Raw genomic sequence first — 72089 nt, forward strand, 5'->3', positions numbered from 1 at the left:
TGTGATTGTAGACGTGATGTTCGGAAAATTTGGAAATATATTCGGAGTGAAGAAGTTTGATCCCCCTGATCCAGATCGTCAAAAACTTTATGAGGAAGATTTTGATGCTGAACCTGGTGCTGTTCGACGAGGAAGAAAGGTCGTTTATAAGGATTATTCGCCATACTATGGAGATAAACCTCCTCGGTTGCAGGAAAAAATTAAATTGAAAATTGATCGGAATTTAATGGAGATGAAATATCTGGATTCGAAAAACTATAAGGATGGATCGATAATTGGTTTAAGAGCTGGTGTACGTGAGGTTATCAAGTCTGGTTATGGAAATGAGAATATTGATCCGAATTTCATTGATTAAGAGCTGGAAGCTATGGAAAATGCGATTAAAAGCGGGCAGACTATTGATTCCAATTTTCATTTTCTTCCTGATGAGAATTGCAAAACAATCAATGAGTTAGTAAAGGAAAGGGGATTTGTGCTAATCCAAGCTACATCGAAAATGGTGGAAGGGTACAATTCATCAATTGTTGCGAGTGAAGAGGTGAATCCAGTGACTGTGCAAACTGGGAATGATGCGAGCAAAGAGAAGAGTATTTTGGGCATTAATCCTATGAACTCTGTGTCTAATGATGTGTTGCCTCCTGCTTCTATGAAGTCAGATGTTTTCCCTGGTTCAGGTTCAATCCTTGCGAACTCAGGTAAATATCCCGTTGTTTCCCCTATAATTGTCAGTTCTGTGATCAACAATGGTAATATTCATGATGCTGTTATGAATGATTCTAGTGTTGAGGGTTCCAATTTGAATGATGAGAATGGTAATATTTCAAAAGTTCAACATGGGGATAAATCTATGAATAAGGATAAGAATTTGAAACCAGAACAGGGGAGTAATTTTTTGAATCTGAAATGGGATCAGTTCTTTTAATCCAAGCATGTCTACAGCAGCTAAGTTAGTTAGTGAATATAATAATAAGTCTTATGCTAAAATGGTTGATTCTTCTAATGGTGTGGATGACCTGAACATCAAAGTTATACCTAAATCTGATGGGAAACCTATTAGTATAGTAGAATTACCATACGCGAATTTGATGTTAGGAGGAGCTCCATATCATGCTACTCTATATGGATTTTTTGTGGGTAAGAAATTAGGTTTTCCTACTGTTAATCATTTTACATTCAAGATGTGGAAGGCTTTGGGTTTGAAGGGCTTAATGGTGAATGATGAAGGATTCTTTTTCTTTAAATTTGACTCTAAGGAAGGCATGACAAGTGTTCTGGAAGGAGGGCCATGGCTTATCAATAATGTGCCTTTATTCATTCAAAGATGGAGGCCTGGGCTAGTTTTAAGCAAACCACAAATTAGTTCAGTGCCGGTTTGGGTTAAAGTTTTTAATGTCCCCCTGGAGTATTGGAACAACAAGGGAATAACTATAATTGCTAATGAAATTGGGAAGCCAATTAGTATGGACAAGATTACCCAAAAAATGTGCAATGAGCATTGGGGTAGGCCTGCATTTATGAGATTTTTGGTGGAAATGTCAGTGGAATCTGTTTGCCTAAAAGAAATTAATGTAGTCTCAATTGATTTTGGATCAGGAGAAAAAGTTGAATCAAAATGTCGGGTAGAATACGCTTGGATGCCAGATGTTTGCACTCATTGCCAAACCTATGGGCATAAAAATAGTAACTGTGGGATATTAAATAGTATGAATTTAGAAAATAAAAGAGAGGAAGCTGTGGATACAAAAGATAATAAGAAAAAAAATCAAGTTGATGAGGAAGGGTTTATATTGGTTACTAAGAAAAACAATAAAGGTAAACAGGCAAATTCTGGTGTGATTATTCAAGAGAATGGCAATGTTGATTTGATTAAATCTTTGGAGAAGAATTCAATTCCTGTGAGTGAAGGATTAAATGTCTTAAACAAAGAAGAAGTTATAAATGAAGTGGGAGTTCAAGAAAAGCAAAAAGGCAAACAAGTGGAAGAACAAGGAAACCACAAAAGTAATAAAAACGAGAAGCAAAGCAATGCAGGGTCAGGTAACAGAAAAAATAGTGGTTATTTTTCGAAATTTGCAGATGGAAATCTTAAAAAAGAGGCTGCTGGAACGAGTTTTGGAAGTCAGGGGCAAAAAAGGAATAATAACTCTTTGTTGGGAAATAATGGGGAGAATAACTAGAATAAAGGAAAAGATGTTCAGGGGCATAATGGGGAAAATTATAACATGAAGGGAAGATCTTTTGGTGCTAATTCTGATCAGGGGCAAAGTAGTAAATTTCCGGGTTTCATGGGAAAGGAAAGAAGGGCAGGGGCTGGTGTTGGAAAAAAGGATTTCTTGGGGAATAATAATTTGAATTGCAATATTAAGGATACTAAAATAAAAGAAGAAGTGGGGAAAAAGGCTGCTGGTGGGCTAAAATATGTCCCGAAATCTGGAGCAGATTTCAAAATTAGTTCGAATTTTGACTTGAATGTTCAAAATAAGTTTGATGCTTTAAAGGATTTGGATGATGTGCATCATCATAATGCTTTGGAAGAAGATAATATGGAAGCTTTGTATGATGAATTTGGATTGAATAAATCGGCTTATGAGAGTTATATGAATCAAGAGGAAGTGGGCGATGGTATCTCGGGTTTGGATACCAACATGGAAAATGCTATCAATGATGACTAGTTTTGAGTTTTGGTTTGTGATGGGATTATTTTTTCTTCCTGTCCAAACTGTTTTTGGGTTATGGTTTGCTTGGAAGTTTGGTGATATGGGGTTTTCTCTTGCTTGGGATTATTTTTTTGAGTTTGAGGTCATTTTTTTCTCCTTGATTTGGTGGAGGATTAAGAGCTTCATTGAGTTTGAAGCCTTCATTGTTGATATGAGTTTGAAGATCCGTGATTTTGAGCCCATTGTTTATTTTTTTGGTAGCTATGTTTGGTTTCATTTGGAGCAATGGAATTGGACTTGGAAATGGATTGGATGGAGGAGCTTAGATAGGCTTATGTATTTTATTTAGTTGTAGTTTGTTGGTTTGTTTTCCTTTTGTAGTTAGTTTTTTTTGTGTGGCGGTTGCCCTCTTCCCTTTGTAATGTTTTTCTCTTTTTAATAAAATTTGCCAAGGGGTTTTTTCCCCTTTTATCCAAAAAAAAAACATTGCTGGCGCATTGGTGATCCCAAACAACATCACCATGAACTCGTAATGTCCATAACGAGTTCGGAATGCAGTCTTCTCCACGTCCTCCTCCCTGACCCTGACTTGGTGGTACCCGTACCTCAAATCTATCTTGGAAAACCAAGATGTGCCCTGCAGCCGATCGAGAGGTCATCGATCCTCGGGATTAGGTAACGGTTCTTCACCGTTAGCTTGTTCAACTCCCGATAATCAATGTACATCCGGTGTGAACCATCCTTCTTCCGGACGAACAGAATCGGCGCTCCCCATGGATAACTGCTAGGTCGAACGAACTGCTTGCCCAACAGTTTATGTAGCTGCGATGATAGCTCCTGCATCTCAGGTGGCGCCAATCGGTACAATGTCTTAGCGATATGGGTCACACCTGGCACCAGATCGATCCTGAACTTGACCTGCCTCTCCGAAGGTATCCCTGGAAACTCCTCCGGGAACGCATCTGCAAACTCCTTGACCACTGGTACATCGGAGATCGAATTCTGGTCCCTGACTTGTGTATCTACCACGTACGCTAGATAACTCATACACCCATGCTGAATGTACTGTCGAGCCCTGGAAGCTGAACAAAAACATGAGCCTACTCTGGTGCCCTCACCATATATAATCAGTTCTCCCCCACTTGGGGTTCGAACTACCACTTGCTGGCGCTCGCAATCAATCATAGCACCAAACTTTTTGAGCCAATCCATACTCACAATCACGCACACCTCCCCCATGGGAATCAGGATTAAGTCTATCGGAAAAGACATCCCGAAAATCTCCAAGTCACATCCTCGATAAACTGAAGAAGAAAAAACCCCGTGTTCGTTGGCAATAGATAATCATAATGGACACTCCAACTCGCCCACAGGCATACTAAACTCCCTACAAAAAGACCGAGACACGAAGGAGCGACTCGCCCCAAAGTCAAATAAGACCAAAGGGGGTAAAGAGTTCACCAAAAACGTACCTAATCACAGGTACAACAGATAAGCATATAATAGATAAATAAAACAAGATGAGGATAGAAACATACCAGCAACCACATCTGGTGCTGCTTTGGTTTCCTCTACTGTAAGCTAGAAAGCATGGCCCTGAGACTTCGGAGGCTTTGTCCTGACTAGTCTCCCATCTGTGATCCTCAAAGTAGCCGGTGTTGCAAGCTGCACCTGCTTGGCGGCAAGTAGTGGACAGTTGGCCCTCATGTGGCCGACCTGGTTGCAGTGATAACATAACCTCATACCCTGGATTGGGGCACATTGGCAATAATCCTTCATGAAATGCCCCTCCTTTCCACACTTATGGCACCCACTTCAATCCCGACATACACCAGAATGTCCCTTGCCATACTTCCCACAAGTGTGGCCCTGTTGACCCTGGTCCTAGCATCGACGGTCTTAGTCCGCTTCGGCGCCGGTTGTGACAGTACCGGGGCTGACCACTGCTACCTTAGCTGTAGCTTAATCTCTAACTCCCGCCGTCTGGCGGCCTCCTATAACTCCAAAAGAGTATCACGTCGCTGGGTAGCTACAAACTGCCGGATATCAGTCTTGAGCATACTCAGATAACGGGTCATCTAAAATTGCTCGACAGAAAAATCTGGGCAGAACATTGCCCGCTCAGTGAACATATGGGTGATCTCCGTCCCCGACTCTCCATCCTGCCTCAAACTCAGAAACTCATGTGCCAAACATTCCCGATCAACCCTCGGAATGTAACAAGCGCGAAACATATCCCAGAAGTGCTCCCAAGTAACAGCAGCTCTCTAATCATCAATGTAAGTCCCAATCTAAAGTCTCAACCAGTCCTTGGCTTCGGACCTAAGCAGGTTTAAAGCACACCTGACCTTTTGGCCAGTAGGACACGAGCAGGTGAAGAAACACCCCTCTGCATCTGAAATCCATCTCATAGCCTTGATGGGATCCTGTGTCCCATCAAAAGTAGGGGGGTTCGTGTTGTCGAAGTCCCGGTACTAAAAACCCCTACCTACTCCTCCCCCTACCGTAGATACAGCTGTCTCTACGAGGGTTGTGTAACGCTCATCGAAGTACTCCACCATGGCGGTCTTAATCGACCTGAACATTTTCGGCAACTCAGCATGGAACAACGCAGCAACCTCATCATGCAGGATGGCTCAGATCCTGTCATCCATCTCATCTGGCCTCATTTGGCCGATCGTATTGGGTTCTGTCAGCTCCCCCCTGTCCGCCCTCTCCTGATCCCGAATCGGATCTAGTCACAAAGCATCTCGTCATCACCATTTTGAAACACAACACAAGGTATCAGATAACACATACAACAATTGGGGACCAACCCCGAACAAAACCCTAAATGTTGTGACTTCCTTCTCACAAGTATGGGTCCTATGTGTGACAACCGGAAATTTCTATCATCGTCGTCATTGATGACATACTCTTCTACTCTCGAAGTAAGGAGGAACATAGTCAACCTCTCCATAGAGTCTTAGAAACATTGCGATCGGAGAAGCTCTATGTGAAGTTCTCCAAGTGCGAAGTTTGGATCCGACGAATCGAATTCTTGGGCCACGGGGTTAGCAAAGAAGGAATATACGTGGACCCTTCCAAAATCAAGGCCATTGAGAACTGGTCAGCACCGAAGACACCTACAGAAATTCATCAATTTCTAGGTCTCGTTGGCTACTATCGCAGGTTCATTCAGAAGTTCTCCTGCATAGCGAAACCTCTTACAACACTGACCCAGAAAGGCGTGGCCTTTGATTGGGAAGAAAGATAGGAGAGAGCATTCTAAACACTCAAACGAGCCTTGTGCACCGAACCAATACTATCCCTCCCCGATGGGATAGATGACTTCGTTGTCTATTGCGATGCATCAAATCAAGGACTTGGATGTGTTCTGATACAACGAGGTAAAGTTATCGCCTATGCCTCAAGACAGATGAAGACACATGAGGTTAACTACACCACCCATGATCTTGAACTAGGAGCAGTTGTGTTTGACCTGAAGATCTGGAGACACTACCTGTATAGTACAAAAAGCACGATCTTTACAGACCACAAAACCCTACAACACATTTTCGACCAGAAGGAGCTCTATACGAGACAACGATGGTGGGTCCCTTAATAAAGTATTCTTGGCTGCGGAGGTTATCATGTGGTTCTCGGTATTCTAGTTCTCACTTTGGAGAATGCAGTCTATCGTCTACAGGGCGACGGTGACTTATTCCATGTAAGGGGGCGGAGTGCCCTAGGCACTACTCATCGGTGATAGGGTTGACGAAGTGACTGAGTAGTGCGAACATCTTCAGCAACTACTCTTCCGAAGTTTCTGAGTTTTCTCGCTTTATGTCAAATCTAGTGAGTATAGGGTTCCATCACTCGGAACTTCAATCTCCTCATCCACTCTTCTCAGAGATTAACTCCTCACAGCGTTCGGATCTCCGGTATATCCGCTGAGATGCTTAATTCATGCGATTAAGCATGAGTGGATGGTCGTAGTCAATGTCCTTGACTATTACGACTTAGATTTCGATACCAACCGAGGGTGTTAGCTACCATGTTGGCTTAACCGGGATGACAACAAATTTTGGATTTGTGGTCATTATAGTAGCTCAACCCGCCGGGGTTCTCTTGAGTCTAGCTCCCATTCCGTGGGATAAGATGAAGGGTTTTACTATGAGGTTCCTGGTAAAGCTCATACTTGGCTTAACCACTAATACTAGGTGTATGCAAGCCGTATATAGTTGCGGTCGGCAGGATGTTCAGTTGTGCGACTCCACCCCAAACCCACAACCCAACGAGGAATAGGGAGTAGGGAGGAAGCACACATCTTAAATCTTTTTGATCTCAATTATATACCACCTTTATGCATATACTCAATTATAGTGGTCAGTCCCATGAGTTCTATCCTCTTGATTCACGAACCTGATTGCGAGGTGCGAAGGGTCTTTCTGGGGGATCTACGGAGTATGCTTCGGGTGGTTATCGTCTTCTGGAGTACCTGCAGTGTCTTTCGCTTTGGTTTCTATCTGTCTAAGAAGGGTTGGTTAACGGCCCGCGGTACCCTCCTCCTGGGTACTTCGGAAAGTTTGAAATAAGAGTAACGACTGACGGATTGCATTAGTCTTTATTATTTTTATTATGTTTAGATTCGGAAGAACCTTTATTTGCCAAAATGACTATGGTGAAAGTTCTTTTCACATAGCACTAGGGAGTTACACACGGTCGCACTAAGTCGAACCATGATTAAGAGAGGCGTCGTAGTTGGCATACACCAACATGACATAGAATGAGGCTCGATAGAGTCATGTGCTGAACGGGCACATTAGTTCTTGGCATATCGGGTTTCGTCCCGTGTATCACTATCGTGAATACTTGGACTAATAGAGTCGACGCGGAGCTATAGAGGGTCCTGAGTGTTCCTTAGTAGAGTACCTTTTCATTAATGGATTTTCACGAGGCCTTTCTATAATCTCCAAACATATACTAGTCATGTATAATGGAGGTGGGGAGGACTGTTGACTGAGCGACTCCGCCCTAAGTCCACAACCAAACAAGGTACAGGAAATAAGGCGGCATTCACTCACTCTAGGTCTATTCATCTCAATTATACATGGCCGTAACATATATATCTAGCTATTACAGTTTTACGTGATGAAATTTTAAATTTTATAACAGTGCTGCGACTTTTGCCTTAACGGGGAAGTAATAGCCTTTTAATGTTTTCGTTTAGTTATCTGAGATTGAGACACATACCAAAAATCTACCGGGTTCCTTGATGCTTCTCTTTGAGCATTAGAGTTAGGCTCCTCCTATGTCTTTGTTGTTTCCTTCCGGTGGATAGTCCTTCTTGAAGTGTCCAATTTCACCACATAGACGGCAAATTGGACTGGACCCCACATTGGTGGTTGTTGTAATAAACTCAATCGAGGTTCTGCAGACGCGAGCAGTATGCCCCTTCATGTTGCACCTAGCACAATAGAGTTCCCGACATATACCATGATGATGGTAGCTACATTTGCTGCAGTGGGGAAGGTTTCCTAGGTATGGTCTTCTTGAAGTCGGGATGGAAGAGTTGGCAGGGGTACTGACTGTCTTAGCTCGTTGCCCTTCGAAAGGTCCTTGAGCTGAGGTATTTCCCTCCTCGATCTTGAATTTTCTCTTCAGTGGAGTTGGTTGAGGTTCTTGGGTGGCTGGATATACAGAGGTTGGCTGCTGCTGTCCATTACCAGGATCGGAATTCCCGATAGGGCTCTTGCTAACATTGGCGTTGTTAGCATTCAGTTGAGCCATGACAACTGTTACGACTTCCGAGACTGCAGCCTGGATCGTTGCTTCATCGAATAGGAGAGTCGGTTTCTTGCCGGCGGATGGGTTACGCGTCTTCGGAGGCATGGTTTTTCATACACGGAAAGGAACACAAGCTGATGAGAGACGATGGTTAACCCTAGACGTATCTATACTTACTGAATTAGGCATAAATTTTTCCCGTGCCTCGAATATTGGTTGCCTGAGTGTCGACCTACATCCCTATGATGTAGTCCGGGTATCAAGGTAGGAGTATGAGTATCGGAAAAAGGCATAAGTTGGGAGTCATTCCTACTAAGTTACCTTTATACTAGGAAAGGTTCACTCTCCGGCTTGGAAAGATTTGAGAACAGTTCGGAATGAAGACCGCGGGAAGAAAGGCTCATGAAGACTTATGGCTAAACACTCTCAATAGAGTTGTTGGGATCCGCTGTAATCGTATTACTTGCAACGGGAAAAGGCGATTTACCTAACTCATAGCGTGAGTAGTGAAATCATTAACTCACTAAATTGTATTATTTTATGGGTGCATTAGCGTGACGAACACGAAGAAAAGACACTTCTTGGGCTTCACGTACTGGTTCCCTCTGTCTACCTCGTATCTTTGACTGGAATCAGCGTTGGTTTCATTCGGGTAGTTACCTAGGGTTCTCTTCTCCTATAGACATACTGAATTTCTACTCCGTCTTTCTTCCGATTCCGACTCTGGGTGTCATCACTTCATGATGGATGAATGGGAGTCTCGGAAGTTTAGGCGAATTTCCCACCATGTCCCTAAAAACGTGTAGGCACTTGGTGATTTAAATAGTCTCGACCTAGTTCATTTATTTCCGAACTGGAAATCTTCTCAATGAATCTCTTCGGGGTCTGAATCAGCTCTTTTGCCGAGTATTGAAGTGGATAGGGTTTTCTACAGGGTTCGAGCGAGAATGGAAATGTCTAAAGAATCCTAACAGATTACTAAAACATTTCACTGATTGATCCATATCGAGTCCTGCTACAATTACATAGGACATACAAATTATATATAGTTTAGATCCAATAGGCCTTCTAATATGTGATACTACTCTATATCCACATCCAAACAAGGAAAAGGCGAAACCACACATTCTTAGCCTATGGGATCCTTATATATATAACCTTGGGAGTATATCCTCAGTAATTGTAGGTATATCAATAAGGATCTTTTTAGTTCTTCACACAAGGTTATCTGTGGATCCTAAAATACCCCTATGATATTTTAAATTTCTTATTTGGTTCTTAACTTCTGAATACGATTCTGGGATTAATGTGAGACTTTTAGTATTCCAAAATACTCCCATAGTATTTTAAACTTTATGTTTTGCTCTAGCATTCCTAGTTGGTAAGTTCCAGACCTGTTGCAACACCACTATCACTCCCAAGCACACGTTCATCGCATCTAGAATAAATGTAGTTGATCAGGTTACATTTATTCCAGCTTACGATTACATAACTACCTAGGTTTGACGGAAATGTTCAACATCCGAAGACTTTTATTCTTGTTCTTCTTGTGATACTTGTGTTCGAGTGTTTAGATTGTGGATCTTCTTATACTTTGGTAAAATATGGTTATATTTTAAAGTATAATTCTTGGTCAGAGTGTTTTATCCCCATGTATTTATAGGTTGTATATCTTTCATGAATTGATATGCTGAGCTCACTATAAACAATGCTTTGATACCAATCTGTCACACCCCAAAACCGGAACGGCAGAAACGTTCTGGGGTGGATGATGTCATGTCAGGTATCACAACATATGCAGTATAGTAATCAAAGTACAACAACCATTTCATTAATAGTAATAGTTTTACATAGTTTACATTGCATAGAAACATCAAAGTAATACAAGTAATAATATAGGTGCAGCTTGGTACGAGGCTGTCTTCACCAAAAGCTCCTAGAATGTACCTGTCTATTGCTGACCTGAGAATACAAGTTATTTTGAAAGGGAGTATCAACATTTTATAACTGCTGGTGAGTTCATAAGTATTTAGTGTCATTTGTGTAAGTAAGCATTTTATCCAAAATAACTTTATAAAAAATAGTAGTTTAGAGTCTACGGTGTATTAGAGTACTTTCCAGAAAATCCTATATATTCTAATTAAAAGCAGTCTTCTACCAAGACTCGACAATGTTATGTTTTAAAGAGTAGTTTTCCCTGAAATACTATCATTACCAAAGTACGGTATTTTATTTTAAAGTAAGTAGGAGAATAAACAATAGGGAAAATAACATATGCCTCAGTAGAAAAATACTGTTGACTAAGGCAAAAGAAATCATAGACTCTAGGAGAGTATCGAATGAATGACACGCCTGGCTCAGTCTAACAAAAGGAGACACAGACCCCAAACGGTATCAAATGTACGATACGGATAACAAGGTCTAAAATAAAGAAACATAGACCCCAGACAATATCAAATGAATGATATAGCTAGCAAGGTCTAAAACAAAGAGTGATTCTAAGAGTGTGTTTCCAGCATACAGTGTTAATTATCGTTACTTTAAGGCCATGAATTATAAGGTAAACATGGAGATACTCGTAACCATACTGATCGACACTAGAGTACTTGACACCCTGCAAGCATCGGTGTAAATATGACATTTTTCATCCCTTGTCTTGGTAGGCCGTGGATTGTAGCTAGCAGTTAGGGTGCGGGGGTGTCAGTACCGTATAGATCTATACACACAATGCCCACTCTCCCTACAGGAGACTCTGGTTACCATCTCGACGACGAGGAGATCCGTGTCTTGAAGATGCATCTCGTATCTGAATTCTATTAGAGGCACTGGAGAGATGATATAGACTCGCGTGTGAACTGACCCTTGTAAACCTTTATGTCTATACATGTACACATGATATATAATTAATGTTTAAACAACCTTCGGACGGATATCCGATACCCACCAGACCACACCCCAACGAGGAAAAGGAAATTGGGAGAACTAGCCTTCCTAAGTCCTTTAAACATCATTTATATAACTATACAGGTACATGCACGCATTTAACTAAGTGGAAGCATTTAACGAAGTAGGAGCGTTAACAAAGTAGAAGCGTTTCACAAAGTAGAAGCATTAACAAATTAGAAGCGTTCCACGAAGTAGAAGTGTTAACAAAGTAGAAGCGTTAACAAAGTAGAAGCGTTCCATGAAGTAGAAGCGTTAACAAAGTAGAAGCGTTTCACGAAGTAGAAGCGTTAACAAAGTAGAAGCGTTTCACGAAGTAGAAGCATTTAACGAAGTAGTAGCATTGAACTAAGTAGGAGCATTTCACGAAGAAGAGGCATAACGAAGCAGTAGTATCTAACAAATAGGAGTACAAAAATATGGAAGAAAACTTTGATGAAAACTTTGGAAAACCTTTACACTTAAGAAAATCATGACTTGGTATTCTTTTGTAAAATAAGTTTTAAAACCTTTAGAAACCCTTGAAAATCTTTCATAAACAAGTATTGATTATAACTTTGATAAAACAATATAAGTAGAGAGAATCTTTGTTTAAAATACTGCTGTAACTAAATTTGAAGTAAAACATACAGTGCAAGAGGCAATTTGAGAAAATATTTGAACAAGTAAAGATGTTTTCGAAAAACCATTTACAGTATCATACTTGGTAAAACAGTTGACAGTGTAATAAATCCTTGTGCATGCGATTTATCAATCACATGTGATTGATATGATAACTGACATGTTTTAAATTGTATCCCCCCTCATAAAAGCATGTAAAAATATTTAAAAGGTTAATTCAGGGGTATGAACTCACATGTTGTCAGTGGATCGAGCGGAGATGCCGGTTGGGTACTCGGTGCGAAGTAAAGTCTTCAACACACTTAGTGACCTATTAACATATGATGACATATGTTTACATACAATTAGTAATTATAATACTAATTAAACATGTATACGCATCCTAAGTGCGGAAAACACTTTGGTTATGTGCTAGGAGTGTCCCGGGTAACATCTAAGGGAGTGTATGGCCTAGTTAGGGAGTTTACTCTTCAAGAGTAAACTCTTTATAAAGTTTACTGCCCTAAGACCTTATCCCCATGAGTTTACGGCTATAAACTCATGGATGGTGTGTTCTTTGATGCATTAAGGTCTTATAAGACTTGTGGAACTAGGCTAGGTTCAATTCTAGGGCTTATGAAGGGTTTAAGGCTTCAAATGGACCGTTTGAGGAGTTTACGGTCCATTGACACTCCTTGAGGAGTTTACGGCATTTCTTTTGTTGTTTGGTGGTTCTAACTCATGCATGTAAGGTTGTAGTCACTTTTAGGAGCTTAGGAAGGTGTTTAGGGCACGTAAACACCTTAGAAAGGTGTTTACGGTCTAAGAAGATGTTCTTGGGGATTTTACTACCTTAATCACATGGGTTTACGGTAGTAAACTCATTTTAGTCCATGAATCATGGTTTTGGTGCCTCAAACGAAGGAATACAAGGCTCTAGGCACTCATGGAAGCTTTTGGGGGTGTTTAAGGGGTAGTTTAACACTTAAATAAGTGTTTAAGGTCCATGGAGATGGGTTTACGGTCCAAGAATGTTCTTAGATCCCCAAAAATGCAAGTTTTTTGGTGTTCTAAGTCCTTTCGTGTAAGCCTCTAAGTCATTGCTAAGCATTAGCAGTGTTTGGGAGGGTTTTTGGGAGTCAAAACCCACTTCCAAGGGATTTACGATTTTGGGATGCTCCCAAGACCATAAACTCATGTTCTTGGGGTTTTTGGATGATTAAGCCTCGATTTTGCAAGCCAAATGCGTTAAACAACAAGCTAGGGAGGTTAACTTACCGATTTGAAGCTCGAAGGGGCGATTTTTGACCAACACCCGTTTTGTAGAGAGAGAGAGAGAGTGTCTAAGGTGGGGAAAAAGGTGGGAGTGAAACCCACTCAACCCTTATATAGGGTGGATATTATGGCTTGGTTGGGGTTCACCTGACACCAACCACGAAGGACGTGTTTCACAACTATTATTAATCACGGCAAATTTTAAAAATATACCGCCTTAATTTTGGTTCGATTGAAGAATATTATTTAAAATATTCTAACGGGTTTAAATCCGGTCAAAAATATTTTTGGGATACAATTGGCTAATTTTTGACGTAATTAATTTCGACGTTAAAACTAACGGAAATTTTTGGGTTGTCACAAATAAAGATAATTGGTCTCATGTTAGTCCAGTCGGATTTTCGGGAGGTTATAGACGTGTTTCTAGCATTAATGCCTCTGAAGACGATCTTTCTCACCCTCCGGGTTTTTCTAAGAAGTGTTATTCGTTTATGGGAGATAATCACTCTATTTCGGAGGGGCATCAGAAAAGTAATTCTTTTTTTATTGAATTAAAGAAGACGATTGATATGGGAGCATCATTGGGTATAATATGGATGGTTGTTTGGACCGAGTGAAAGATATTTTACAATGGCACATTGAAAGACAACATCTATGAATTGTCTTTCTATTAATGTTCAAGGAGCGGGATCTTTACAAAAGCGGAGTTGGGTTAGGAAATTATGTATTTTCCATAACATTGATTTTCTAGCCATTCAAGAAACCAAGATGGAAGATGTTGATTTGGCCACGGTTCGTTCCTTTTGGGGTAATTCTAGTTTTATGCGTGTTGTCTCTCTTTCCCGAAGTGATTCTGGTGGCATCCTAGCTATTTGGGATTCGGATAGTATTACCAAAAATCACGTTATTATTTCGGATTGTTTTATTGTTGTGGATGCAGTTTGGGTTCGTACGGGTCTTGATGTTATGTTTATTGTTGTTTATGCCCCTCAAGGAATTAACATCAAAAGATTTCTTTGGGATGAGATTTCTAGCCTTATTTCTTCTTTTCCAGGGGAAAGTATTATTATGGGTGATTTTAACGAAGTTCGTGATGAAACAGAGGGAATGGGTTCGATCTTTAATCATCTTTCTGCTCGAGCATTTAATGATTTTGTAACACCGTGATTTTTAAGAAAAAATTTTTCATTTTAAATAATCAACTTAATATTAAAACACTTATTTAACATCTTATTCACATTCGAATTACAAAACATAGTTTCAGTTTCATTATAATAGAAGACCAGGATCCTCCAAAATATAACTCTTTCTTCGGTGTGTACAATCGAACCGTTGCCATCCCGCGTTACTGTAAGAACCTGAAACAACATAACATAAACAACGTAAGCACGAAGCTTAGTGAGTTCCCCAATATACACCTTACGCACGTACGCCTTTCCAGGCCTTGACCTTCCGGTCCACTGCACAATGCCTTCCGGCCCATGAGACAATCGCCTTCCGGCCCATAAGATATTTGCCTTCCGGCCCATAAGATAATTGCCTTCCGGCCCATAAGATAATTGCCTTCCGGCCCATAGGATAATTGCCTTCCGGCCCATAAGATAATTGCCTTCCGGCCCATAAAATAATTGCCTTCCGGCCCATACACATATATAACACATAATACAAATACTCTAACACATAAAGCACATATATCATATATCAACCTGCCTTCCGGCCTGTAACATACTCTAACACATAAAGCACATATATCATATATCATACCTGCCCTTTCTGTCACATAATACTTTGCCTTCCGGCCCATATATAAACATGTATATCACGCGTAGCAGCTAACTTTCCATTTATAGCATATAAACATAACACATAACATACTTGACCTTCCGGTCACACAATCAAACCCTTCCGGGTGAAGTATAGTGAGAAGACTCACCTCGCGGACACTAGAAGATAACAACTCCTGAAATCCCTTGCACTTGATCCTCCGAGCTACAAGCTCCCTGTAACATCATATATCTCTTTATTAATACTTCTACCTTCCATGTTAACTGACCCTAAGAAATCACACCGGTCAACTCTGGTCAACGGCCATCTCGACTGGACTCGGCGAGTACCCTGGCGACTCGGCGAGTCTAGTCGTCCTCACAAATTCCTGAATGTTCCCCTTCTACTCGTCGAGTATCCCTCTTGACTCGACGAGGTCCTCGTGGAAGAATCGCGGGGCCACCCCGACTCTACTCGCCGAGTCTGAAGAACAAACTTGGCGAGTCCCAGTGAATCTTCAAGCTACTCGCCGAGTCTGCTCGTCCGACTCGGCGAGTCCACGCCATGCAGTCGATCGAACTGCTTCCTGAGATGCATATATTCCCGAATATACAAACATGGGACCTTCTGGACCTCTAAGGGTCCTAATACAAGGTTATAAACATTGGATAACGACACAACAATCCATCTAATCTCCAAATGGGTTTCATAAACCCTAGATTCGTGTACACATCAAAATAACAGGAATGATCCGAAACATAACCTGAAAACGTACTCTCTGTGTCCCCAAACCTCAGAACTCGACCCCCTTGATCTTCCTTTGGCCAAAATTCTTCCTCTTCTTGCACCACAATTCCTTCAAAGTCAATAATGGCCTTCAAGCTTGCTCTAGATGCCACAGTCGTTTAGGGTCCTCCTCAATCGGCCAAAAGACGTGAAATGACGACAAAACAACCCTTTTATACGACCCAATACGAAACGGCTAGGGTTTCCGCTGAACAGCGTCGACTCGCCGAGTCCATACCTGGACTCGTCGAGTCCAGTCGCGAACCCGCGACCAAATCTGCGACCCTACTCGGCGAGTCTGGCTCCAACTCGCCGAGTCCCCCCTTTAAAACACCCCAAAATGCAATTTAACAATACTTGAGATTTTGGGCTGTTACAATTCTCCCCCACTAGAATTAGACTTCGCCCTCGAAGTCTCACTCTGAAAATAGCTCTGAATGCTGCTCCCGCATCACACGTTTCGGCTTCCCTAAACACTTCCGATATCTTCCGAGGTTGCCACTGAATCAATACCAGAGGTACCTCCTTGTTCCTCAGAAACTTGATCTTCCGATCCCTGATGGCCACTGGCCTCTCGGCGTAACACAGGCTCGCATCCACCTAATCGTTCTCTAGTAGAACCACTGCTGACTCATCTGCTATACACCTCTTCAATTGCGACGCCTAAAAGTGTCATGGATCCATGCAAATTCCGTTGGCAGCTCCAACTAGTATGCCACTTTTCCTACCTTCGCACCTTCACGCAAAGACCCAACATACCGGCCCCTACTTACCCCCCTTCCTGGATCCACACACCCCTTCCCAGGGAGAGACCGTCAGGAATACGAAATCGCCGACCTGAACCACATGCTCGCAACGACGTCTGTCTGCATAACCTTCCTGTCAACTCTAAACGATCTTTAACCTCTGATTAGCTTGACGCATCTGCTCTGTCGACCAAAACACGATCGATGCACTATCCACCACTTCCTGCAACCGAGAATTACCCAAGACGCGACTCTGCTCTAAATCTCAATGATCACACGACTCATAAGGCTTATGAAACTCTGAATTACTCCCCGATCCTAAGCCCACTTTATCCATATCGGAACAACTGAGGGACCCATTCTCAATCTTAGGGCAACTCTCACGAGTTCTCTTCCTGCAAACACCTACCCTGGCTGCATTAGCCCCAACATACCTTTCCCTTCCCGCACTTAGCGAAACCCGCTTGACAACCTTGACACTACTCCCTGTATCACACATGCACTGTATCTGCTCGCAAGGACTCTCGAGTCTATGCATTACCTTTCCTCAACGAACGAGATTCCGACATCACCTTCCATGCAACAGCTCAAAAGGGCGGCATACTAATGCACTAATGATGGCTGTTAATATGGACAACTCAACCAATGATAATTACGTACCGCGACTTCCTCCGACAGCTAATACACATGCCCGAAACATGTCTTCGAGCGTCCGCATCGTTCGCCCTCTCTAAAGTGTCCTCAGATGTCATCATGATAAGCTCCTTTCCCATATTCCTCTTCAAGACTAAGTACCAGATCAACTTTTGGCTCCACATCTGAGCCCCCAACGGTCACCCATATCGCGATCCAAATATTCCACTGACTTTTCTCCCTGTGATCACTAACCCGACCCAGTGACACGTAAGTCACAAAATCTTCTTTTCCTCGTGAGAGAAAATACAATCCCACCGAGGATCGTCTCAACTCTAATCTCTGGTTTCTGCTGCGCATAATCCTTGCGTATCTCCTGCGTCTCACGACAGAGACGAAGACCCCCGTCTCAACGTCCAAGCTCCAAAGACTCAATATCAGGGCTACCCAAACTCGAAACTCTTCCCCCTCATACACTGCTCGAAAATATTCCAACATGAAAATTCTCTTGCCACCCAGTGAATACTGCAACTCCACGCAGTATCACAACACCCTCTGACTAGTGAGTACTGCGACTCGAACATTCACCCTCTCAAATAATCTCCCTGAATGCCCCTACCCGAAGATTCCTACTAAATCCGCAGATACCTGATATACCACACGTCGATTCAATTCGGGACTCCCGAATAACTCCAAAATAAGGATATCATACCCGAATATCCCAGAATACTACCACCACCACTGATCTCCTGCCCCAAACATCGTGTAGACACAAAGTACATTCTTCCTCAACCCCATAATTAAATCTATATTATCCCCCGCCTTACAACCTTGGTGCATCTAATTTCTCGATTAGAATGCGAGGTAACGCTGACGTACGAAATACGCTGACAATTCTCCAGATCCCCTTTTCCCGACACTCAGAATCCAAACAAGAATACGCATACCGACTCCGGGAGTTGGCTGCCCGATCATTCTCTATTTCTTGCAACAACACCAATCACATGTCATGAGTACGTTCGTTCTCCTCTTCAAGTACTTTCCGCATTAACTCACTCTGACCCCTTGACTCGATCATCGACACCTCCGGTCTCATGATTTCTTACTGCATATCTCTATACTCTGTTTATAACTACTCTTGCCAACTCCTTGTTTTCTACGTACCGCACCCGGTTCTCCCCCACTAGGGTTCGAACCGTCACTAGTTAGCATACCATCAACCCATGACTATCTTTCACCAGCGAAATCGTACCTGCTCCAGAAAAGTGCTATGCAACGCCCAATAGTCCCTCCCCTTATGAAGTCAATCAACCCTCTATACTCTGAACCTCTGGTTAACTCCCAAGAACTTCTCATCACGGCTGTCTCTAATCGTTCCAAATCCCATACCAATCTAATACTAAGCACCTGCTCTGCTCGATAACATCTTTGACTCGTAGACTGCACCGCAAAATCATCGTTCCTCTCAGCTCAACTCATCAACCCATATCCAACGCCGGATTTGTCCCAAGAACAGGAACTCACTCTCAACATAGACGAAACTCTCTGCACTGCAAAACTCGACTGAACTCTTCCCTGCTACCACTATAACACAACCTGTCATTCTCAAATAGGTGTGGTGTGGTTGTCGACTACCTCAGTCCCAACTGACCGTCTGCTCACGGTAAATCATTGTCTCGCGGCACACCCGCTACCTGATGCTCTGAGGGAAGTCGTTATCGATAACCACCTGCAGGGTGTACTCCCAAATCCAAAACTGAAACACCAGACCTCTCGTGTCTTGCACACGAACATAAATGGCACTACCCACCTAGAAGGTGACCTCTCCTCTATCAACTGATTTCTCGACTCAGACCGAAATTTCCTCTCCCTTTAACTCCCTACCACCATACTCTGATAGGTACTCGCCTTTCCCTTCAAGGAACGCCTCTCCATCCTCAATCATGGTCCACAGACCTAAAACCCATAGCGTCCGATCTCTACCTCATCGATCATAACCGGATAACAAGATAGTCACCAGTATCATCCACTACGAACCATGGTACTCATCCCATGACATGCCTTCTCAATTTGCTCCGGTGTATGGTACCTGAACCATAGCATCACCCTCCATCTGCTCCAACGTATAGCACTCGAACCACAACATCTATCTCAATCTGTTCCGATGTATGGTGCCCGGACCATAACATCACCCCGCAATCTGCTCCGATGTATGGTGCTCGAACCATGGCATCACTCCTCATTCCGTTCCTTAGGACCTTCAGAATGCTCCCTGTATCAAGTATGGGTCCTCTGCTTTCAGTAGTACGGGCCCATACTACCTGCCACATCTACCCATACTTTCCACACGGACCATCCCAGAGTTCCTAAGTAGCTGATCGAGCTACTCTTTCACCAATCCCCTCACGCGTGCTCGCTCTCCAGCGAAATCCTCTACTCTACCAGCGCACTCATCTGGCTAGGTTTACTCCCTAGTCCCTTCCGCCATCCCCCCACTTCTTTGCTATCAGCTGCTGAAGAGTTCCTAATGATGCCAGCCATCTACCTCCTGAGTATCGTCATACTTACTTAGTAGCTGACTCCCATCATCGAGAACTCCACAAAGCACGAAGCAGCAGCATTCGAGCATCGAAGCATACATAGGACTCCCTATCCTTGATAGCTCCACCTTCTCGGCTCATCCTCGGAAGTACCACTGTACTCTGTAGCTCTACCCCTCGTGCGTTCTAACTAGATACCCTCACTCATCACATACACTCAAAAGCATAACGCACATATAACAACAAGCCCTATGCTAAGGCATCACAATTCAGGCCACTCTAGTCCTAAGATATGCAATACCTAGCCTGTCTCTAGCATGCAATAATATCTCATAAAGTGCATAATAAATATTTCATAACACAAAAGTAAGGGTATTTTGGGAAATCACCGTTTGGCTCTGGCTGATTGTACACACTGCTCTTTCTTGCTTTCTTTTTGAACTCTTATTCACTTTTTAGAAAACTATTTATTTGAAAACTTTCTCTTACTTCCTCGGTTTGAGTCCAGATTTACCCGTAGGCGCGTCCGAATCCCTCAAACCAAGGCTCTGATACCAATTGTAACACCGTGATTTTTAAGACAAAATTTTTCATTTTAAATAATCAACTTAATATTAAAACACTTATTTAACATCTTATTCACATTCGAATTACAAAACATAGTTTCAGTTTCATTATAATAGAAGACCAGGATCCTCCAAAATATAACTCTTTCTTCGGTGTGTACAATCGAACCGTTGCCATCCCGCGTTACTGTAAGAACCTGAAACAACATAACATAAACAACGTAAGCACGAAGCTTAGTGAGTTCCCCAATATACACCTTACGCACGTACGCCTTTCCAGGCCTTGACCTTCCGGTCCACTGCACAATGCCTTCCGGCCCATGAGATAATCGCCTTCCGGCCCATAAGATATTTGCCTTCCGGCCCATAAGATAATTGCCTTCCGGCCCATAAGATAATTGCCTTCCGGCCCATAGGATAATTGCCTTCCGGCCCATAAGATAATTGCCTTCTGGCCCATACACATATATAACACATAAAATACTCTAACACATAAAGCACATATATCATATATCAACCTGCCTTCCGGCCCGTAACATACTCTAACACATAAAGCACATATATCATATATCATACCTGCCCTTTCTGTCACATAATACTTTGCCTTCCGGCCCATATATAAACATGTATATCACGCGTAGCAGCTAACTTTCCATTTATAGCATATAAACATAACACATAACATACTTGACCTTCCGGTCACACAATCAAACCCTTCCGGGTGAAGTATAGTGAGAAGACTCACCTCGCGGACACTAGAAGATAACAACTCTTGAAATCCCTTGCACTTGATCCTCCGAGCTACAAGCTCCCTGTAACATCATATATCTCTTTATTAATACTTCTACCTTCCATGTTAACTGACCCTAAGAAATCACACCGGTCAACTCTGGTCAACGGCCATCTCGACTGGACTCGGCGAGTACCCTGGCGACTCGGCGAGTCTAGTCGTCCTCACAAATTCCTGAATGTTCCCCTTCTACTCGTCGAGTATCCCTCTTGACTCGATGAGGTCCTCGTGGAAGAATCGCGGGGCCACCCCGACTCTACTCGCCGACTCTGAAGAACAAACTCGGCGAGTCCCAGTGGATCTTCAAGCTACTCGCCGAGTCTGCTCGTCTGACTCGGCGAGTCCACGCCATGCAGTCGATCGAACTGCTTCTTGAGATGCATATATTCCCGAATATACAAACATGGGACCTTCTGGACCTCTAAGGGTCCTAATAGAAGGTTATAAACATTGGATAACGACACAACAATCCATCTAATCTCCAAATGGGTTTCATAAACCCTAGATTCGTGTACACATCAAAATAACAGGAATGATCCGAAACATAACCTGAAAACGTACTCTCTGTGTCCCCAAACCTCAGAACTCGACCCCCTTGATCTTCCTTTGGCCAAAATCCTTCCTCTTCTTGCACCACAATTCCTTCAAAGTCAATAATGGCCTTCAAGCTTGCTCTAGATGCCACAGTCGTTTAGGGTCCTCCTCAATCGGCCAAAAGACGTGAAATGACGACATAACAACCCTTTTATACGACCCAATACGAAATGGCTAGGGTTTCCGCTGAACAGCGTCGACTCGCCGAGTCCATACCTGGACTCGTCGAGTCCAATCGCGAACCCGCGACCAAATCTGCGACCCTACTCGGCGAGTCTGGCTCCAACTCGCCGAGTCTCCCCTTTAAAACACCCCAAAATGCAATTTAACAATACTTGAGATTTTGGGGTGTTACAGATTTTATACAGAATCTTGATCTTTCTGATATTCCTTTGGGTGGACCTCATTTTACTTGGAGTGACAAATAGGGATCTAAGTTTAGTAAACTTGATAGATTCTTGGTCACAAATGGGTTAATGACTATTTTTCTGCATCTTGCGGGAATTGTGTTGGGAAAAAATATTCCTAATCATCGTCCGATCCTTCTTTTGGTGCATAGGGTGGATTATGGCCGTATTTCTTTTAGGGTGTTTCATTCATGGTTTGATAGAGAGGGTTTTGAGAATATAGTGCAGGATTCCTGGATGAGTGAATTGTCTGGGATGGGTTTGGATAATCCCTGGGTGAGATTTAAGAAGAAACTGCAGCGTCTTAAATCTAATCTTAGGCTCTGGGATCTAAATAATCGGAATTTTTTGGTTACTAAAAAGAAAAATCTCCAAGACATAATTGAATCTATTGATAGTTGTCTGATGGATGGGGAAGGATCTTCTACCACGAGGGAACAGAGGGTTTCTTTATTAAAGGAGGTCTCAGAGTTAGTTCATTTAGCTCAGTTAGATCTTTCTCAAAAAGCAAAGATTCAGTGGGGAGTAGAGGATGATGAGAAATTGGGTTTTTTTTCATGGGGTTCTTAATCGAAAGAGACGCAAAATTGCAATCCATGGTCTGTTGATTGATGAGGTGTAGGTAGATAACCCTACTTTGGTTAAAAAGGGTTTTCATGAGTATTATAAGGATCTTTTCTCCGATCAAAAGCATTGGAGGCCTAAAACTAATGCTACTAATTTTAGTACCTTATCTTCAGTGTAGGTGAATTTCTTAAATTCGCCTTTTTCTCGGGAAGAGATTAGAAGAGCAGTTTGGGATTATGGATCGTCAAAGGCCCCAAGGCCGGATGGTTTCACTGTTGGATTTCTTAAGCATTTTTGGGATCTTATAGCAGATGATGTTGAGGCGTTTATCTCACATTTTTTCCATCATTCTTCTATTCCAAAGGGGTGTAATGCCTCTTTTTTCACTATTATTCCAAAAATCAGAGACCCCAAAACTGCAAAGATTTTAGACTTATTAGTCTAACTGGTTGCCAATATAAAATTATTGGTAAACTGTTAGGTAATAGATTGGCGGAGGTTATTGATAGTGTTGTTAGTATAGAACAATCTGTTTTATTAAAGCTAGACAAATTTTAGATGGTCCCTTTCTTCTAAATGAAGTGGCTGCTGGAGCAAAACATCTCGAAATCCTTTGATGTTATTTAAGGTGGATTTCGAAAAAGCCTATGATTCTTTGTCGTGGGATTATCTTTTGGAGATTATGTTCATTATGGGATTTGGGGAGATATGGTGTGGCTGGATTAAGGAGTTATTATGTACTGATGCGGCCTCAGTTTTGGTCAATGGTTCTCCGACTGATGAATTTCAAATTCATCGTGGTTTACGACAAGGCTATCCTTTATCTCCTTTTCTATTCATTATGGCGGTGGAAGGGCTTCATGTTGCTTTGGTTAGGGCCCGTTCAATTAATATTTTTAGGGGGATTTCGATCTCAGGGGTTGAAATTTCACATCTTTTTTATGCGGATGATGTCATGTTGATTTCTTCTTGGGATCCAGAGAATGTAAATTGTCTTATTCGGATTCTTCGGTGTTTCTACATGGCGTCTGGGTTGAAAATTAATTTGCTTAAAAGTAAATTGATTGTGTGGGAGTTCCTTTTACTGAGGTTTCTAGTGTTGTAGAAAGAATTGGTTGTGCTGCCTTTGAGATGCCTTTTACTCATCTTGGTGTTCCGGTAGGGAGGTCAATGAATCGTGTTGCTGCTTGGTCTCCTATCCTTGAGCGTTTCCGAAGTAGATTGTCGGGTTGGAAAGCTAAGAGTCTTTTGATTGGAGGTCGTCTCACTTTGGTGAAGTCTGTTTTAGGATCGCTAGGGAGTTATATGATGTCTATTTATCTTTCTCCTATCTTGGTTTTGGCTTCTTTGGAAGCATTAAGAGCTAGATTTTTTTGGGGAGCAGATTTAGAAGAGAAAAGGATGCATTGGGTTAGATGGGATAAAGTTTTAGCGTCCAGAGATAATGGTGGTTTGGGGATTGGGAGTTTGTTTTCTTTTAATAGAACCATGGTTTTTTGTTGGTGGTATAGGTTTTTGCATAATCCTCGTCTTCTGTGGGTTCGTTGCATAAAAGCTATGTTTGGTTTGGATGGTGGTTGTAGATCCTTCACCTCTTGGGGTTTAGGTGGTAGCCCTTGGAATGGGATCCTTTGAATGCTGATTCATCTGAGAGAAAAGAATATAGATCTCTAATCCTTTTGTCCTATTAGGGTTGGGGATGGGAATTCTACTTCTTTTTGGTAGGATGTTTGGTTGGGTCACGAGCCATTGTGTTTTATATTCCCTAGAGTTTTTTCCCTGGATAATTTTAAACATGATTCTGTTAGTGATCGGTTATCTAGGGGATGGGATTAGAATACTCTTAGGCGTATTCCTAGAGGAGGAGCAGAGAGGGAGCAATGGGATAATATGATGTCTTAATTGCAGGGTTGCCAATTTCAATCTATTCCTGATAGGTTGGGATGGACTATCGCTTCCTCAGATTTTTTCTCTGTCTCCTTGGTTTGGAGTTATTTGGATGGTATTATGCTTCCTTCGGGAGGCGCACCACCCAGTGGAATAATTGGATTCCAATTAAGATAAACATTCTTATGTGGAGGATTAGGCTTCGTAGTATTCCTACTCAGGAGTGTTTATCCCTTAGGGGTATCATGGTGGATTCGATTACTTGTCCTATATGTTCTTATAATATGGAGACTATTGACCATATTTTTGCAGGATGTGCTGAGATGATTCTTTTATGGTCTCGTATTGCTATTTGGTGGGGTTTACAGCTTCCCAACAAAATTTCTGTTGAGTCTATCATTTTGTGGTCGGATGTTATTTCCATGAGAACTGGGCAGCAAAAGGCCTTTGATGCTGTGGTTTCTACTTGCTTTTGGTGTATATGAGATTTTAGAAATTCCTTGATTTTTAGAGCAGATACCCCTAGGAAATCTCTACTTTTTGATGATGTTGTTTAGAGGTCCTTCTTTTGGATTTCTAATAGGTGTTCTAAAGCTAAGATTAGCTGGAGTTCTTGGCTTCATAATCCTATTTCTGCTACTATTGCTTTGTAATGTTTCTTTCTAGCTTCTTGCTACTATAACACTCTTTTCTTTATTCGATCAATGGAAGACTTATGATTTTCTAAGAGAAGGTTTTGGGAAAAACCTTATGTTGCGACGTGACAGGTAGTTGGTCACAACATAGCCCTGTGACTTTAATGATGAAGCCCATCTTGTGGTCACCACGACGTGGTGAAAAAGTAACCACAACGTCGTTAACCTGCAACCCATGTCTATGAAGATTAGCATTTCTACCATATTTAAATGCTGAAACTCATTAGCTAGGTCATTTTCTTCAGCCTCCATTTTCCTATTCTGAAAACCTAGCATCTCTTCTCATACTCTTCTCTTTCATCCTTTCATATCTTGTAGAAGTGTGCCATTTTTGGGGTTTTTAAGAAGGTTATCATCTCTTGGTGTCTGGGTGTGTATTTCAAGAAGAGATCCAACATCTTATGCATCACTTAGACCTCTGTAAGTGTTTTAAATTCCCATATTTACGTCTTAAGCTTTCTAGATCTAATTTTTATGGCTTTCTATGTCCATTTCATGATGGTGGATGGAGTTCATGGAAGAAATCTTGATAAAGGTTGCAAATTTATCTATGTTGGATGTACATTGTGTTTTTCATCTTGTAAGATCTAGACCTTAGGTGTGTTTTGGATCCATTCATGAGATTTAAGTAAAATTATGCCATTATGACCTAAAATGGTGAGGTACATGTATTGGACATGAATGTTTGTAAAGTTAAGATTTTTATGGACCATTAGAGTAACATTATGTCTTGTAGAAAGTATTATGAGTTGTTTTAGCATATTATGCTCTTAATGAAGAAAATATTATCTAAACAAAACCACGACATGGCGAAGGAAGGCCTAAGGGGTGGTGGCGTGCTATAATACATCTATTTTGTTGGGACTTTTCCACGACGTAACCAAGGGCTCCCCACGATGTGGTAGTCCTTGACATGGGTGGAATGTTTACTTTCGTTGATCGTTGACCATTAACTTTTGAACAATTTAACTTTGGGAAAACTTTATGGATTTTTGTTGTTGGTTGAGTTTTTATCTTTAATTGGTGATAGTCGATTTGCGGGTCTATTCAGTGTAAGGAATTTAGCGTGTAGTTGTGCTTCTTAGGATTTCTGATTCAAGTGAGTCTTCTCACTATGCCTTAAATGACATTATATATTCTTTGTTTGTTAGGATAGTGGTACTGTTAGAGTACATGTATGCTAGTTGACTAGTATGACTCATTGTTATGTATCTACAATACAGGACATGTGGTCTCATGGTATGCTAAACTGGTAGGATCTTGTTTGTTGATTGTATGATGATGTTAGGTGTCAACATTGGTTTGGGTAATGATAGTATTAGTTTATCTTTGAGTGGAAACCCTAAGATTTCTATGTAGTTTAAGTTAGATAACTTGAGAACTCTTGGTCTATAGCCTTATTGTATGGTTCTTGTTTGATTTATTGCTTTTTAGTTGGATCATCTGTTCGACTGTCTATCTTACTCTTAACTACATATGGCTATGTATTTACGAGCTGACTGTTAGTACTAGTACTAGCCTCTCTTTTGATATGGACATCAACTGTATCAAAGGCCAGGATATAGCCGCCTGATAATTGTATGAAAGAATAGGATGTAGCCCTTGGCAATTGTATGAATGAATAAGATGTAGCCCCTCGCAAATGTATGAAAGACCATGATGTAGTCCCTGGAAAATGTATAAAAGACCAGGATGTAGCCCATGGCAATTTGTATTAGGGAAAGAGTGTTAGTGGATAATACACATTATTAGTATATGTGTTGTTTGCATGTTGAAGGGATATTTAGTTGTAGTGAATTAAGAGCATTAATTTAGCATGCATAATTAAAGAACCCATAAAGAAAATGGTGATTTGGGTGTTCAAGAAATGCATTCGATTATGAAAGGTGTTTACAAAAAAGGATCTACATTTAAATCTACATAATTAACACATACTAACACTCTCAATGTTATGTCTCTCAAGCACACATCTACATGTGGTATGAACTTACCTTATATAGAGGTGTTTACATCTCTCTCTCTCTCTCTCTCTCTATATATATATATATATATATATATATATATATATATATATATATATATATATATATCATGTCATAAAAGCTACTTTACCACGTGCAAGTGGCTCTACAAAATTCAAACAATTTACAAAGTCATACATGTATAACTTTGTACCCAACATTCTCCCCCTCAAAGTTAGGAATGGATGACCCGCTGCAAATCTCCAAAACTCGAGCAACTTAAAGAACCAAGCGTCAAACATGACACATGTAGAGATGAACATCAAATGTTCATTTCCTCCTTGACTTTTCAATCTGGGTTCTAGAATGTGAGACCATACAAACCGAGCATCAAAAAGTAATTAGGAATTTCTCATTCTCCAAAAAATTACCAAAAATTTAAGCATTTATGTACACTCCAAAAATATTCAATAAGGCCAAACCCATCATGAAACGAAATAACTTCCTATTCTCCAATCGAATCATTGCATGAACTTCAAATAATCGAGGTCACTTCGTTCATCAAGTCCGCAAAATATGAAAAATTCAACTTTCGAATTTCCATATCAAAATCTCTCCCCTCTTTTTGTAATAGAAAAATGATTATAAAACCAAAAACGGAATGAGAAAGCACTCAATTCGGAAACTTTCTATCCAAAACTGCCCCTTAACACATGGCATAAACATTTTGCTGCAATCTGGAAAATCCAAATAATCTCCAATTTTTAGCTTCATTCACGGACCGCCTTTGACAAAATTTCACAAATATGGGTATAAATTGTCAATTTAAAGATCCTGCGGTGACCTTGTGCACCCAAAACAGCCAAAAATGTGAAAACACTCCCCCATTTTCGAAACTGGTAGAAAGCATCAATTCACATTAAATGTAGGGGCCTGTTTTGAAAATTATCCCATTTCTCAGAATTTTCAGCCCAATGTCGAAGTTGGGTAAATTGTATCCTTTCACACAAACTCTAGGGATTCGAAACGAAACTTCTTAATAATTCTTCAAAATGTCAAAATTATACCCTAATGTCGAATATGGGTATAAACAGTAAATTTCAACATAAGTGCTGGGACATATTTCGAAAATTTTATTGCTTTTCTCCTAAAATGTCAAAAATTAGTCGTTATTTCGATGATGGTTACAAACTGTCAAACCATTGAAACATTCAGGGACCAATTTCGAAACATTTGAAGACCAATTTCGACTAAACTGTCAAGTCTACTTCCCGTCCATTCGCACCGAAAACCTTTGACAGTTAAAGCAATATCTTCAACAGTAAGGCGAACCCAATTGACCATCGACTCAAAATCTTTGTCCTTCACTATTTATTCAACATCAATCTATTTATCAAACCATCGAAATCAATATGGACTCAAAATCGTCGACCTTCTTTATCAAAATCACTTTCATTGACATCTAGTTAAACCCATTTGATATCAAGTCCCAGTTCTAAAACAGAATCATTGAATCCAAACCTTTGATTCTCTAACCTCATTAAAACAAGAATTCAAAACAATCACTGTTCATTCTCAAACATTCTTTGACTTTTGAAAGTCAGTCTATCCATCCAATTCAATGATCCTTGACATCGATCACATCCAAAACTTCCATTAACTGACCTCATCAACCATTGAACCATCATTCGTATTCCTTTATTCCTTTGATACCATCAAAATCAATACCCAATCAAATAATCGTGAGATCATCATTATGAGTTCGAGAATCTAAATAAATCAATTCACGCCACCAAACATTGACTTCTAATCATCGACTGTGAAACCCAATATCAATATTCGAATATCAAAATCAATCAAACATCTACCAACCATCAACTAAGAATACGATCCCATTTGATAGTAAAGAATGCATATTTTCTTTTTCATTTGAAAAAACTCATCAAAGAACCTAAAATCAAAAATCAATCTATCGATTTCGAGGATCATGTTGGAGAATTTGTTGTCGTGATCAACTCATTTAGGGATGAGTTGATTTTAGAAATGTACATCCACTTTAGGATTTTATTGTCTGAATTGGAGGAAAGGCTACCCGAACTTGCGAGGTCACATTCACGGAGTACAATGTTTGTGGGGCTTTACGGTTCATGGGAAGAAGGGAGCATATCGTAAGTATGTGTTGGATCGACGATGTGGAGAGTGAAATTCTCACCGACTTTTGTCCAATAGAGGCTAAGTTCAAGGTTGCAGCATGTATGTTACATGATGGAGCGAAGGAATGATGGTGTGAGGTTGATCGAGACGTTGAACAAAGTGAGGTCGAGTTTATGACCTGAGAGGATATTCTTAACAGGTTCAAGAAAGAGTTTGTTTGGGTGATTAAGGTTTATCAATTAGCTCGGGAGTATTTTGCACTTAAGTAGACTATAGAGATGGTGGCTAAGATCACTGCTAATTTGAGAGATAGAGCATTTTTCTGTCCACAGTATGTGGAGACAAAGGATATGAGGATTACTCGCTACCATAATATATTGAGGATGGAGATCCTAGAGTTCGTCAACATTTCAGATCATAAGACTTTACCGGTTTAGTAAAGGTAGCCATGGATAGAGAACTGGAGTAAGAGACCCAACAATAGAAGTTAAAGAAGGTTCACATGTTAGTATTAGCAGCCAAGAAGACTAGAGTGAGTCACATTCAGTCAATAGATCAAGAAAATCATGGATTTTGGGGGAGGTATGGTTTGATATATTGGGGCATTTGTCATGCACTAGTTTCTAGGTGCTTCATATATTGTTAGGAGGGTCATTATAGTCAAAACTATATTAAGAAAGAACGAAGGGCATGTTTCTTTTCCGGTCAATCAAGCCTTATTAAGGCTGATTATGTACAAAGAGAAGATGTGATGGTTTTAGATTTAGAACCTTTAGTTGGAAGTTACCGGATAGATGACATGGAATAGCTGGAGTCCTAAGGGACGCGGTTTGAGTTATTTGTGGTTGTATTTCTTATTCTTGTGTGGATTGGCTTGAAAATTGTGTTTGTTAATTTATTATAATCCTTGATGAACTATTCCATTTGTGTTTGTTATTTTATTATAATCCTTGATCAACTATTGAATGATATTTATTTTAATTGACTCTAGATCTGGATTGCATGATTATTTGTGGTTGGATTTCTTATTCTTGTGTAGATTGGCATGAAATTTTGAGTGGTTATGAAGTTATCAAAATCTAGTTAATTTTAAGCGTGGGAAAGTTGTTGGGTATTGTTTGTTGCATCATGGGCCAGTCTTTTGTATGTCCGGTTTGGGCCTGTCCAACCGTGATTAGGGTTATGTAATATTATATATAGTGCATACATGTATGTCTTAAAGAGACTCTATTCATTTTGATTATCTTTTGCATTATAACCCTAAACACCTCTACAGTCAAATTTCTTCATCGAGCTCTGCTGAGGTGTTAAAGTTTAATCATTCGACATCATTCAAACCTGAATCTATCGATCATTAAGTAATATTATTCCAACAATTGGTATCAAAGCAGGAGACTGTGTTACTCATACACATTCCTTCTGTGTGAAGAATTCATTAGGGTTTCCGCCATGATGTCTCTCATAAAGACTACACCAGTCTTTTGCTATACTATTTCCATTTCAATTTGCCAAGTTCTCATAATTCAGATTATGAAAAGGGATGTCGTAATCATAATCGAATTTTAGAACGCAAATAATGGACCCATATATAGAATTTCCTTATGTTGAACCATTCCAACATGAAATTCATATATATATATATATATATATATATATATATATATATATATATATATATATATATATATATATATATATATATATATATATATATATATCGTTGACTAAATACGATTAAAATCTCAATCTAAGCTTTTAGATTTGAGATGAAGTATAATTTCCTCTCCTTTAAGTATAGCAAAACAACTCTTTCCCAATTGAAACTTTGTTTTCTCTAATTAACATTACTAACTTGCAATCTTTATCATAATTATCATGCTCCCACTAACATGATGATTATTAGCATAACACTTATGCTCCCACTAGCTTTGACATGTACTAAAAAATTAGCTGGACTTCTAGAAATCAATACTTTATTGACTTTCTTACCAAAATTCAGATTTCGGATATTAGATTGCTTTGATAAAACTTTATCAAAATCATAAAACTTGCCTTAGATAGCACACTTGTGTGTCTAAACAATTTTAAGAACTATGAAAAGGGATGCCGTAATCATAGTATTGATTGTTTAGACCTTTGTCACTTCTCACAAGTCCAGGTTAGTGTGTCGGTTAACCACACCCGCTCTGCTAACGACTTTGAGAATGCAAATATTACAATTGCTATCTAGCTAAAATCTACTTAGTGAAAGTGTTTCCTCAACATCATTTTCCTGAATCGGAGAGAAACCTTATGACTCTTAGATTTAGTGGTGTATGTGTTCTTAGCCATGTGAATTGTCAAAACCATAGTCACAAGACATAGATAATGACAAATCCAAACTCATATAGACTGAACTCAATCTTAATTTCTTGTCACCTGGCAGCTCAAGGGCCTGCCATTGCTTCCAAGTTGCTGTGCAACCAATTGAGAACTCTAAGAACTCATATGCAAAGCCAACTCTAACTGAAATGGGCATACAATAAGTCAACACGATAGTTATAAACCTCAAGTCGTGTGCTAGTGAAGAACTTCAGGTTATATTCTTGATTAGTTCTTGAGACTTACACGACCATTAATACTCCCACTATCCTCTTGACCTATAAGACTCCCTTGTCAAACATCCAAGAGATAGTGCGGATTCTAATCAAGACAAACACTTCACACAATTGGCCTTAGTTGGTCTTTGTTTTATCCAAAACATCACAACTTACCAATATCAAATGTACAAGAGTAGGAAACTTTTACTCTTACATTTGATAAGTGTTTTTAAACCTTCTTTAAGACATGTCACTCAAATTACAATCTTGGAGTATGACTCTAAGACTTGTATTGGACCGAAGTATGACTCATCTTCTTGATTTAACCATTTCAATAATTCAAGATTCCTCTTCTTAGTCATAAGAATGCACTAAGATTTCCTTAGAGAACTAATTGTGCTATGGTTTCTTAATCATTAAGATGATCACAAAACTGGTACTAAAGTACTCTCCTATCTTTCTAGATTTGAGAAACTTTTATCCTCCTGCCTAAGTTGATTGTTCTTATTCTCTCTGCCTTACATAGGAACCTTTTCCAATGTCTCAGAATTACACTTAAGCTTGCAAGTATAACCATATTTACTGAGCTTTAGTAAATTATGATGAATAATCTTATCGATCTTTTGCGGTGGACTTGACCAGTGCACAAGAATGTTTACTCGATCCCTTAGTCCGTTACTTGACTCACACATCCATGTGATCAAGTAGTTAGTCTCAATTTTCCAATACTTGAAAGTTCTCATTCATCATGCTATACAACTTGCATGATTCCAAGTTCCGGTCCAATTGAAACTTGGGTGATGAGAATCTTTCCTTATTTGGTAAAGTTTGACATTACCACAAATGAAAGAATAAATTTCATATTTCCATTCTTGCTCTTAATGGAATCTTTATAAGCAACAATTTTCCCAAAATGCCATTGTAAGGATATTTTAAAATAAATAAAATCAAAATATTCCTTTTATTTTTTAAAAACCTTTGCGGAAGAACTTGTCCTTACAATCCATATGAAAACTTGTTGTTATCTATTCCTAAGCAATATCTCATAACTCCTAAGAAGTAGCTCAAGAATCCGATCTTCAAACTACGCGATAGAAATCCATCTACGCGATCAGATTCATCACATTCTTTCATTAAGTTTCTTCACTTTTCTTTGATTCTTAAAACATCCCCATGTTACCTAGTCACATCATATATCAAGAATCTCAGAATAGAAACTTAGCAGAGTTAGATAGTGGACTTTACCTGAAGTAAAGTCAAATTAATTGACTTTAACACCTTTAGGTAAATTAGCAGTTTCACAACCAATGCCCCTTCCTTTGGCAATATAAACATATGGTCCCTTTGGTAATGGTACACGAGACTTTCACAGACATAGTTTTTCTCTTTACCATTTGGTCAATCGAGTTGACTATGGCCGGTCCCTTTCCATATGGTAGAGAAAGCATTACTGGATATCCAATGTCATCGTTGTCAATGTCCATAAAGTTTTAGGAAGTTGATCTTAGCAAATGGATAAGATCGTTAAGGGTCCTGTCTTAGTCTGTTTCATAGGAGTCCCAAAGGAACTTACTATGAGACTTAGAAAGTAGTTGAGCCACCAACTTTCTCAAGACTTTGACAACCAACTCTCCCGGCTTGTCAATATGTGACTACATCTCCAAGATGTGACCACACCAAGACCTTGCCTTGCCAATAGGCTTGAGTGACCTTGAACTTGTGGGTTAGGGAGAATAATTGGAGGAGGTGAAAGAAGTATGATTTCCAAAGGACATCATCTTCATTTAGGAAAGCTTGTTTCAAGAGATTTGGGGAGATCATAAATGTCTAAACCAGACATCTTTTGGGAGATATTCAAGTCATTTGATCTTAAGTCCTTAATATGACACCCAATATGAAATATTAAGGCTAGGACCCAACAAACTATTTTATAACTTAGAAGAGGGATGCCGTAATCCAAGCTATAAAATATTTGAAGGTAGGTGAATGATGATTCACCAATTTCCACCAAGATAAACGAAATGTATTATTAGGTTTTAATTGGATTTGAAACTCCTAGATCTTTGAGATTCATTAAACTATTCAATGGCATGTTTCCATCTCGAGTGTGCCCTTCAGGTTTTGTGACTAAGATGCCGAGGATCACAAAACAAGGTGTGAAGTAACCATGCAAATTACTTGGTACCCTTATGTGTTTACCCCTCAATCGATGTGCCGGTTAACCACACACGCTCCATCAATACTATGATAAACATTAAGTTACCCTTTGCCTACCTTGTTAAATACGAGTTAGTCTGCCGGTTAACCACACACGCTCCACTAACCGACTTAAACAAAGTGCAAAGTGTAATTTCATGGATTAGCACCTTATTCACATTTTCCTAAGTAACTAAGATTGGGTATTATTAAGAGTTTAGTTACTTAGTATTTATCATTAATACTTTTAATGAAGGGAGTATTATAGTCCTGTCAAACCCGTTCGGCTAACGACCCTCCATCAGTCAAGGAAGCGGTGGGTGAGAGTGAACACCCATTAAACTGCCATTTTATAGGCAGTAACTGTATACCGCTCTTATAGACCAGCTTCGTGAATGAGGCCTACTTACGGTAAGACTGACTTTACTCTTATACATATATATAAATATTATTAACTTATAAGATTATAAAGGATAAGGGTTGAATTTTAACTATTAAAATTCTAAGGGCTAACTTGGAATTAAAGTATTCATAAGAGAACACTTTTCAAATTCCAAAACTTGAGGGCATGTGTTGAAATTATTCAAAACTAATTAATTCCATAACTTATGTGTTTAAAGTAGTTTTAATCCAAAAACTCTTGAAGTTCCATAACTTGAGGACAAGTTATGGAAGACTTTAAACTAATAAAAGAATTAACTTATCTTTATTTTATAAGTTATGGAATTATTTAAGGTTACACATTTTATTACTTAATGAAGTCACTCTTGAACTTCCATAACTTGAGGACAAGTTATGGAGTCATAAAACCATTCAATGAGACAATACACTTCATTTTTGTAACCTTTGCCAACTTTTATGACTTTTCATATAACTTGAGGACAAGTTACAAAAACACATTTTAAAATCAACTCTTAGATTAATTTGGATTGAAAACAACTATTTCACTCAACTTTTCTATTAATCTAAGCAACGCATAAGAACAAGATAATTCAAATTAAACTTTTTCATGTAATTAGTCTAAACCTTAAACTAATACAAAACATGAATTTATTGACAATTATCTTTGAAATTGGATTAGCGTGAAAATTACCACATCAAAAACAAGTTTATAAGTCAAAAAACATCTTAGGGTAATGTTCCTAGACCAATTCCAGCCAAAAAAGTAGAATTTATGCTGTTTGGGGGTCCAACTCGTGGAGTGCATGAACCAACTCGGCAAGTTGGATCGATTTGATCACTTGATGGACTCGTCAAGTCTAATGATCAAACAACAAACAACTTCGATTTTTTAAGCAGTTTTGCAAGTATAACAAGAAAACAAGCCTAGGCTTTGATACCACTGTTGGGTTTTGAGTATTCTAACACTCCTAAGTGTACATGCAACCCTAAATACCTTGGATCTATGTTTTCTGTATTATACATGCAAATAAGATCTTTCCAAGGCTTTAATCCTAACTAGCATATTATAAAGTTCTTATACTACAAAGTACTAGTTAGATAACATACCTTTTGATGTAGCTTGATGTCTTCAAGCTTTAAGAGCTTAGCCCCAATAGTGTGGAAGCCTGAAGTGGAATCACAAATCACCAAAACACCTTGGAACACTTTAGAGAATATGGATACTTGGTTCTCTCTAGTGAAATCGGCTAGCCCTTCATAGTGTACCCACACTAGTGCCCATTTCACCAACCAAGGATATCTTTATATAGTATGGAGACTAGGGTTAAAACCATGAACTTTCATTTCATATGATCCGGGGGTTAAAGACTCCATGGACTATCCATGAAAGCTTAGCCCAACCTAAATGAACTTGGCCAATTCCATATATATAAGAGTCCATATTTAATTAGTTCATTCTGATCACTTAATTAATTCTAAATTAAGTCTTGATCAATACTAGTTATATAATATGATTCCTTATTAATATATTAGAACTTATAATATATTAATATAAATCATAAATATACTATTCTCAAAAGACTATCCATATAAATTGTGTCGGTGAAGTGCAACCCAAATGGACCATGTTGGGTCGGGTCAAGTACATACCAAATATAGTTATGGACTTAGACATTAATCCAACAAGTTTCACAAAACATTTTGGCATATTTTTCTAACACTAAGTCTCTTTCTAACATGGAAAGTTTAAGTCTCTTGTCTTCTACTCGTCCTCTCACATGAAACATTTCTTGGGATGCTTTGTTTTCTCATTTAAATCCTTGTTATAGCCCGAAAGGACGGCATCAATAGTGTCATTAAGTTTATCTAAGAAAGGTTGATAATCATGCATGATGTAATTATTAGATTGGATCATGAATTTTACCTGCTCAACAATGCTAAGAGTCCCATCTTTTTACATGAAGTAGTAGTTTTTCTCCAACTTTCTCGATTCGTCCTCATCAGTAGTTGCCAGCACGCATATTTTTCCTTTGTCCTTGATGTTGTTGAAATCTTCATCTTCTTCTCTTGATGACGAAACTTGATGATCCCTCTTTACTTGGGCGTGACGTATGCCCTTTTGTTTTCTTTTTCTTCCATCTCCAGAGCCATTCTAAGATAGAATGCTTTGTCTTACACCACATTTGCTTTGCAGTCTTTGGCAAAGCGGGTTTCTTTGTTGCATTTGTGACATATGATAACATCATTTTTATCTTCGGTCGATGTACCAGAGTCAGTTGAGTTGATGGGTTGTGGTGCTTCTTTAAATTGATGAGTTTTTTGTGATTGAAGAGACTGGAGAGCGTTTCTGGGATATCGAGAATGATTGTTCTGTGGTTTGAAGTTACAATTGAAGGGAGGTTTGATAAACTGCTGATTTATACAAAATGAGGTTAGTGGTAGTCTGTTGAATTGTTGGCTAATTAGGGTGATCGTATTTTGAAATTCTTCTTCATCATCATATTCTGTATCGGCTTTGTAGGACTGCGGTGGGTTGTCATACGAAAGAGGGTAAATTTCATATGATTGGGTGGTTTTGCTTTGTGGAGTTTGAGCTATAAGAGCATGTGGACCTCCGAAGTATGCACAATATTTTAGCAATGTTGATTCTTATGCCTGAAGTTCACCATACAACATGAAGAGAGATAGTGTGTGAATCTTTCTATCTCCTTGGACTATCATCTTTGTCGTAGTCTATTGTTTACTGAAACCATTGAGAAACTGAAGGTTTTTTTCATGATTGCTTTAGATGGTGCCAAAATTTGATAGCTTTGTGACAATAAAATTTAATCTTTTGAAGGAGTCTTCAAGGCTCTCACCATTATGGGCTTTGAAGTTGTTAGACTCGTTGAGTGCGGTGGTGAGATTCTTGTCTTGAGCTTGCTTAGAACCTTCATACAAGTTTTTAAGAAGATCCCATATTTATTTAGCTGATTTGCATTGGATGATGATGTCAATGTTGTCTGGGGCTACTCCACATGAGATTTCAAAGAAAGCAACAACATCACTTTCCATCTTATCAAGATCATCTTTAGTCGGACGATTCATTACAACCTGACCTCCACCTAGTCTAACTTGAGAACCATCAACTTGAACATGAGTAAGAATACGAACATGAGGTCCCTATTTCAGTGGTGATAGTCGCTTGCAATAAGTATTGGGGCTCGATTAGAACAAGCAACACTATTGGAAATGTTACGTGATAAAGCTTGTGCCATTTCCTTTGTTTTTTTTGAAGAATGACCTTCAATGGTATAGAAGGCTTTTTAAAATTAGAGTTTTGTTTAAAAAAGCAACCACTTTGGCTCTAATACCAATTGTTGAGAGAAAACTTTGGGAGAAACACTTGAACAAACGTTAGTAAAAGATTATAGTTGCGGAATAAGTTAATCTCAAAAGAGCATAAAAAGTTGAACAATAATAATAAGTAAGATTTTTAGATAGTTAGTTGTGGAATTGAAAGGGTAGAAAAGTAAAGGAAATGTAAATAACAAGTTTTATCAAGTATACACCAAACTGATACATAACAAGGTTTGCAATGAAACACGAGTTACTATGTAAGATTAGTTTAAAGTGAAAAGGATCTTCAATGATGATTAGTAAGAGAGAGATATGAGAAAAAGATATTTATATTTTAGAGAGAAATATTAAAAGATGACAGTGAAGAAGCGATAAGAGATAAGAGTATTTGATATAAGACATAAGCACTCTATTTATACAGTCTACAAAAGTTACGTCCAAAATAAATATAGAATAAAACTACTAACTAGTATGGCCATGCAAGGTCCATTGGATAAACAAAGGTTATCACGCTAAATCAGTTGGACATAACTAAGTCTTCACTATGGTGGAAAATTTGTGGTAGAGAGATAGATTGCGGTAGCAAAAGGTAGTTGCAGTAGATCCAAGATGATTTCGGATCTCCAAGTTTAAGAGGGTCACTTCTTTGTTTTAACAAAAGAGATCTAGAATACACTTCAATACTTTTTTGATGGATCTGAGAACATGAAATCCAAGCATTTGACATCAGTTGTAAATGACTTTGACGCCTTCACTACAACTCTCGGTTCATCTCCAGCCTCTACATCAAATCGATACAAGATCGTTGTGAAGAACATGACAACACATGGTATAGTATGAACTCTACTTGATTACAATCTAAAGTTAATCAACAATATTGGAAAAGGATGGGGAATTTGATGGCCTGTCTTTAGAGTAATGGGTCTCTGATGAAACTCAAGTTCTATTAGTTGTTTGACGAACTAAAAGGTAATAAATCCAACGTTGCTCAAACGTTGAGAGAACTATCATGAGTTCCTCTCGATTTAGTAAGCTCTATCAACCCACTGATTTTGAACCCATCTATTTTGGATCCTTTTGGAGTAATGCCACGTATTCCACCCGTTGAACCCACTCGAGCCAGTCAAGCTGTTGTACCTATTCCTTCGATTTTGAATTATTTGTACGATGTAGAACTTGTTCTAGAAGCTAGTGATTCTTAACTTCCTTTCCAACAAGAGTTTACACTTCTATATAAGAAGTACAAATATCCTTGGAAACTCATATAAAAAACAACCTAAGAATCGATTTCAAGCTCCTCACAACAATAACCCTCAACCTTTCCCCAAACCCAATGAAAATGCACCTGCATATCAACCCAATATTCCAGATTGTCCCTTGGAACCTCAAGACGTTCTGATATCAGTCAAACCGGAGATTATGTGTTACAAATGTGTTCTCGGAAACTACTTTGCAAAGGACTGTTTAGCTGATATTCCTCAAACCAAGTAAAAGATTCTGCCTACTATGCATGTAGTGCACAAGAACTCGCTGAAAATGAAAAATCTTTTGTTACCACTATTTCAAGGAAAGTTAATGGGTATTGATCGTCCAAAGACGAGGGTAACAAAAAATCTATAAAGAATTTGTGTGTAGTGGCTAGAAAATCATTGGTAGCTTGGCTTCAACTATTATCTTCAAATTCTTCACAACATTAGGATGAATATATGAATCTTCTGTGAATGACTTCATCTTGAGCAGTTGGGCATTACTTCAAGATTTGACTCTGAACGCACATTGGGTGAGGGAACTTTATGCATTGATTCTTTAAAGATAGCGCTTTCAGCTTGAGAATCTTCAGAGAGAATATCCGAGAGAAATAATTTTCTAGATCACATCAACAAGTTTAAGATAGCAGCAGACTGATTGAGGAGGCTTCAATGCAATCTTTGACATAATCTTCATTTTCAGCTTCACCTTGCTTCTGGGGTTGAAGGATTGAATGTTTAAAGAATAATCTTCATTTCTAGATCCTTCGAATGAAGATTCTTCGATGCGCACGGATGAAGCCTCTGCTCATAAAATCTTCAATACAGTCTCCACGAATGTCATCTACACCTGAAATGACTTTTCAAGACAAAACAAAACTAAAAGAAAAATTAGCACACAAAAAATATTTTTGGATTTTTAATATTTTCTGAAAAAATAAAACAGAAATAACACTACATTTTTTTTTTATTTTTAATTTTCTATTTTTTTTTATTTTTGAATTTTTCTGATTTTTAGTTGATTTTTGAATTTCTTTTTATTTATCCCCTTAAATTTGTTCATTAGGAAAACTATGAACAAATTTAAAAAAAACAAAAATATGTGGGTTCAAAGTTGTTAGACAGTCTTAATCTGTTTGTCAGTACATTCCCTTCATGAATAGATCTGGTCGATCACCAGTATTGTGGTCCACTTAAGCACGAAAAATTGATCCTATGTTCCTAGTTAAAAATTCCTAAGGACCATTCATTTGACGACGACCAAGGATATTGTTGTCCACCTAAATTTAGCAACAAGTGTTGGGTCAAAAATATGGTTTATACTTCGCTTTTCTAGGAAAATATATTTTTATGTAATGTTGTACGTGTTTGCGGTTTGTGTGTATGGCCGTACACGTGCGTAGGACCGTACACCCTACGTACGATCGTACACAGGGTGTGCGGCTGTACACATGTGTATGGCTGGAGGTCCATATAAATAGATGTAATGGGTAGAGAAGTCTAAGGCTAGACAAGAGAGAGAAAGTTAGAAAGAAGAAGTGTGTGTGAGAGAGAGAATCTATTGTAAGGAGCATCACTCAATATCATCAATACATCTTTAGATTCATCTTAATTCTTCTTCTCCTTCTGTCACACCCCGAAAACCAAAGGCGGAAACATTTCCGGGGCGGACTCCACGTTGAGTATCAAACCAATGCACATAGTAAGCAAAGTAAACAACCATTACATTACATATATAAAAGTTGACATATGTTTCAAAAGTAAATTGTACAAGGGTGATACATAGTATATATGAACAACATGAGACGATTCTTCTACGCACTCCGTCTTCGCCAAAAGTGATAGTCGGGTACCTGTCTAATGCGGACCTGAGAATACAAGCGATTTGAAAATCAGCATAAAGCTGGTGAGTGCATAAGCCGTTAGTTTTCTGAAAATTGTAAGAGTTCCTTTGCTTTCCTGAAAAAGCAGTTATCCAACAAAATCCCATATTTTCTTAAAAGTAATGTTTACCAAATCCAAATTGTAATGTAAAAGATGTACACTGAAATCATAATTGCTCTTCTGAATTGTAAAGTTTAGTTATCTAACTTGTTACACTTTTCTGGTTACATACTACTGTTACTCAGGAAAATCCTATATTTTCCTACATGTGTGTGTGTGTGAACTGTTACCGATTCTGTGTGTGCGAACTATTACCGATTCCGATTATGTTCAATGATATCCCCAGGAAAACCCCATGTTTTCCTGACTGTGTGGGTGTGTGAGCTGTTGCCGATTCCAATTATGTTCAATGATATCCCTAGGAAAACCCCATGTTTTCCTGAATGTGTGGGTGTGTGAGCTGTTGCCGATTCCGATTATCCTTAAATGTACATTAGTTTTATTACGTACATAAAACTAATAAATAAGTGTAAAGTGTTAATAATCTTGATTGCGAGTCCTTAACCAAACATCGAACTAGATATGACTCGGGTCGTGGCCAGTATCCTTTCTATGACTTACGTCACCCTTGAACCTTTCAGTTCGACTGTAGCTAGTAGCCAGGTGCGAGATGGTCAGTCCCGTATAGATCTATACACTCAAGTTACGCTCTCCTACGTTCGGAGATTCTGGTTACAGGGGTAGTCCTCCACTCTCTCGTGCCAAGGAAGTGATACAGAGGACGTGTCTCATATCTTTAAGATTTCCCTTTTACTTCTCGTGCCTAAGGGAAGTAGTATCTATGACTATCTAGGTTCTAATGAATCTTGTCCTTTACACTCGAGCCTAGGTGTTTTATTAAGGACATTAAAAAATGTTTTGTGTTTTCTAATGGTGTCTGTCCTTTACACTCGAGCCTAGGGTGTTTTATTAAAGACATTACATATGTGTTATGTTTTCTAATGGTGTTTGTCCTTTACACTCGAGCCTAGGGTGTTTTATTAAAGACATTACATATGTGTTATGTTTTCTAATGGTGTTTGTCGTTCACACTCGAGCCTAGGGTGTTTTATTAAAGACATTACATATGTGTTATGTTTTCTATCAATATAAGTGTGAAAAATCAATTTTGAAACATTACAGTATTTAATAATAAGAATTGAAATCATTTGAACAAACAACTCTGCAAGTTAAAACAGTTTGTTAGTGGGTTTTCAATTATTAAAAGCATGCTAATTATGAAACCATTTAAAATGAAGTAATGAATTTAAGTACAAGATATCCTTGTACTTTTGCTTGTATTCCCCCTAAAAACATTTAAAAACCATTGAAAAAGGGTAGGGGTATGAACTCACCGGCCGAGAAGCATGTTGGATTGGATGCTAAGTATCGGTTCGGGGCTTGATAACACGTGAGGTTCCTATGTATTATGAAATGATATGAAAATGTATCTAATTAGACTTTAAATCACTAATTAGATATGATTATACACTCCAAGATGCGAATACACTTCAAATCAAGTATTTGGAGTGACCCGGGTGACATCTAGGGACATATAAGGCTCGGATACGGAGTTATCTCCTCAAGAGTAAACTCATAAGATGGTTTACGGTTCTAATGACTCATTCCCCATGAGTTTACGGCCGTAAACTCATGGTTGGTGTGTTCTTGGATGCCACAAAGTCTTACAATGCACACGGGAAGGTTCTAGGGTCGATTTCATGTCTTAGGAAGTGACCGGGACTTGAAATGGTCTTGGAAATGAGTTTAAGGTCTAAGGAGATGTTCTTGGGGTGTTTACTACCTTAAACTCATGAGTTTACAACCGTAAAGTCATGTTTGTCCATGAATTAAGGGCTTTGATGGTTGTAATTCAATCACATGTGATTCTAGGTCCCAAACTAAGCTTTTCAAGGGATTAAAGGCACCTTAAAACCCTTTGTTGGGTGTTCACGATCTAAGGAGGTGGGTTTACGGTTCAAGAATGTTTTTGGGCCGTAAACTCAAGTTTGATGCATTTGAGTATGTTTTGGTGCATCACATGAAGGTTTATGAGGTTCTACACCCCCATGGAAGCATTTTGAAGGTGTTTAAGGGCATTTTGCCTCATTAACACGAGTTTATGGTCCATGAATGAGGGTTTACGGTCCAAGAACATTCTTGGACAGTAAACTCATGTCCATACTGTTGGATTAATGTCTAAGTCCATAACTATAATTGGTAAGACTTGACCCGACCCGGCATGGTCCATTTCGGTTGCATGGCATCATGCACTTGGATAGACTATAATGAGAGAAATAAGACACTTACGGTTATTAATATATTATAAGTTCTAGTATATTAATAATAAGAATAATTAGATTATTTAATTAGTATTGATCAAGAATTAATCTAGAATTAATTAAGTGATCAAAAGAAGACTAATTAAATATATGGGTTGATTGTGTAAATCATTCATTCTTATATATGTGGGCTTGTGATCCAAGATTCCTTATGTTGGACTAAGTCCATGGGGTGACCCATGGATACTCCATGGAGGTTAAAATCCATGGAGCATAAGGAATGGGTAAAGTCATGAGTTACATGGTGTAACCCTAATAACCACCATATAAAAGAAACCCATGGCTCAAGAAATCGTGACGATGTGTAAGTATGAGGGCTACACGATTTCATGAAGTGTTCTAATTTCTCTCTAAGTTATTCCAAGTGCTTATGGTGTTGTGTGAACCATTTGAGGTGTCACACTTGGGGCACTAGGCACTCAAGCTTCATGAAGACAAGCACTATCAAAGAGGTATGTATTCTATCTTATTATATCCATTATTTTGTATGCTAGATTAGGATAATACCTTGGATGTTCATATTTGCATGTATAATAGAGAAAACATAGATCCAAGGTATTTAGGGTTGCATGTACACTTAGGAGTGTTAGAATGCTCATAACCCAACAGTGGTATCAGAGCCAGGTTTGTTTTCTTGTTATACCTGCAATAGAAGCTGAAAAATCGAGTTTTGATGCTGTCAGCCCAGCTGACTTGCCGAGTCCATGAAGGGACTCGACGAGTCCAAGGCAAAATGCATCCAACTCGCCGAGTTGAGTTCATGCACTCGACGAGTTTGACCCCAGACAGCATATCTTCGAGGTTTTTGGCTAGAAATGGACTAGGAACATTACCCTAAGTTGTTTTGAACTTATAAACTTGTTTTTTAATGTGGTAATGTTCATGCTAATCCATTTTCAAAGATAATTGTCAATAGATTCATGTTTTGTATTAGTTTAAAGGTTAGACTAATTACATGAAAAAGTTTGATTTGAATTATCTTGTTCTTATGAGTTGCTTAGATTAATAGAAAAGTTGAGTGAAAAAGTTGTTTTTGAATCCAAATTAATCTAAGAGTTGATTCTAAAATGTGTTTTTGTAACTTGTCCTCAAGTTATATGAAAAGTCACATTTAAGTTTCATAAAAACTCATAAAAGTTGGCAATGGTTACAAAAGATGAAGAGTCTTGTCCTTAAGTTATGGAGGTTCAAGAGTCACTTCATTAATAAATAAATAAATAAAAATATGTAACCATAATTAATTCCATAAGTTATAAAATAAAGGAAAAGTTAATTCTTTATTAGTTTAAAGTCTTCCATAATTTGTCCTCAAGTTATGGAACTTGAAGAGTTTTTGGATTAAAACTACTTTAAATACATAAGTTATGGAATTAATTAGTTTTGAATAGTTTCAAAACTTGCCCTCAAGTTTTGGAATTTGTAAAGTTTTCTCTTATGAATACTTTAATTCCAAGTTAGCCCTTAGAATTTTAAAAGTTAAAATTCAACCCTTATACTTTATAATATTATAAGTTAATAATATATATATATATATATATATATACATATATATATATATATATATATATATGTATGTATAAGAGTAAAGTCGGTCTTACCGCTAGTACGCCTCATTCACGAAGCCGGACTATAAGGTGGGTATAAGGTTGTTGCCTATAAAATGGCAACTTAATGGGTGTCCACTCACACCCACCGCTTGCTTGACTGGTGGAGGGTCGTTAGCCGAACGGGTTTGACATGACTATAATTCTCCCTTCATTAAAAGTATTAATGATAAATACTAAGTAACTAAACTCTTAATAATTCCCAATCTTAGTTACTTAGGAAAATGTGAATAAGGTGCTAATCCATGAAATTACACTTTGCACTTTGTTAAGTCGGTTAGTGGAGCGTGTGTGGTTAACCGGCACACTAACTCGTATTTAACAAGGTAGGCAAAGGGTAACTTAATGTTTATCATAGTATCGATGGAGCGTGTGTGGTTAACCGGCACATCGATTGAGGGGTAAACACTTAAGGGTACCAAGTAATTTGCATGGTTACTTCACACCTTGTTTTGTGATCCTCGGCATCCCAGTCACAAAACCTGAAGGGCACACTCAAGATTGAAACATGCCATTGAACAGTTCAATGAATCTCAAAAGATCTAGGAATTTCAAATCCAATTAAAACCTAATAATACATTTCGTTTATCTTGGTGGAAATTGGTGAATCGTCATTCACCTACCTTCAAATTGTTTTATAACTTGGATTACGGCATACCTCTTCTAAGTTATAAAATAGTTTGTTGGGTCCTAGCCTTAATATTTCATATTGGGTGTCATATTAAGGACTTTAAAATCAACTATCTTGAATATCTCCCATAACATGTCTGGTTTAGAAATTTATGATCTTCCCAAATCTCTTGAAACAAGATTTCCTAAATGAAGATGATGTCCCATGGATATCATACTTCATTCACCTCCTCCAAATTATTCTCCCTACCCCACAAGTTCTTGAAAAGTTTAAGGTCACTCAAGCCCTATTGGCAAGGCAAGGTCTTGGTGTGGTCACATCTTGGAGATGTAGTCACATATTGACAAGTCGGGAGAGTTGGGTGTCAAAGTCTTGAGAAAGTTGGTGGTTCAATCACTTTCTAAGTCACATAGTGAGTTCCTTTGGGACACCTATGAAATAGACTATGACAAGATCCTTAATGATCTTATCTATTGTTAAGATCAACTTCCTGAAACTTTATGGACATTGACAATGGTGACACTGGAAATACAGAAAAAAAACATTCTCTTCCCAATGGAAAGGGATCGGCCATAGTCAACTCGGTTGAACAAATGGTAAAGAGAAAAGCTAAGTCTGTAATAGTCTTGTGTACCATTATCAAAGGGTCCATATGTTTATATTGCCAAAGTAAGGGTCATTAGTTGCGAAGCTGCCTAATTTACCTAAGGATGTTAAAGTCAATAAGATTGACTCTACTTTAGGTAAAAGTCCACTACTCTAACTCTGTTAAGTTTCTATTCTGAGATTCCTTATACATGATGTGACTCGGTCACATGGTGATGTTTTAAGAATCAAAGAAAAGTAAAGGAACTTAAAGAAATAATATGCTGAATCTGATCGCATAGATGGATTTCTATCGCGTAGTTTGAAGATCGGATTCTTGAGCTACTTCTTAGGAGTTATGAGGTATTGCTTAGGAATAGATAGCAACAAGTTTTCATATGGATTGTAAGGATAAGTTTTCCGCATAGTTTTAAAATAAAAGAAAATTTTTGATTTTATTTATTTTAAAATATCCTTACAATGGCATTTGAGGAAAAATTGTTGCTTATATGATTCCATTAATAGCAAGAGTGGAACTATGAAATTGATTCTTTCATTTGTGGTAATGTCTAAATTTATCAAATAAAGGAAACATTCTCATCACCCAAGTCTCAATTGGACCGGGACTTGGAATCATGCAAGTTATATCGAATGATGAATGAGAACTATCAAGTATTGGAAAAATTTAAGACTAATTACTTGTTCACATGGATGTGTGAGTCAAGTAATGGACTAAGGGATCGAGTACATAGTCATGTGCACTGATTAAGTCCACCACAAAAGATGTAAGGCTATTCGTCATAGTTTACTAAAGCTTAGTAAATATGATTATACTTACAAGCTTAAGTGTAACTCTGAGACATTGGAAAAGGTTCCAATGCATGGCAGAGCGGATAAGAAGAATCAAGTTAGACAGAAGGATAAAAGTTTCTCAAATATGAAAAGATGGGAGAGTACTTTAGTATCAGCTTTGTAATCATCTTAATGATTAAGAATCCATATCAAAAAATTAGTTCTCTAAGGAAGTCTTAGTGCATTCTTATGACTAAGAAGAAGGGATCTTGAATTGTTGAAATGATTAAATCAAGAAGATGAGTCATACTTCGTTCCAATACAAGTCTTAGAGTCATACTCCAAGATTGTAATTTGAGTGACATGTCTTAAAGAAGGTTTAAAACACTTGACAAATGTAAGAGTAAAAGTTTTCTACTCTTGTACATTTGAAATTGGTAAGTTGTGATGTCTTGGATAAAACAAAGACCAACTTAGGCCAATTGTGTGAAGTGTTTGTCTTGATTAGAATCCACACTATCTCTTGAATGTTTTACAAGGAAGTCTTATATGTCAAGAGGACAGTGGGAGTCTTAAAGGTCTTGAAATTCTCAAGAACTAATCAAGAATGAAACCTGAAGTTCTTCACTAGCACACGACTTGAGGTTTATAACCTATCGTGTTGACATATTCTGTGCCCATTCTAGTTAAAGTTGGATTTGCATATGAGTTCTTAGAGTTCTCAATGTGTTGCACAACAACTTGGAAGCAATGGCAGGCCCTTGAGCTGCCAGGTGGCAAGAAATTAAGATTGAGTTCAGTCCATATGAGTTTGGATTTGTCATTATCCTTGTCCTGTGACTATGATTTTGACAATTCACATGGATAAGAACACATACACCATTAAATCTAAGTGTCATAAGGTTTCTCTCCGATTCATGAAAATGATGGTGAGGAAACACTTCCACTAAGTAGATTTTAGCTAGATAGCAATTGTGATCTCAAAGTCGTTAGTGGAGCGTGTGTGGTTTACCGGCACACTAACTTGGACTTGTGAGAAATGGCAAAGGTCAAAACGATCAAGACTATGATTACGGCATCCCTTTTCATAGTTCTTAAAATTGTTTTGACACACCCATAAGCTATCTAAGGAAGGTGTATGTTTTTGATAAAGTCTTATCAAAACAATCTAGTATCAGAAATCTGAACTTTGGTCAGAAAGTCAATAAAGTATTGATTTCTAGAAGTCGAGCTTTCTGAATACATGTCAAAGCTAGTGGGAGCATAAGTGTGATGCTAATAATCATCATGTTAGTGGGAGCATGATAATTATGATAAGTATTGCAAGTTAGCAATGTTAATTATAGGAAAACAAAAGGTTTCAATTGGGAAAAAGTTGTTTTGCTATAATTAAGGGAGAGGAAATTATACTTCATCTCAATTCCATAAGCTTAGATCGTGAGGTTTTAATCGTTTAGTCAAGGATATATATGAATTTCATGTTGGAATGGCTCAACATAAGGAAATTCTGTATATGGGTCCATTATTTGCGTTCTTAAATTCGATTATGATTACGGCATCCCTTTTCATAATCTGAATTATGAGAACTTGGCAAATTATAAGCTTAGATTGTGAGGTTTTAATCATTTAGTCAAGGATATATATGAATTTCATGTTGGAATGGCTCAACATAAGGAAATTCTATATATGGGTCCATTATTTGCGTTCTTAAATTCGATTATGATTACGGCATCCCTTTTCATAATCTGAATTATGAGAACTTGGCAAATTGAAATGGAAATGTTATAGCAAAAGACTGGTTTAGTCTTTATGTGAGACATCATGAATCGTGTCCCATATGCTTTGGATATAGGATCGATTACATGTGCTATATTCATCCTTTCTAAAATTTTCCAAATGCCTGGGGCGTTAAGAATGGAGAAGGTTTAGAACTGGATATGACTAAAAAGGATTAAACAATTGTCAAGGACAATCTAAGGTTTACCAAAGATTAGTTGCTCAAGGACAGTTGGAAGTATAGTGATAATTCTGGAAGGACCATATTGACATAATCTGTAAGGAGGCAAATCTTGTTCAAAAGTGATAGTCGAAATGGAATCTGGAAATGTTTCAAAGTCAGAATTTTCAATCTGTGTAAGATTAAGGAAACTTAATGCAAGAAGGATGGTTCCAAGGAGTTGATCTCCTTTGGAATGCTCTATAATGATTGTTGTTAAGTCTTTTTGACTTTGTGCATAATCATTACAAGAGGATCGATGCATATAAGTTTAGAATCTAACAGATTTCAGTAAATGACATGAATTTGGAATTCTTGAATTTGCAGTAAGGATTTGGGAGTGTGAAAAGAGAATCATTGAAGTTATGTTCAATTGATCTAGTTCACAAAGTAAAGATCATAGACAAACATAGTATGCATACTTGGTGTATCGCATGACTAGTGTTTAGAAAAACATAGTGTACATACTTGTAGCATGGGACAACTATTGTTTTAAATTCAAGAATAAAGTTGATAGCTGAAACAGTACACAATGAATAAATGTGTAATCATATGGTGATAAATAAAAGGTGTTTTATTTATATTCATAAGTTCTGAGACCATATTGGATTCAATTATTATTGTGTTTCACTTTGCATGTTTTGACTTCCTGAATAAACTAGGTTATTCTTTCGGAATGACTAAGTTATTCAAACCATCCACAGTCGGTCATATGTTGGAAGTAGATATGAATTAAGACTATCATGGGTTGGCTTGTAGAGGTCTAAGTTGTTGGACAAAGGGCTACAACACTCATGAGTGCTCATAAATTCTGAGTATTGGATTCAACCCGCGCTCATTGGAATCACTTCATGGATTTTATCACAAGTGATCATGAGACGATAATATCTTATATTCTTCAAACCTAGAGATATGAGTTGTTACTATGAGTTGATAGTACATTGATTACACGAAATGCATTGGTAACTCGATGTTATAAAACATGTCTTTGTGTATGATTCAACAAGTAGTAGAACAAGCCATATGAGTCGAAGTTTATCCATTCCTTTTACCTTATGAAAGCGATATCTGTGGGCCCCTCGATGATTTGATGATGACAAATGGAAGTGCTCGGCCGGGCCAAGACTGATTTGATTTGTTCATTTAGTCAGTCGTCATAAATCGAAAATCGGGAAACAACAAATGGACAGAGAGAATGATTATAATCCATGTCTCAGTCCATACGATATCTAGAATGGAGGAATATATGATCCCTTATCTAATGGACAAGTCGTTGACAAAGATCAGAGTTCATCTACAAGGTCAGAGTTCGACAGAAGCTTTTGAGAACTACGATTGCTAGTTGGTTCCTGAAGTCATACGCAATAATAGTTTTTAGACTTATCCAAGTGGGAGACTGTTGGATTAATGTCTAAGTCCATAACTATAATTGGTAACACTTGACCCGACCCGGCATGGTCCATTTGGGTTGCATGGCATCATGCACTTGGATAGACTATAATGAGAGAAATAAGACACTTACGGTTATTAATATATTATAAGTTCTAGTATATTAATAATAAGAATAATTAGATTATTTAATTAGTATTGATCAAGAATTAATCTAGAATTAATTAAGTGATCAAAAGAAGACTAATTAAATATATGGGTTGATTGTGTAAATCATTCATTCTTATATATGTGGGCTTGTGATCCAAGATTCCTTATGTTGGACTAAGTCCATGGGGTGACCCATGGATACTCCATGGAGGTTAAAATCCATGGATCATAAGGAATGGGTAAAGTCATGAGTTACATGGTGTAACCCTAATAGCCACCATATAAAAGAAACCCGTGGCTCAAGAAATCGTGACGATGTGTAAGTATGAGGGCTACACGATTTCATGAAGTGTTCTAATTTCTCTCTAAGTTATTCCAAGTGCTTATGGTGTTGTGTGAACCATTTGAGGTGTCACACTTGGGGCACTAGGCACTCAAGCTTCATGAAGACAAGCACTATCAAAGAGGTATGTATTCTATCTTGTTATATCCATTATTTTGTATGCTAGATTAGGATAATACCTTGGATGTTCATATTTGCATGTATAATAGAGAAAACATAGATCCAAGGTATTTAGGGTTGCATGTACACTTAGGAGTGTTAGAATGCTCATAACCCAACACATACATAATATGTCATGATTTTGGGGTCCTTAGTCCATGCATGCAAGTTTCTAAGTCGAATTTAAGCCCTAGAAGTATTTTGGAGGGGTTTTGAGGCTTCAAAACCATCATATGAGGTGTTCACGGTTTTGGGAGGATCCCCAACCGTAAACATATGTCCATGGATGTTTTGGAGTGATTCCAACATGAATTTAAATGATAAACAAGCTTAGAAACATGCTAGGATAGATTTCATACCAAAATGAAGCTTGAAATGAGTTTTTTGGGCCAATTCGAGTTCTAGAGAGAGAGAGAGAGTAGTGAGAGAAAGTTTTTAGAGAGAGAGTAAAAGTCTCAAAATGATGTCATTCAATCCCTTATATAGGGGTTGAGTTTGTGGCCCGATGAGAATTTTACCCGATACTGCCGTTAGATGGTGTTTTTGGTCGCACCCGATAATGTTGCCGTAATTATGACTTAAATAAAACTAAATATTTTCTAAATGAAATAGAAAATATTTTAATGTTTTTAAAATTTATTCTAACATTATTAAAACATTAATAGAAGTCGCAATAATTTAATTAAAACAAAGTTAACGGCTTTGTTAACGAAAACGGATTTCAAATAATGGAACGAACTTCGGGTTGTCACATTATCCCCCCGTTAGCGGTAATTTCGTCCCGAAATTCAAAATTAAGATACAAATCATGAAATGAAAAAGATGCGGATAGTATCAGCTGCTCCGGGTTCTCACGCTCCCAAGTGACATTGGGTCTCCGCTTGAATTTCCAACAAACCCTCACTATCGGGACGCGTCTTGGTTTCGTTGGGTAGATACTTCTTAAAGACCGAGACGTGAAGTACAAGAGGAATGTTACTCATTTTTTAGGGTAGCTGAAGTTTGAAGGTTACGGAATCGATCCTACGAGGATCGCAAAGGGTCTAACGTATCACGAGGGAAGTAGTTTGCACTCGTCAAAGCATATCATGCTTTCCCTGGGATAAAGTCTTCAACAGGACACACGCTCCAACAGGAAAGCACATCTTCATGGAGCCGAGTAGCTAAGGTTCTGGTGGTTCTAGAAGAAATTTCTGGGTAGGTCTGCGATAATAATTGATGGCACCCAAGAATCGACAGGTTTCTGTGGGTATTTTCCGGGTGCCAACCAATTCCCTATCACCCTAGTTGTTGGAAAGGTTCACCGGTATGAGTGCTTTGCTTATCCACATTACCGGAAAGTGGTCTGACCGAAGGGCACCACTACTATCTCGTAGTGATCATATCTAGTCCTGGTTGCTGTCTTGTACACATCGTCCTTACTAAGGTTTTGGCTACGAGGTAATTGCACAGATTAGGTCGATGTGAGACTTGACTACGCATTTGGAAGGAATTATCGAGAATTTTCGGGAAAGGCATCGGGGAAAGTGTTGCAGACTTCTCGTTTCCCAAATATCACACGGACAAGGAATGCATGGGAAGCTTTCTAAGCTTTGATGCACGAAGATGCGAAGGTTTGATGCTGATGATCATGAAAGTCAAATCGGGAGAAAGATTCGGACGGACGACACTTTCGAAGTCAAGGATAACAACATTAATGAGGCTCGGTCAATTCATGCCAAAGATGGCATCAAAGCATTTCATGAAAAGTTTATCATTAGATCGAATGGAAAGGAATAATCATCCGAATTGAGGATACGATCTATGGATATGGAGTTAGCGTTCTCCTTCTCACTTGATAACCATCTCGACGGTACACGTTTTCGATTACTAATGAAGGATAAGGTTTAGAAAGATGTTTGAATGGACGGTTAACAATTTCTTTCAGCATTAGAATCGAAAAGAATCACAGGCATAAGATTTATCGAGGGAAATATACCTGTGGCAACGGTGTTGTCCTATCACTAGAAATCTTCCGGTGTTGCCAGATTTTACTGCCTTAGGGTAGTTTTGCTTGTAATGTCCAACTTCTCCACAACCATAGCATGCCCGACCAATGCCCGCTTCGGATGCTTGACTGGTTGATTGGGTTGGTGTCTTACAGTTTTTCGCCATGTGACCCTTTATGCCACAACTATTGCAAAATACCTCTATACATGGACTGGAAGGAAGGTGATGATAGTTGCACTTGTCACAACTAGGAAGGGTTCCACCATACCTACTAGAGGGTTTTCGAGCTGAGGATCCAGCAACAGAGATCGTTGCAGGGGTAGTAGCAGCGTAAAATGCCACAGTTTGTTGCCTCTTCGAAGACTCATGCGTTATCTGACTTTCCTTCTTCTTCCCAAATTTTCTTTTCTCGCCACTCCTCTCTGTCGGTTCAGGAGTGGTAGATGCTTCTTCAAAGTCATCCTTATGGTCAATTAGGATTCGTGCTGGGCATTTAGCGATGTCGTATGTGTCTGGTTTCGCAGCTATGACATTCCCTTTTGTTGGCTGGGTCAGGCCCCAGGTGAATCTCTCTATCTTCTTACTCTCTGGGGTAACCATTCCCGGACAGAGTAGTGCCAGGTCATCGAACCTGGAAGTGTAAGCGACAATATCGGATCCCTTCATCTTCAAGTTCCAGAGTTCGTGTTCTAACTTCTGCATTTCGCCCCGAGGGCAGTACTCAGCCAGCAGAAGTTCCTTCATGGCCTCCCAACCCATGGCATTACCTACGGGTAAAGTTACGGATTTGACTCGGCTGTTCCACCAAGTCAGGGCTTTGTCGATAAAGGTGCAGGCGGCGAACTTCACCTTATCAGATTCTGAGTAGGCACAAATTTCAAAGATTGATTCGGTTTTCTCGCACCATCGGGTGAGGGAAATGACACCTCCAGTGCCATCAAAGGACGTAGGTTTTGCGTTGATGAAGTCTTTATAGGAACCCCCTCTTCGGTGTCCCTGATTATCTTCTAGGTTTTGGGGCTGGGGACCACCTCCTGAACTACTGGGGTTTCTTTGTGACATGGCGGCTGCCACTGCCGCAGTAACAGCTGCCTGAAGTGTTGTAAGATCGATTTGAAGAGAAGGTGGTGGTGGGGGTTATTGGTCTTTGAGTTGGGTCTCTTTCTTGGAGGCATCTTGATCTAATAAGATCAGGAAAGAGAGGATGGTAAGTCCTCTGGGTTGAATCAAGAGATAAGACAGATATATATTTCGAATAAGCAATAAAGTAGGAAAGAATTATCATGACAGATAAATTATCGCTAAAGGAATGATCAAGGAACAACGCTTGAATGAATATTTCTACAAAGGATTGATTCGAGAAATACTCCCATAGTATTTCATGATTCTTTACGACCACGGTTCGATGTTTTGGATACTAAGGTAAGTTTTAGGCATGTCGCACACCACAGTCACTCCCAAGCACATGTTGGTCGTGTCTCGAATGAATATAGTTGGCCAGGCTATATTGATCCTAGACACGACTACATAACTGCCCAGGTTTAACTGCAACATACAACACCTATTTACTTATGTTTTGTTCTACTTGTAGTTTCGGATCTCGATGGTTAGGTATACTTGTATACTTTTGAAAATACTTATACTTCGAAGGATACTTTTAGTTCAGAGCACTTAGGCCCCTTAGTGTTTATAGTTTTATACCATGTAAGGTTTGGTATACTTAGTTCACTATAAACAAGGGCTTTGATACCAATCTGTCACACCCCGAAAACCAAAGGCGGAAACATTTCCGGGGAGGACTCCACGTTGAGTATCAAACCAATGCACATAGTAAGCAAAGTAAATAGCCATTACATTACATTACATATATAAAAGTTGACATATGTTTCAAAAGTAAATTGTACATGGGTGATACATAGTATATATGAACAACATGAGACGAGTCTTCTACGCACTCCGTCTTCGCCAAAAGTGATCGTCGGGTACCTGTCCAATGCGGACCTGAGAATACAAGCAATTTGAAAATCAGCATAAAGCTGGTGAGTTCATAAGCCGTTAGTTTTCTGAAAATTGTAAGAGTTCCTTTGGTTTCCTGAAAAAGCGGTTATCCAAGAAAATCCCATATTTTCTTAAAAGTAATGTTTACCAAATCCAAATTGTAATGTAAAAGATGTACACTGAAATCATAATTGCTCTTGTGAATTGTAAAGTTTAGTTATCTAACTTGTTACACTTTTCTGGTTACATACTACTGTTACTCAGGAAAATCCTATATTTTCCTACATGTGTGTGTGTGAACTGTTACCGATTCTGTGTGTGCGAACTATTACCGATTCCGATTATGTTCAATGATATCCCCAGGAAAACCCCATGTTTTCCTGAATGTGTGGGTGTGTGAGCTGTTGCCGAGGATCGATGATTTATTCGATCAGTTGCAAGGGGCATCTTGGTTTTCCAAGATCGATTTGAGATCAGGGTACCATCAGGTAAGAGTGCGGGATGAGGACGTCCAGAAGACAGCATTTAGGACGCGGTATGGGCATTACGAGTTCGTGGTGATGCCTTTTGGGCTCACCAATGCCCCGGCAGTGTTCATGGACCTCATGAACAGGGTATGCAGGCCGATGCTGGATCGGTCCGTGATTGTATTTATCGACGACATCCTGGTGTATTCGCGGTCTAGAGAGCAGCATGAGGGACATTTGAGGGAGGTCCTTGAGGTACTGAGGTCGGAGAAGCTATATGCAAAATTCTCCAAATGTGACTTCTGGTTGCGGGAGGTCCAATTTCTGGGACATGTTCTTAATCAGGCAGGGATATTGGTTGATCCGGCCAAGGTGGAAGCAGTGATGAGTTGGGAGGCACCGAAGTCACCTTCCGAGATCTGGAGTTTCCTTGGGTTGGCGGGGTACTATCGGAGATTTATTAGGGACTTCTCCAAGATCGCGGTACCGCTCACCAGATTGACCCGGAAGGGTGTTACATTCTCATGGGGACCCGAGCAGCAGACTTCCTTCGAGACACTTCGTCAGAGACTGTGCGAAGCCCCGGTATTAGCTCTCCCGGAAGGAATGGAGGACTTTGTCGTATATTGCAACGCATCAATTTCGGGACTGGGTGCAGTGTTGATGCAGAGGGGCCATGTGATAGCTTATGCATCGAGGCAGCTGAAGCCTCACGAGGCGAGGTATCCCACGCATGACTTAGAGTTGGGGGCAGTAGTGCTCGCTCTCAAAATCTGGCGTCACTACCTGTACGGGGTTCGTTGTACTATATACACGGACCATAAGAGTTTGAAGTATCTGATGGATCAACCCAACCTAAATATGCGTCAGAGGAGATGGTTGGACGTGGTTAAGGATTATGACTGTGAGATCCTATACCACCCAGGCAAGGCTAATGTGGTAGCCGATGCATTGAGTCGTAGGGCAGAGAGCACTCCATTGCGGGATGTATGTCTGAGGTTGACAGTGATGACTCCGGTATTAGATGTTATTCGTGGGGCACAGGCTGAGGTTGTGAGATCCGAGATGCAGAAGAAGGAGCGGGTCGTCGGGTTAATTTCAGAGTTCGTTAAGGATGGACGAGGACTTCTGACGTTTCAGGGTCGGATTTGGGTACCATTCGTGGGCGGTACGCGTGCTACTTTGATGGAGGAGGCTCATAGATCGAAATTCTCGATCCATCCCGGTGCTACGAAGTTGTATTTGGATTTGAGAAAGGAATATTGGTGGCCTTGCATGAAGAGAGACGTCGCTTGGTTCGTTGAGAGGTGTTTGACCTGCCGTAGGGTTAAGGCCGAGCACCAGAGACCGCATGGTAAGTTGCAGCCCTTGGAGATTCCTGAGTGGAAGTGGGAACAGATTGCGATGGATTTCATCACCAAATTGCCGAGAACTGCCAGAGGAGTCGATGCAATTTGGGTGATTGTGGATAGGTTGACAAAGAGTGCACACTTCCTTGCCATTAGCGAAAGTTCATCAGCAGAGAAGTTGGCGGAGTTATACGTGAGAGAGATAGTATCTCGGCATGGAGTGCCGATCTCGATTGTTTCGGACCGCGATGTACGTTTCACTTCCAGGTTCTGGAAGAAATTCCATGAGGAGCTGGGTACTAAACTGCATTTTAGTACCGCATACCATCCCCAGACAGACGGTCAGAGCGAGCGGACGATTCAGCATTGGAAGATATGCTTAGAGCGTGTGTGTTAGACTTCGGGGGTAGCTGGGATGCGCATTTACCTTTGGCTGAGTTTTCCTACAACAACAGCCATCATTCGAGCATTGGTATGCCACCTTTTGAGTTGTTGTATGGTAGGAGATGTCGGACTCCCAATTGCTGGGGAGAGGTGGGACAGAGAGTGATGGGCAGTACAGAGATCGTACTTCAGACGACCGAGCAGATTCAGCAGGTTAGGCAGAGGTTATTGACCGCCCAGAGTCGATAGAAGAGTTATGCGGACAGACGCTGGTCCGAGCTGGAATTCCAGGTTGGTGATTTCGTTCTCCTGAAGGTTTCTCCCTGGAAGGGAGTGATCTGGTTCAGAAAGAGGGGCAAATTAGGGCCCCGGTTCATAGGTCCATTTCGGGTAATTGCAAGAGTAGGTCGGGTAGCTTATCGGCTAGAGTTGCCAGCGGAGTTGGGACAGATTCATAATACCTTTCACGTTTCACAGTTGAGGAAGTGTATAGCCGATGAATCGGCAGTGGTTCCGTTAGAGGATATTCAGGTGGATGCGAGCCTGAATTACGCCGAGAGACCAGTAGCTATCAGGGATCGGAAGATCAAGGTTCTGCGGAACAAGGAGATACCTCTGGTGTTGGTTCAGTGGCAACATCGGAAGGGATCGAAGATGACTTGGGAGCCGGAGCGTGAAATGCGGGAGCAACATCCGGAGTTATTCGCAGAGTGAGACTTCGAGGGCGAAGTCTAGTTCTAGTGGGGGAGAGTTGTAACAGCCCGGAATTTCAAGTATTGTTTTAAAACTATTTTTGGGGACATTTTAGGAAGGGACTCGGCGAGTTAGTGCCTGACTCGCCGAGTAGGACCACAGGTTTGGTCGCGGATGCACGACTGGACTCGACGAGTCCAGATATGGACTCGGCGAGTCGACGCTGTTCAGCAGAAACCCTAGCCGTTTAGTTTGGAACGTATATAATGCCTCTTAGGCCGTCACTGTACGTTTTTTTGGCCGATTGTGAAGCACCTAGCATCTATGGACGACTAGAGGAGAAGGGAAGGCTATTGGGGACCTTGAGGAGATTGTTAGGCAAGAAGAGGCAAGGTGTTGGTCAAAGGAAGATCAAGAGGATTGAGTTCTGAAGGTTAGGGACACAGAGATCACGTTTTTCAGGTAATACTCGGTCCATTTCTGCTGTTTTGGTGGTGAGCACGAATCTAGGGTTTATGAAACCCATTTAGTGATTAGATAGATTATAATGTTGTTACCAAGCGTTTAAATCCCAGTAATAGCATGTTTAGAGGTCCAGGAAGTCCCATGTTTATATATTTCGGAACCATGCGGATTACAGGAGGCAGTTGATCGACTGCATGGCATGGACTCGCCGAGTCCAATGATCAGACTCGGTGAGTAGCTTGAAGATCCGCTGGAACTCGCCGTTCTTTAAGTGTTTAATTATAAGTCCCTGAGATTTAAGAGGAAGGGTAATTCTGGTCCTTTTTCGAGAAATGAGTTTCCTCCGATAAGGTTTCGGGCTGGTATATGTGTTAGAAGCTTTGGGCTTCTGTCACCCCCGTATGAATGTAAAGCTATTTGAGAGTGGGTTTAGATTAGAGGAGTTGCGGTGTTTTGAAGTTCATATTTGTTTATAGCTCCTTGTGGTATAAGTGGAAAAAGGATCCCATGCATGCATGGCATGCATGTAATTTTGAAGGGTGGCTGGGTACGCCCAACGTAAGCTGGACGTGCGCCCAGCGTAAGAGAGGAATAAGTTGCGGGTGGTCGGGCGAGTACGCCCAGTGTACCAGGGAGGTACGCCTAGCGTACTCTCAGAAACTTCAAACCCTAATTTAGGGTCAGCCACTATATAAGGAACATGTTGGTTCACCCCTCAGCCTCCTTATGCTCATCTTCAACCTCAGAGAAACCCTAGATCTTGTATTCTCTGCATAATTGAGTGTGTTTGACCTTGGAAAGCCTTTGTTGGCAAAATAAAGGCTTGAAGGAGAAAAGGGAAGTTGTCAAAGAAGAAGAAGGACGTGTGGGGATTGTAGATTTGAAGAAATACCACCCTTTGGAGCTTGTTTGAGTTCGGGATTTGCGGTGAGTTGGTGATTCAAGAGTCTGCTTCTTCAGTTAAGAGTATCGGCTTTCGCGGGGTGAGTTATCCTCACTATATCGACAGGGTCTAAGGCACCAAGGCCGACCCTTTGTTGGATTGAGATTCAGATATGGTTATTATGTTATTGCTTGATATGTCTGCATCCTGATAGCTAGGATGGTATATGCTAGAGACCTGGTTAAGGTCGTTTCCCGATATGTAGAGTGATGCTATGCTAGTGACCGGTTAGGTCGATATCCTGGTTAGGGTAATGATATGTTATGTGATCTGTTTGTAGACTATGACTGTTATATGATTGTATGTTATGTGAACACGGTTGTTTGGACTGGAGTTGGGTTGAGGCGGGTCCTGCTTTGTGCGGTAGCCTAAGATACCCAGGGCGGACCGGTTGTTCCGAAGGCCCAGCGAGCGGTTCGGATAGGCTGTAGGCCCCACGAAGGTGGACCAGACGTGCCAAGGCTCGGAGAGTGGACCAGGCCGATTGAAGGCCCGGTGCGGGCGGACCAACCACACTGTAGACTCGAAGGACATGCCTAGACTCGGAGGGTAGACCCGGTGGACTGAAGGCCCAATACGGCGGACCAGTCACACAGTAGACCCGATATGCATGGTTGTTCTATGTTCTGTTATGTTATGTATCCTAATTATGTTATGGGCCAGAAGGCAATATGTTATGGACCGGAAGGTCGTAGCCTGGAAGGGCATATATGTGGTTGGTATTTTGGGCGTACGCTTTCGGGCTTACAGTTGTGGTTTAATGTTTTCAGGTTCTTCAGGAGACCGTGGCAAGGCAAAGGCGTGATCGTACCGCTCCTCGCGTTTATGTTTTATGATGTGGACCTGGTAATACTTTGATAATAAATGTATTGAGAGGGAGAGGTTGAGAGGGAGAGGTTGGCTCAGGAGTTCCTTGAGTTGAAGCAGGATTCGGAGTCGGCGACGGAAATCACCAGGATGTTTACTGAGAGGGTGATGTTTTGCCCTGAGTTCGCTTCGGAGCAGGCTCAGATGTCCCGATATCTGGGTATGGTAAAGAGAGACATCAGACAGTTTGTATCCACGCAGAGGTGCGAGACCTTGTTGGAGTTGCTGGAGGCCGCCAGGCGGCGTGAGTTAGAGATTGAGTTGCAGCTGCATCAGCTAAGGCAAGCTCTGGTTCAGTCGCATCCGGCGACGAAACGGTCTAAGACCGTTGATTCCAGGATGGGAGATCAGGGCAGCCACGTTGGTGGTAAGTGTGGGAGGGGTCACGCCGGATTTTGTCGGTCCGGTGGTGCATGCCACAAGTGCGGAAAGGAGGGGCACTATGCGAGGGATTGTCGGCAGTCAGTGTCGGTCCGGGATTTGAGGATTTGTTATCATTGTCATCAGGTTGGGAACTTGAGGGTCAACTGCCCACAGCTTGTTGCAGGACCGGTGTGGGCTCCAGCACCGGCCACTTTGAGGATCACAGGTGGAGGTCAGAATGGAGCGGAGCCCCCACGGGCTTAGGGTCGTACTTTTCAGCTTGTAGCGAAGGAGATTAGATCAGTGCTGGTTGCAGCTGCGAGTATGTTTCTTTCTTGTTGTCTTGTTTATTTATGATTATTGTAGAGTATTGTTTATCTGCTAGTCTCGTTGGGTGGTTATCGTGGTATCCGTTGTTCCTTGAGGGTTTGGTTTGGTTATGGGTTAGTGTTTTAGGTTTTCGTTGGTTATCTTTTGTGAGGGTCATTGGTGGATGCAGAGTTGGTTTGAATGTCATGTAGTGTCTACAGTATGAGGAGTGGATAATTGAAGATTGAGTTTCTTTTGGACGGGTTGATAAGTGTGGGAATATGTTTTTGCAAAGGTTGCTAGTACTAGTGGGAATCAGTTCGCGTGTAAATGTTGGGTTTTGTGCAAGGTTATTTTGGGAGGTCGGGGATAGCGACCAGTGGTTGATAGTCAGTGCCCTAAGTGGGGGAGAATTGGAAATTCTCCAGATGATCGATAGGCTTGAGAGATTGTTTAGCTACTTTGGTTTCGGCGGTATTTCTTTCAGCGAAGAGCAATCTGGTATGGGTGAGTAGCAGGCGTGCGAGGCGGGATACAGACCTATGGCCTTGATTGTGAAGGGCTTGGGATCAGGCTGGGATCGAGTATGTATGATGGAGATAGAGTTCGCAACCCTTGGGGGGGGGGGGGCTAGAACAGAATGCATGGGAGGATTTGTCGGAGAGATAACTCGGAATGATGAATGCTAGTTGAGCAATCCGGATAGACTGAAAGCCGGTAGGTGTACGAGTCAGGCCAAAGGCTCGAGGAACGGTCCAACCAGTCTGAAGGCCCTGGAGGGCGGCCCAGATTGACTGAAGACCTAGAGAGGTGGCCCAGTCATGCTGAAGACTATGTAGGTATTATCGGATCGGTTCGAGCAAATGGGTTGGTTATGTTGTGATGTGGTGGCATTAGAAGGTCTGGCCCCGGGTATTGATTGTGACTAGTGGAGATGGTGCATGGACTCGAGAGTCCTTGTGAGCAGGTTCATGACATGTGTGTTGCATGGATAGTGGTCATGCTAAGGGAATGTAATTTCATGAATGTGGAAGTAGTAGCTCAGGGTTTTGATGGGAGTTGCCCAAGTTTGGTCATTGAGCAGCGAGATTATGGCAGTAGTATGGGAGCACATCCGAATTGGATGGTTGCTGAGGCTCGGCAGGAATGCATGGATGAAATCTCGGATTTCCAGGCAGATCTTGTTTTATGTGGTAAGAATCCATCCAGAAGGATGTTTGGAAGTATCATCAGTGTATCGGGGTTTTCCTAGCCCGAGGATATTAGAGTCAGTTTGGTGTGGATATGAGATTGTGGTGGAGAACTTGTGGGAGTTGCGCTAGGGCTGAAGCTTGTGTCACCCTGTCAGCGAGAAAGATAAAATCGGGTTTCGGATTTCGATGGTTGAGTCTTGGTTAGCCTGGTTCGGCGAATGCCGGGCGGTGCATTGCAGGAATAGTTATGGAGTGAAGTTGTCGCAGGCTTCGAGGACGAAGCCTAATTTAAGTGGGGGAGAATTGTAACACCCCGTTCTTTAAGTGTTTCATTATAAGTCCCTGAGATTTAAGAGGAAGGGTAATTCTGGTCTTTTTTCGGGAAATGAGTTTCCTCCGAGAAGGTTTCGTGCTGGTATATGTGTTAGAATCTTTGGGCTTCCGTCACCCCCGTATGAATGTACAACTATTTGAGAGTGGGTTTAGATTAGAGGAGTTGCGGTGTTTTGAAGTTCATCTTTGTTTATAGCTCCTTCTGGTATAAGTGGAAAAAGGATCCCATGCATGCATGGCATGCATGTAATTTTGAAGGGTGGTTGGGTACGCCCAACGTAAGAGAGCAATAAGTTGCGGTTGGCCGGGTGAGTACGCCCAGCGTACCATGGAGGTACGCCCAACGTACTCTCAGAAAATTTCAAACCCTAATTTAGGGTCAGCCACTATATAAGGAACATGTTGTTTCACCCCTCAGCCTCGTTATGCTCATCTTCAACCTCAGAGAAACCCTAGATCTCGTATTCTCTCCATAATTGAGTGTGTTTGACCTTGGAAAGCTCTTGTTGGGAAAAGAAAGGCTTGAAGGAGAAAAGGGAAGTTGTCAAAGAAGAAGAAGGACGTGTGGGGCTTGTAGATCTGAAGAAATACCACCCTTTGGAGCTTGTTTGATTTCGGGATTTGTGGTGAGTTGGTGATTCGAGAGTCTGCTTCTTCAGTTCAGAGTATCGGCTTTCGTGAGGTGAGTTATCCTAACTATATCGATAGAGTCTAAGGCACCAAGTTCGACCCTTTATTGGATTGAGATTCAGATATGGTTGTTATGTTATTGCTTGATATGCCTGCGTCCTGATAGCTCGGATGGTGTATGCTAGAGACCTGGTTACAGTCGATTTCCCGATATGTAGAGTGATGCTATGCTAGTGTCCAGTTAGGTCGGTATCCTGGTTAGGGTAATGATATGTTATGTGATCTGTTTGATCGGTTTGTGGACTATGACTGTTATATGATTGTATGTTATGTGCACATGGTTGTTTGGACTGGAGTTGGGTTGAGGCGGGTCCTGCTTTGTGTTGTAGGCCAAGATACCCAGGGCGGACCGGTTGTTCCGAAGGCCCAGCGAGCGGTTTGGATAGGCTGTGGGCCACACGAAGGCGGACCAGACGTGCCGAGGCTCGGAGAGTGGACCGGGCCGGTTGAAGGCCCGGTACGGGCGGACCAACCACACTGTAGACTCGAAGGACATGACTAGACTCGGAGGGTGGACCCGGTGGACTGCAGGCCTGATACGGCAGACTAGTCACACAGTAGACTCGATATGCATGGCTGTTCTATGTTCTGTTATGTTATGTATGCTAATTATGTTATGGGCCGGAAGGCAATATGTTATGGACTGGAAGGTCATAGCCTGGAAGGGCGTATATGTGGTTGGTATTTTGGGGGCATCTCACTAAGCTTTCGGGCTTACAGTTGTGGTTTAATGTTTTCAGGTTCTTCAGGAGACCGTGGCAAGGCAAAGGCGTGATCGTACCGCTCCTTGCTTTTATGTTTTATGATATGGACCTGGGAATACTCTGATAATAAATGTATTGAAAATCTTTTTGCAATAATGTTATTAAAATGGATTGTTTGAAAAGTTTAAATTATGTTGAAATTTTTGGTCGTTACATTTATGTGAGAATATCACAATGTGAATGCAATGGGAAAATAATAATGCACTATAGTATTGTATATAGTAACTACTTTTGTACTAACTACCTTAAACCAATTGTTAATTAAGGTATAATGTGATATGAATGTAACCATTCTTGATCGACTTGTAGAAAAAATGACACTCGAAGACGTCAAAATGTTATGACATTCGTCACTCATACACCTGCAGATCCCACTATAGCTAGTAGCAAGTTGTAGGATGGTCAATCCAGTATGGATCTATACACAAATTCACTCTCTCCATGTAGGAGACTCTTGTTTCAAAACATGGCATAACAGTATGATGCCATGCCATGAAGTAGTGGCTCACATTAATTTTATAGTATTCTTGTATCTGTATACAATGTTCTCTCTGTTCTAGTGTATTGTGTGCTTTCTTTGTATAGTATATAGTATGTTCTCTTTGTATAGTGTATAGTATTTTCCTCTTTGTTTCTCATTATAGTATGTTCTTTCTATTTCTCATTATAGTATTTTTGATCTAACTTTTGTATTAACTGACTCTTGTATGATTCATTGTACTATAAAATAGTGACTAGTAATCTCCTAAACTATACTTATTATAGTTTCCTATAATGTTGTTTGAATGACTTAGTATGTTTGTACACCTTTATTACCCAAAGGCATTGAACTAATGTAAGAAATTTTATGTCTTTACATGTATACATAATATATAACTAAGATTCAAATGACATTCAGACAAACAACCGATACTCTAAGTCCACAACCAAATAAGGAACATGAAATAAAGTGACTTTTTAGTCCTTCGTCCTTTTAACTTTATTTATATAGCTATATATGTATAGACATGATTTTGTTAATATATAAGTTTAAAAGAGTTTAGCATATGAAAGAGTTTAATAAAATGTTTTGAAATATATGTTTGATAGTTCTAAATCACACGTAATTGATATAATAACTATAGTGTTTCAACTTGTATTCCCCTCGACAAAATCATTTAAAATCATTTAAAAGGTAAGTTAGGGGTATGAACTCACCTATAGTGAGTGGTTTGACTATATGATAGGAAAAGGATGCTGAGTGCTAAGTCAAATCTCGGGTACAAACGGATCCTATTTAAGCATATAATGACACATATATGGACATAATTAGTCTATATACAACTAATCATTCATGGAAACCAACTTAGGGACTAGGAAACACTTATATTGAAGTGTTACAATAAAAAATGATTGCATAAAAGGGGTTTAGGGCCACACAATGGTGTGTACGGCCAGATGTTTATGGGCAAGGGGAGTTTACGGCCTTAAAGTGGAGAATCATGGAGTTTACAGCCGTACACTCATGGAAGAACTTGCAGAATAGGTATTTATGGTCATATCTAGCATCCATTAAGTATTCACAGTCCTAGGTTTTGACATAAAGGAGTTTTAAGGCCAAAACATGTACCAACACAAGGGTTTATGGCCATGTAAGTGTTTACGGCTGTAAACTCTTGATGTTCATGTATTTTATGGTGCTTCAATGCTAGGAATCAAGTAATAAACTAGCCTAACTAGAAGATAAAAGAGGTACTCACGTTTTTTAAGCTTGGTAGGGGGTTTACGGTCCAACAACTAGTACGTGTTCTCGGTGAAGGTGAAGAAGACTTGAAGATCTAACAAAAAGAGATATTTTATGGATGAAAACATGGATCTTCAGTAGATAATGTAATGTATCAACAAATTAAGGGAAGGAATACTTACTTCTTTGAAGATCAAGGTGAAAAACCTGATGATAATTGAGAGAGAACTCGAGTTCTTGAGTTGAAAGTGGAAAAAGTGATAAAAATGAAGGGGTATCATATATGAGGGGAAGAGTTCACGGCCACCCAAAGGTTTACAACCATAAACCCTAGTTTACGGCCATAAACTCCAATCCTTGGAGTTTTCCGGCTTGTATGTTGCACACTGAACTCTAGATTATATTTCCTAACACTTTATCCTTGAAGGTACTAGGCTTAGAATACTCAAATAGACTCCTATAAAGGCTAAAAGATAGCAAAAACAAGTCTAACAATGATTGAATCGAATGGGTATACAAGATAGATATATCGGGTTGTCACATCATCCCCCTTAGAGAGAATTTCGTCCCGAAATTAGAGTTTAAACAATTACAAATATCTAAGTGAAAAGATGAGGATATTTTAGTTTCATTTGATCCTCGCACTCCCAAGTGACTTCAAGTCCGCACTTGGCATTCTAGTGAACCTTCACTATCGGGATACAACCTTGATTTGTTTGCTTGACCTCTCGGTCCATGATCTCTACCTGGTCTTCCTCAAAGTTGACGCTCTTGTTGATCTCGATCTCATCGAGTGGGATTACAAGAGTCTCATCGGATAAGATCTCTACTGGGTCTTCCTCGAAGTTGAGGTAGTTTGAGTTTGTAAGATATAGGGCCAATTCTAGCCATAATATCGAAAGGTCCTACGTATCTTGGATTTAGCTTTCCACGCTTTCCAAGTGTATCAATACCTTCTAGGTTGAGACCTTCAAAAGAACATGGTCGGTCACAAGAGGCTTTCAATTGGTCACGAATTTGAATGATTTTCTCTTTCATTTCCTGTATGATTTCCGGACTTGTGAGAGTGCTGTTAGGAACTCGTCCTTTAGCTAGCTGAGTGTCACCCACCTCAGCCCCACTTAGAGGGGATCTGCACTTTCGACGATAGAGGGCTTCAAATGGAGCAGCCTTTAAGATTGTGTGATAATTGTTATTGTAGGAAAACTTGACAAGGGGTAAATGAGTATCACATGCCTTCCCGAAGTCTATCACAGAAGTTTGCAACATATCTTTGAAAGTTTGAATAGTCTTCTCACATTGTTCGTCGGTCTGCAGATGGTAGACTATACGCATGTCCAACCTACTTCCTAGGGAACTTTGCAGCAATTGCCTGAACCTTGAGGTGAATCTACTATCTCTATCAGAGATAATGGATATGTGTAACGACGAGAATTTCCAAAACAATTTTTCTTATTTCAACACAGTAAAAATCATATAATTTTTCCAAATCTCCTGTTATCAACTATCATCACAAATAAACATATCCCAAAATCTAAAAAGAACATAATCTTCTGCCAGTGTGTACAAATCATGTCGGTGCCTTCCCGTGATCCTCGCTAGTACCAGAAACACTTAACACATAGCATGGTAATCATAAATGCCTAGTGAGTTCCCCAAAATACTATGTACAACACATATTAGCCACTCGAGGCTATAACTCTGTATGAAACTCTGGTCAATGTGTCTTAGTGGGACCCTCGAGTCCCATAACTCCGTGGACCCTCTGGTCCTAACTCTGTGGGCTTTCGGGTCTTAACTCTGTGAACTCTGAATCATACATAACACAGTCACATAGAATTCACATCATACAAAAGCATACCAGATACTTTGTCATATAACTCTAATTACCACTCTATGTAAAGTATAAGGAGAAGACTCACCTCGGGAAATCTCAAACAGTCTCGAACTCGGAATACATATCTAGCCTCCGCCTAATCAGATAAATAAATTACCCTAAATCAAAAACGACTCTCAAAGGCTAAATAAGTCTCTTACTATAATTTCTAAAAAGGTAAAAGACCTTTCTACCCCCTACTGGTCCAAAGGTCCACTAGTTGAATAAACCTTAAAAGACAACTGAAGTCAATAGTCCACACTCACCATACTCATCGAGTTCATGCGACTACTTAGCGAGTCCATACGCATACTCAGATTTCTTCCCAAGGTCTCACTCGACTCACTAAGTCACTCACGTAACTCATCAGGTCACAAATGGCCACGAATCGCGGGAAACCCGGTCCGACGCATCACGTCTACCAATGGACTTGGCGAGTTTCCCCTATGCCCATGCTCAATCGACCCTCTGAGCTCAATTCAGTTTGACCAACCTATAGATCTAGCCTCCTAGAACCCGAAATTAATGTAAAGGTTCGAACTTTAGGTCCATGCATCACACTATCATCTCTATATGCCAAAATAACCCTTAATATGATAACCTCGGCCCCAAAACTCATAATGGATTGCATAAAGCTAGATAATAGGGACTCTCTGGACCTCTCGAGGTCCAGATCTGATAATATTATCACAAGGGACATCACAAACAGTAGATATATACTAAAAATGAAGAGAAAAAACCCTAGATTCATGAAATCTATTACTCAAATGAAGATAGACATGAATCCGTACCTACCACAGCAACTCTGAATGAAATGATGGTAGATTTGAGTCCCACAAGTCATCCTAGCTCGAAATCCTCCCATACCTTTGCAAAAACATACCAAAGAATGATGAATTAGCCCTCCTCTTTCTCTACAAGCTCTCTCTCTCTGCTCTCTAGGTTTCTTAGCTGTGTAGTGGCCTCAAATGAAGGCCATCAGGGCCTTTAAATAGGTTCCAAACCCGGGGAATTAGGGTTTGGTTCGTCAGCACTGACTCATCGAGTCAGATACTCGACTTGCCGAGTCCGATCGCAAAACGCGTCATAGGATCCCGATCCTACTCAACGAGTTGAGGCACAAACTCATTGAGTCCCTCTAAAAATCCCAAAAATAAAATCTTTATAATATCATACCCGTAAACCCGGATGTTACAATTCTCCCCCACTAGCATTAGACTTTGCCATCAAAGTCTTCGTCCAAAAATAACTCTGGTTGCTGCCCCTGCATATCCGACTCCATCTCCCAGGTTAACTCAGATCCTCTATGATGCTGCCACTGGACCTGAACTAGACTACCTCCTTGTTTGTCACATCCCAAAACCGAGAATGGCGGAAACATTCTGCGGCGGAGGACGTCATGTACAGTATCACAACAGTGAATAGTAGTAAACAAGCAACAACATCATCCATTTCATTAATAATATAATTTTAATACAAGTGTTCTGACCAGTTTAATAGACACTAAAGTATGAATCAAAATGAAAGATGAGTCTTGAACGAGCTCCAACTTCTCTAAACCTTGCATCGGTACCTGTCTACTGTTGACCTGAGGATACAAGTTATTTGGAAAGAGAGTATTAGCTTTAAAGCTGGTGAGATCATACATATTTTAGTGTTTGTATTTGTAATAATGTATTTGTAAGAATGTATTTGTAAGACTATATTTGTAAGTATAAGTATGTAAAAGTTTTGAATAACCTAGAAAACCCTATGCTTCCAACTGAAAGTTGCCTTCTACCAAGCCATCTAGTATCTAATTGTGTCTATTGTAAGAGTGTGTATTTTCCCAAATCTAACTATCATTAACCAAAAATATACTAATTACATTACCGTGCATCGTGTGAATGTTCACAAAGTGAATGTAATGGGGAAGTAATAAAGTAATGTAGTTTTATAATAAGTGACTACATCTGTACTAACTACCTAAAACCAAATGAAATTTAAAGTAACATGTGATCGTCCTGTATCCTGTTACCGACTCAATAGTAAAACGATGATGTAAGATGCCATAAGAAATGTCATTTGGCACCTGTAGACTTGCAAGTCCCACTGTAGCGAGCAAAATCGTATATGATAGTCAATCTAGTATAAATCTATACGCAAACTCATACGCTCCCCAATTAAGGAGATTTTGGATACAAAACGACCATGGCAGGTAGTGCCATGACCCGTTTAATCGCTTACATAACTGAATGTAATGTATATGTAATGTATGTGCCAGTTGTATTGCGTGTTCTTCCTTTGTCTAGCCTGTATGTTTGTTTCTCATCACTATGTATTATGTTTGTTTCTCATCACTATGTATTATGTTTGTTTCTCATCACTAAGTATTATTTTTGTTTCTCATCACTAAATATTATGTTTGTTTCTCATCATTAAGTATTATGTTTTTTCTCATCACTACGTATTATGTTTGTTTCTCATCACTATGTATTATGTTTGTTTCTCATCACTAAGTATTATGTTTGTTTCTCATCACTATGTATTATGTTTGTTTCTCATCATGATAAGTTATGACTCATGTATGAACTGAGTCTTTGTATGATTCATTGTTCCAGTATTAGTATTAGTAAAACCCTAAACTACGCCTATTGGAGCTTACTAGTAATATAACTTGTACGTATGAACATGGAAGTATACCCTTGCTACCCAAGGGTATTGAATTGAATGGAAGAACCTTTATGACTATATATGTACACATGATATATAATTAATAGTTAAATGACCTTTGAACGGATACCCGATACCTTACCAGACCACGTCCCAACGGGGATAAGGAAATAATGATGGTTAGCCTTACTAAGTCCTTCAAACATTACTTATACAAATATACATACATATCTGGTCATGCAATTGACAATATAAAAGTATAAAAGAAGTTTTGTAAAAACCTTTGAAGAGCAAACTAAGAAAAGGTGACTTGATGTCAGTTTGTAAAACAGTTTGAAAACAATTTATTTGATAAAAATAGTTTAAAGTATAAAGAATCCTTTGTTTTGGAAACACAATTTCAACAGAGTTTTGAAAAAAACATTTAGTATGTTAGACAGTTTGATAAAGATTTGTAAAACTAGTAAAAATGTTTTGGAAACTCATTTGAAGTAATATGTTTGGTAAAACCGCTAAAAGTGTAGTAAATCTATTTGCATGCTAGTTATTAATCACATGTTATTGATTTAATAAGTAGCATGTTTCAACTTGTATCCCCCCATAAAGCATTTAAAAGCTTGTAAAACATTTAAAAAGGTTAATTAAGGGGTATGAACTCATCTGTAGTGAGCGGATCGGATGGAAGTGTCGGACATGGTGCTAGGTGACAAGTAAGGACTTGAACACACACAATGGTCCTAGTTAACATATAATCAAAAATATATGTATCTTATTAGTTAATTAATAACTAATTAATGAATTTAATACACTCTAGATCATAGACACACATTGATTCAAGTGCTACAGGTATGAAAGGGTTACATCTAAGGGTTGTATGACATGGCATTAGGGTATATGGCCCATGAACCATCCCTTTATGGAGTTTTCGGCCGACGAACATTTCCCCATGAGTTTAGAGCCGTAAAATCATAGTAATAAGTTCCAAATTGTGTTTTGAGGTCGTACAAGTCATGATTGGGCATCAAATGATCAAGTCCAAGCCTTAGGAAAGCATGAGGGGCATAATTGATGGGTTTCGGTCATAAGACATCCTATGTGCTCATACAAACCCTAATGCTTTGATCTAGGTTTCTCTATTGTACATTCTTTGAATCCAAGACTATAAACCCTAATTCTAGCATTCAAGTAATCATATTAATATTTAATTAAGTTTATAGTGTTACCTTGATTGTTATGTAGCAATAACAATCCCAAATCTCCTTGTATTGACTTTGGAAGGCTTAGAGTCACAAGTGTCACTCCTCTAATGGCTTACAAACACCAACAGCAAATGGAGAAGGTATAAAGAGAGAGGAGAGAGGTTAGAATTCATCCTTAAGACTCCTTGGGAACAAGTACACGAATTCTAAGGCCTTAGGGTCTTTATATAGGTGTAGAGATAGGGTTTCAGTCATTATCCTTATCTAGTTGCTTATCCACAAAGCAACCATAAGATAAGCCTTGAAAACCCTTATCCTTTACCCTTTGGACGATTTCAAGGATCCTTACCTCCTTGAATTCGTTCAACCCATATTTAGGATAACCATTACCATATTTTGTAACTATCACATAATTACAATTCAGCCCCTATAGTTTAATTAATTATAGTTGATCACAAAATTAATTCCTAATTAATTATTGACCAATATTAATTAGGAAAATATGATTTCTCCTTTAATATATTATTCTTATAACATATTAATAAATCATAATAACCTCTCTCTCTTTATTTATTTCTCCAATCAAGTTGCTTTGGTGAAGGCAACCCAAAAGGACCATGCACCATTGGGTCAAGTACATACCAAAATAGTTATGGACTTAGACACTAATCCAATAGCCTCCCACTTGGATAAGTCTAATAACTATTCTACGTATGACTTCAGATCCTGATCTGCAATCATAGCTTTCCAAAGCCGCTGTCAACTCTGATCCTATCAGATACGCGTGTCCTTAGATAAGGGATCATATATTCCTCCATTCT

The sequence above is a fragment of the Lactuca saligna genome, chromosome 6 (genome assembly GCF_052625555.1).
Source record: "Lactuca saligna cultivar CGN05327 chromosome 6, ASM5262555v1, whole genome shotgun sequence".
Lineage (NCBI taxonomy): Eukaryota > Viridiplantae > Streptophyta > Magnoliopsida > Asterales > Asteraceae > Lactuca > Lactuca saligna.